Source organism: Triturus cristatus, chromosome 9 (genome assembly GCF_964204655.1).
Source record: "Triturus cristatus chromosome 9, aTriCri1.1, whole genome shotgun sequence".
Taxonomy (NCBI): Eukaryota; Metazoa; Chordata; class Amphibia; order Caudata; family Salamandridae; genus Triturus; species Triturus cristatus.
In genome coordinates, this window is record NC_140592.1 from 662,792,247 (window position 1) to 662,864,335 (window position 72,089).

The window sequence follows — 72,089 nt, forward strand, 5'->3', positions numbered from 1 at the left end:
GCTGGCACCACAACGCCCACTGGTTCCATTCAGCACAGGTCAGGTACCACTGGGCTCTTTCTGGCTGCTCTTTCAAGAAAGGAGGCAAAGGTCTATTACCAACAGGGTCTCAGTCCCTCTGCACTCTCCAGGCATCTGACTGCTATCAGCAGCGCCTGCTGTATGCCAGGTGAGCACACAGCACCGGGATCAGCCAAGGCTCCTGACATCGTCCACCATGCGAAACCCCCTGCAACGTTGGCTGCACTCCTAATCCACAGCTGCCCACTGCCATGCAAGCCTGTTTCCTGGCTGCAATGGGCGCTCCACCATGTGGAATCCAACAGCGGCTACTTGTTGAAGGATGGTGATGCATGCCGGGGGTTCTAGAAAGATGCTGGATCAAGTGCTCGCCATCTTGGGGCTTTGGCCATGCCACCCAACCCTACAACCTTCTATAAATGTGTGATGACTTGTTTGCGGAATCTTTAAGCAACCCTGCATGTTCACATCATATGAATCCAGTTAGCTTCCTCTTGAAGGCATCTCAGGCAGTTACCAGATACTGTGTGGTATATTTTATGTAGCATAGTTGGGTTGAGATATGACCTATACCTAACTCTAAAGTGTGTGAATCAGAATCTAGCATTTCTCAACACCTTCTTTGAGTATCCTAGTCCTTTGTTCCATTCCTCGTCTGACTCCTGGACCTCACAGTCTTCCTGGTGTTCTCTACAGAGTGCCCTATAAAAGGCAGAGAGCAACCTCCCTCCCTGCATTAATTATATTAATTCACTGAGCTTGGACGCCGTAGGTCTATTTGTTAACCTTTCCACATATCACGAGGTGCCTATGACAGTCTTACAAGCAACAAGAAACATCCACCCACCCCCCATCCCCGGACACAGATCGGCCCTCTGACCTCTTCAAAATTATGGAGGGTTTTGCTTTCAAAAATATCTCCCTTTGACTTGCTCCCATATTCTAAGCAGCCCATCACTCTGGCCTCTAGGTAACATTTACATTCCCAAGTCCTCGCAGTGTCACTTGTGAGACAGATTGGGTTTCCATCAAAACTCTTCTAGTCCCACACTTGAGATATCACTGACTCTAAGTATGATATCCGTTGACTCTCTTTCTCCAAGGCAGGAAACAAATGACATAGGGCCAGATGTAGGTGGCTAAATACCGGTCGGTAATGCCGAAATTCAGTAAATTTCAGCGTTACCGACCGGTATTTAGCCATTCCTAATGTAGGTAAGGAATTGGTAAATATTATTGCTCTTGCATTTAAGGAATCTGTAATACCGATTCCTTAAATGCAATGTAGGAAGCACATTAAAGAGTGCTTTTGAGCCTTAAGAAATCGGTAATATCCACCAACTTCAAGTTGGTAGTAATTACCGATTTCCTTTAAAAAATCACTTTTTTGTTTTTTGTTAAGTGCCATGTGGCACACATTCATGCCCTTAGGGCATGTATGTGCGCCACATGTGCACACATGCACATTTCAGGGGTGCAACAGGGTGTCCTTTTGACACCCTGGCACCCTTGAAAGTGCTCCTGCTATTAGCAATTCGGTAATACCGAATCGCTAATATTGAATGTCTTCACATTCATTCCTATGGGCCTCCAAGCCCATAGAAATGAATGGGTAGATATTCCTTATTACCGACTCTCAATTACCGATTCGGTAATAAGGAATATTAAGGATTCGGTATTTTTTACCGAATCTTTACCTACATAGTATACCCTATCTCCTATTATATGTGCCACTCTCAAGGAAAATCACATCTTGCACATCTCTAGCTGTAAGAACTTAAGCTGTTCAACCCCCTTAAAGCTAGCTACCCTCAACACCAGGTCACTGCAGAAACACCACTTGGAAATCTTCACCCTTCTACAGGACGAGACTATCGATATCCTGACACTCACCGAAACCTGGCTGAGTGATGCCTCTTCCCCGGATATCATCCCCGCCCTTCCCAGTGGGTATGATATGATCTGGCATAATCGACCAGAGGGGGCCCGAGGTGGGGGTGTAGCAACGATCTTTAAAAGGCAATGTATGGTAACCAAAATCTTATCAGAGACCATAAATACCGTTGACCTACTGGGGATAAAAATTACCATGAACAACTCCTGTCTTACTATCTTAACAGTATATTGCCCACCCCAAAGTACCCCCATGTTCAATGATCTCTTTTTCCCCATTATATCAGACCTATGCACACGTTATAAAAACATCCTGGTAACTGGTGACTTCAATGTCCACTGGGATAAAAGTGATCAAGATCCGTCAGTCCAGAAATTACAGACCACCATGACCGCCCTTGGATTGACACAACTTGTGGAAGCTCCAACCCACATAAAAGGCCATTTTTTAGATCTCATTTGGTCCTCGACACCAAAAGCGATCATCACAAGTATTTCACCCTGTATTTGGTCGGATCACCATCTTATCTCGTATGACTTACCGCAAAATATCTACCAGGCCAAACTACCGTTAAAAACAAAAAAAGTGCGCCAATGGAAAAAAGTGAATTCTGAGACCCTAGCCAAAGCCCTGCCCAAATACAAACAGAATTTTACAACCCCTTCTGATAGTACTGACCTAGACTCAAAGTATGATATGATAATAACCACCCTTAGGCAATCAATCGATGAGCTAGCTCCTGAAAAGACACAAAAAATAAAAGGTGCAGAGAAAGGAGCCCCCTGGTTCACCGAAGGTCTACGTGAACAAAAAAGAAAGCTTCGCTACCTCGAAAGATGCTGGAGGAAATCCAAAAAGGATACCGACAGGGAATCATATAGAACATCGTTTCAATTATACAAAAAGCTTATTATATCAGCCAAGAAGGATTATTGTGAGACACGCATTAACAACGCTACTAACATTCAGAGAGAGACCTTCCAAATCCTGAAAGAGCTGAGTAAGAAGGAGGAAAAGGCAGATATCTTGATTGACTGCGATACCTTTCAAGGATATTTCCTCGAAAAAGTAGCGACCATCTTGTCTGATATCAAGAAGGATAACCCAGTCCCCTACATCGAACAACTGCCTCTTTCAAACTCTTCAATCCCTGTCTTTACCAGCTTCCCCGAAATTGATTCCACCATTCTGAGACAACTTGTAGTATCCACCAAATCAGGTTCCCCCGCTGATCCCTGCCCGCCCGACATCCTTCGGCTAGCAATACCGATTCTAGAAGACCAGATTTTAGATCTTTTAAACACCTCACTAGCCACTGGATCATTACCATCTACCTTCAAAGAGGCACGCGTCAGACCCCTGATAAAAAAGCCTGGAGCTGATCCAACTAGCCTGAAGAACTACAGGCCAATCTCCCAGCTGCCATTTCTGTCAAAGGTACTAGAACAGCACGTACTAAAATCCCTGTCATCCCTCCTGGAATCTCACCACCTTCTCCAGGAGCGGCAAGCTGGTTTTCGTGCCCACCATAGCACAGAACTAGTAATGCTGTCGGTACTGGATGAGCTAAGATGCATGGCTGACAGTAAAAAGCCAAGCGCCCTGATATTATTAGACCTTTCAGCGGCGTTTGATACTGTCATCCATGCACTGCTCCTGGACAGACTGGCTAGGTTTGGGATAGGAGAGCAAGCCCTCAAATGGTTAACAGCCTTCTTAACAAGAAGGACGCAGAAGATCCAGTTGGCAGACCAGGTCTCAGACGTGGGCATGTTAGCCTGTGGAGTCCCGCAGGGATCAGCGCTCTCTCCGCTCCTATTTAATCTTTACCTACAACCATTGATAGAGTCCCTGGCAACATGAATTGTAACGTTTTTAACTATGCCGACGATACTCAGCTGTTGCTGAGTATCGATAATACACCATCGGCTCAGTCCATGGCCCAAGACATACTACGATTTACAGTGAACTGGATGTCGTCCAATTTGCTGAAAATCAATCCAGACAAAACGGAAGTCCTCGTAATCTCAACCTCTACTTCCCCCTGGAATGATTTGTTTTGGCCACAAGAACTAGGACCTACTCCAAAACCGTGCCCTAGTGTCAAGAGTCTTGGGATGAAATTCGATCAGGAACTCTCGATGGCCAACCAAGTATCCGCTGTAGTTGGTTCCTGCACCAATCTGATCAGGCAACTACGTAAACTCGTCCCCCTGCTCTCGAGGAATATGCTGCGAACCATTGTCTCAGCCACAATAGTGTCTAGAATAGACCATGGCAATGCGTTGTACCTCGGCCTTCCAAAGAACTCCATCAACCGTCTTCAGATTATCCTAAATGACGCAGCACGTCTGATTTTTGGAATGCCGAGGAGGACTCATGCCTCCCCTCTGCTCTATAGGCTACATTGGCTGCCTATGGTGCAGAGAGTCGAATTTAAGAGTATGTGTATCTGCCACAAAGCAATCCACGGACAGGCGCCAGCCTACATAAAAGAAAGGCTCGAAATATACGAACCTAAGCGCGCCCTGCGATCGTCCGGATCTTTTCTGCTATCCTGTCCACGTTTCAAGTTAACAACAAAAGGAGGCAGATCTTTTTCAGTTCAGGCTCCTACCATCTGGAATAAGCTACCGGAGGCACTTCGCAGAGAACCCAATCTTCTTCATTTTAGGAAGTCCTTGAAAACCTTACTCTTTAAAGACGCATTCCCATCTCAATAGTCGGTTACTAGATCAGACACCTCTATATTCTTATTTCATCTTTGTTGCTGTACTTGGTCAGTAGCGCTTTGAGACCTGTCGGTGAGTTGGCGCGATACAAAACCCAGTTACAAATTACATAGTAAATACCGATTTCTTAATAGCGAATCGGTAAAATTTGCTATTAAGAAATCGGTACTTCAGATTTACCTACATCTGGCTCAAAGTTCCCTATCTCGTTGACAGCATTCCAATAATCAGCCTTTTCTATTTGGGTTGTCTGCGAGCCACTCTGGAGGTTTTGCAGCTGGGAAGCCAGACCATAGCCCTCCATGTCCGGCAAACCAAATCCACCCTTCTTGAACTTTAATTTGAGTGTGTCCAACTGTACCTTTGGACAGTAACTGGCCCATATCATGGATGTCATCAAACTATCTAGTTCTCGGAACACACTCAATGGGTTCAGGAATAAGACTCCTTAAAATACAGCATCTTCACAATACTACCATTTTAATTAATGCAATTTTGCCCATCAAAATAAATGGCAGCTTTTAACAGAATTGTATCGATTGGCATAGTCCATCTAACATGGCTCATGGGTCTTTTTTTCAGTGTAATATACTCATTATTATCTTAGAACAAGCTTCTACCCAAACTTTTCATATCAACATTCTAACTCCAAGTCAGGAAAGGTCATGTCATCCAAGTGTGCCCACCTGCCCAGAGGGAATATCCATTCATTAGTCCAGTTTCTACAGAGTCTCGAAATCTGACCATATTAATCTAGCATGCTGAGGAGTATTGGGAGAGATTGGACTGGCTTCCTCAGGTATAGTACATTCTCATCAGCATACTGGGGCACCAAGTGGTTAGTGCTTTCTATTCTAATCCCCAATTCTCCCTTCCCCTATCCCAGCATACCCACCAACGTCTCTACCACCGGAACAAACAAAATTGGTGATAACGGCTATCCTATACAGGCGCCTTTTTCTAAGGTCCAACTCTCAAATACCACTCTGTTTGTACATACTCTTGCCTAGGGTCTTATTTATATTAAATCGTATCCGACGGCTAATGCCTTGGCCAAGTAGTACTTTATGAGTACTCTGAACATATATTCCCATCAACAGCATCAAACAGTTTTTGAACATTGAGGCATGGCACTACATATCTTCCACTGCCCTACCAAGGAAATATTTAATTTGTGCCAGTTAACCTTGAACATTGTACAAATCCCGTTTGGTCAGTGTGTATCAAATATGCAATTACCATGGGAAATCTCGTAGAAATTATTCTGCTAATTGTTTTTGTGTCATCAGTTATCACAGACAGTGGCATGTATTATATAAAATTCTCTGGGTCCTCTCCTAGAGTAAGGGACTACTATAAGCAGTGCCTCTATCATAGTGTCTGGCACCCCTCCCTTTTTAACTGCTTTATTGAGGTCGCCTATTAGTTTTTCCAGTAAAATATTTGAATAGGTAAAACTCAGTGAGGGTCCATAGGGACCAGAGGTTTTCAGTCTCCCTCTTTTTCAATTTAGACATCATCTCTTTCTTGGTCAGCAAGCCATCTGTCTGGTCCCTCTGTCCTGGAGTGAGCCATCGCAGATCAAGCCATTCTAATAAGGCAATAATGTCAAATGTGGCAGATGGCTCAATAGTCTTATATAAAGTCTGTAAATAGTTTTTAAGGACATCTCTGTACATGCCTTACCCAGTGCTGATCTAGTATGCGAAGGATAGGTGATCTCTGAGTCTTCCTTTTCAACAGCCAGGCATGAAATGTACCCAGCTGTCTCCCTCTCTAAGCAGCGTATTGTCTGTGGCTCTTGTGTCAGAATGTATCTAACACGTCAAGTAGTTTTTTTTTTTTTTTTTTTTTTAAGTTTCAAAAACCTTTATTACCATCTCAAAGCAATTGTACACCATCGCGCCTACAACCTCTCGGGCCGGCTATCATCTACCACATCTACTCGTTATCATCATGTATAGTCACAGCCATTTGTCCGACAACCCGGAGGTCCGGAAGCGATGCATTGCAATCGATTTCACAGAGCGTCCATGCATATGCCCTATCCGTCTAAGTTCCCTATGGCGATGCTGTAGTTTTTGCCACGCCACTACAATTTGCCACTGCTACATAGTCAAATTTTTGGAATGAGTGCACACCCTTCTCCCAGGTATTCGCTCTTGCACGACTATAACACCTCTTGCGATTACATCAACTCTCACCATTTCCTCTAGCATCAGCCAGCCATACATATCATTACGGTATAACCCCAGCCTACGGTTCCGAACTCTCCGGTGCAGCAGTGGAACCAGCACCACTCGCCTCAGGAGTTCCATTACTCTCAGTCACTGCCTGCGCTGCCAAGTATGCTCTAAACGGGTCCCATATATCCGTGGCTCTACTACTCAATGGTTGTGTGTCTGCGTATATTGTATTCTGTTCCTGACAATATAATAAGTCCGCTATCCACTCCTTAAATTTCGGCGCACGGCCTCTCCCCCATCTACATGCCACCCTCCTTTTCGCCATCAACAGAGCAATATTCCCAAATTTCCGATGTACCTTGGCTATTCCCATAGTGTACCCCAGGAGCATCATTAGGGGATCACAGTCTATCGTGGCGCCCAGCATCGCCACCAGCGCAGTGTGCACCTGCGCCCAATAATCAGACACAGCCGGACATAACCATGCCAGATGTAAAAACCCAGCTCCTTCCGAGCGGCACCGCTCACATCTGTCGTTATCCGCAAGACGAAATCGCAACTTCCGCACTGGTGTGCAGTATAAACGCTGCAAAAACTTATAGTGAATAATACGTAGTCTGCAACTGGCCGATATCTGCGAGGTCTGTGCACAACAATACGTCCACTGCGCCTCCGTTATGTCTCTTCCCAGGTCCTCACTCCACTGTCCAAGCGCTCTGCATGCTCCACTCCCACTTTGCTCCCTAATGCTACGATACAGGTGCGAAACTAGGTGTCTGCCGTCCGCGGACGTAAGTAAGACTCGCAGAGGCTGCACTACACCGGGTTCCTCTGGGAACTATGGCAAGATAACCTGGAGCCCCTGCCTCAACCGAAGATAATAAAAGACTTCCAGCGGAGTAGGCTGCCCCCCCTGAAACCACTGTTCTCTCGTTTTGAACCGCCCATTCAGGAATAAATCGCCCCAGCTGCAGACCCGCCGCCTAGTGCACATCCCCTGGAACCCTCTTTCTTGCAATAATGACAACTCCGGGTGGTAAACTAGTGGCAAGGTCGGTGCATATAAGAACTGAAGCGCCACCTTACGAAGAATCCGCTGCCACGCATCTATCGTGCAAGTCACCGTAGTAGCCGGCGTCTCAATCGCACTAACCGGGCCGTGAATAATGCCGCGCAGTGGCAGCGGTCTAGCTATCCAGTCCTCCACAGCCACCTGCGGCATGAATGGAGTGGGCACAAACCAGTGTTATGCAAACTGAGCTTGAGCACTCAGGTAGTAGGTTAAAAAATCAGGGACATCAAAGCCACCTCTACCATACGGCTGAGTTATAATCGACCACGCCAGTGTAGGCTGTCTCCCGGCCCAGAACAGTCTTATTAACTCTGAGCGGAGCCTTCGGAAAAAATAAGCACCTGGATAATACGGGACATTGTGGAACAGATACAGAAAACGGGGCAGCACCACCATTTTAATTAGTGAGGCCCTCCCCGCCATAGTAAAGGGCAAAGAAATCCATCTTGTCACATCAGCAGTTAACTTGGTAATGGCAGTTCCGTAATTTAGTCGCACCGTCTCCTCCTTAAGCTTTGATACCTGGATCCCTAAATAACGTAAGTCCGCATCGCACCACTCAATCGGATAGTCCAATGCGAACCGGGTCACCGCAGGAGTCAGAGGGAAGAACTGCGACTTCTTCCAATTAATTTGTATACCAGACAACCGGCCAAACACCAAGAATTCCCTCAGCAACGAATTAAGATTGGTCTGCGGATCCACCACGTATAACGTCAGGTCATCCGCATAGAGTGACACATCTATTTGACGCTGCACACACTGAAAGGCGCTGCGCTTGTGCAACTGCCGGATACGACACACCAATGGCTCAATTGCAATAGCAAATAACAGTGGAGATAATGGACAACCCTGTCTAGTACCTCTGGTTAATGAAATCAGGCTCGACATCTCACCATTGATCAGGACCCTTGCCTGCGGATCAGTATACAGCAACCGTACCCATGCTACAAATATTTTGGGAAACCCCATCCTATACAAGATCGCAAACAGATAGTTCCACTCAACGGAGTCGAATGCTTTAGTGGCATCAAGAAATATAGCAGCCACCGGCTTTTCCGGCGCTATGGTATGCATCAGAGAGAAAAGGGTACGTAGATTGTTAGCAGTGGATCTCCCAGGCACAAACCCGGATTGGTCCGGAAGGGCTATCTTAGTTATCAATAACGACAGCCTATTGGCTAGCACTTTCGCCAATATCTTAGCGTCACAATTAATTAAAGAGAGCGGCCTATATGTGTCACAATCAGCAGGATCCTTGCCCGGCTTCAACAGCGAGGTAATCAACACCTCCCTCATCGACCCCGGCAACACGCCCACCTCCAAAGACTCCTCATATACCTCCTTGAGGACTGGGGCCATTATATCGATGTAACATTTGTAAAATTCCACTGGCAACCCATCCAAGCCAGTCGCTTTTCCATTGGCAAGGGACATAATTGCTTCCCGTATTTCATCTAATTCAAACGGCGCACCAAGGAACTGCCTATGGTCGTCGCTCAGCCAACACAGCGCCACATCATCCAGAAAATCCCCCCATGCAACCTCCCCCACATCGCGGGCAGTATACAGCTCGGTATAGTGCTGAGTGAAGAGTTCCAAAATACCTTTCGTATCCCGCCGTGTGGTCCCTTCCGGTGTGCGCAATTCCAATATATGCGTCATACCCCGTGGCGGCCGCGTAACCTCTGCCAAAGCACGTCCCGGCCTCTCACCCTCGCAATACCTTCGGGCCTGCCAGTATTTACCCCGGAACTTAGCCTCCCTATCCGCTTCCTTTTCAAACTGCGTGAGCCGTTCTCTGAATTCTGTCTGAACGGGGCCCATCGGTTCTCTGGTCATCCGAGACTCTAGGTCCTTAAGTTCTCCCTCCAACCTAGCTAGTGTCCCTCTTATGTTCCGTAGGACCCCGAAGCTTTTGGATATGTAATATCCCCTAACCGTTACCTTAAATGCCTCCCAGATGGTGTCCACACTCTCTACTGACCCCTTATTGCGGGGAAAGAACTCCGCTATCTCCTCTCCCAACTCTGTCTTAAACAACGCATCCAACAGGGCCGTAGGTTGCATTCGCCACCGGGCACTAGCGCTCCCGCATCCCGGGACCGCTATCTGAACCAGAACCGGGCAATGATCCGAGTACGACCGCGGCAAGTGCGCAACCCTTCCCAAATCCGACGCTATACCCCGAGACAAAAAACAGTAGTCCAGTCGAGCCCATGTATTAGCATATGCGTACCCTCTCGAAGTCCACCATGTACAAACCTCCAGCTGTCTATCAATCCCCCTTCCTCCACTATTCCCGCCAGAGCATCCCGTGCCTTTGTGTTATATTGAGGACTATTGTCTGACCTGTCCATTCCGGGGACTAACGCCACATTGAAATCTCCACCCCATATGATATGCATAGAGCCAGTGTCTAGTATCTTTCCCCATAAGTGTGTGAAGAAGGTTGGCGTATCCACATTAGGACCATAGCAGTTTACTACAGTGACTGTGTCGGTGCCCAGCCTACCCCATAACACCACAAATCTCCCCTCAGCATCCACATGCTCCCCCATCTTCACAAAGGGTATTGTCTTTTTGATTAAAATCGCAACTCCCCTAGCATACCCTGAGTACGACGAAAAACTGCGTATTGCCGCCCACCTACCCGCCAGTGTGTAATGTGGCCTGGGACTAAGGTGTGTTTCCTGTAGTAATGCAATATGTACCTGATGTTGCTCTAAATAAGCCATCACCTGTCTACATTTTCTAGCATCATTTAATCCACGAACATTCCATGAAAGAACTGTGAGCCGTACCTCCCTCCTTACGTCAGCCATTTCTCATCAAGTCCCCACACCCCTAGCAACCATATGTCATCTGGCATTAGTCTTCGCATCAGCAGCAGCACATTGATCAATATACGCCTCAGCAACCATAGCTTCGGACCTCCCTGAATAAGCAGTACAAACGCCCCATACCTCATCATCCACACTTTTTGCTTGAGACCAACACCCAACCCCATCCCAATACTCCCTCCCCCCCGCCCTCCGCTCCCCCAACCATGCCATAACATCCCCCCAGCCTCCCCCCTCCCCCCTCCCACTGAAGCATACCCCAACTTGCCAGCCAAGAATCCCCCCGCCCCTCCCACAAATGCCCCAAAAACAAAGGTTAGTCGCACTTCCAAACCACCCCATATAAGCTAGGGTATTTCCCTTCAGGGATTGCGTCTAGGTGACACCGCTGTTCCCCCCTCATCTATTCCAGACTCACAAGAGACTTGTAGCCTGGCTCGATGACCCAGAGGGGGTGTCCGGCGTTATGTCCAGCAGCAGCTGAGAGATTTCACTCACACACAACGCCATATATAACCTATAGAAGCGAAGCAGCTTTCGTACTCACTGAGCCAGAGCCAACCCCACAGTCTGCTCATCACTCCTCCCGAAGGGCCCTTTACGCATCAGCATGGAAGGCTTATGCATCACATTCAAACCAATGTGCCTCCTGTGGCCGTCAAGTTCCCCCAGTAACGTGCTCTCACCAATTGTTCTTGCATCCCCTTGTTATCAGTGCGCAGACTTTATCAACCCCACTCACTGTCCACCGTCCACCTCCTCCTCGTGCTGCGGTGTCCGTTCTGCCCCTGCCGCAGCCCCGGACTTGGCAGCTCGTTTGTAGTGCTTGAGGAAATCCTCCACCTGTTGAGGGGTCGTGAAAAACTGTTGTTTGCCCTGGTACGTAACTCGCAGCCGAGCTGGATAGAGCAATGCATAGTCCAATTGCAAGTTCCGTAGTTTGGCCTTCACAGCTAGAAATTTCCTGCGTTCCTCCTGGACCATTGGCGTGAAATCCGGGAACATCGTGAAGGAGTTACCTTCATAAGATAAGGAGCGCGTGCCGCGCGCCGCTCTTAGAGTCGCATCACGATCCCGATAGTTCAGCAATCGGGCAATAATGGGCCTGGGGGTCGCACCCCGCTTCGGCCTAGGGCCCAGAGCGCGATGCGCCCGTTCCACGATAAAGTGGGGAGAAAAAGCCTCCGACCCAATCGCTGCCAGTAGCATCCTTTCCACATAGTCCTCCATCTTGCCTGTATTGGTCGTCTCTGGAATGCCTACGATGCGGACATTATTGCGCCGACTTCTCGCTTCTAAGTCCTCGTTCTTGGATGCTATCACTCGCAGCAGGTTGTCCATTCTGGATAGCTGCGAAGTATGGTGCGTTGCCGTGTCTTCTGCATCCGATATACGTTGTTCCGCCCCTTTAAGGCGCTCCTCATGCGCATCCAATTTATGCACCACTGCATCCATACGTGACGATATTCGGTCCACCTTGTCCGCAATCGTCGCAAACCCTTGGCGCATCTCTTGCAGCACCTCGTGTAGACTGGCCGCGGTAGTCGCAGGGTTCCCCGCACCTCCGTCTGTAGCAGCCGGGGCGGGCCCCACTTCCCCAGTCTTAGTGGCCTTCTTTCCAGAGTCAAAAGTGAGCTTAGCTTGTCGCGTATCCGTCTTGCCCATGGCTGTCTGTAGGCTATGCAATATCTCTCACCGTGTGCGGGACCGCGCCGCAATTCTCAAGCCAGCTGAGTCAGCCGCACGGCAAGCACCGTCACCTCAACAGCTCCCGCCAGTACAGTCCCACCGACAGTCCTTAGGCCTGTACGGCCAGTAGCGTCGTTGCCAGAGCCAGTGTATGTGGTCCCCACCTTCCGACACTTCGAAGGAGGCGCGCCTGGCACTCAACCGGGGGAGGCCGCCCAAATGCACCAGTAGCAACCACTCACCGCTCATGCACAGCGCCCGGTAACCAACAAGCGCCACTAATAGGGAGGATCCATGGACGGTTTCCACTAGGCCGCAATTATCCTGGCCGCGGATCCTCAGCACCCATCTGCATGCCAAGGGCCCCAGGCCGCAGGCGCCCAGCCCGACTCAGCTCCACACTCAGCGCCGGCCGTGGTCAAGGAGCCCGAATGGGCCACGCCAGTCCCCTGTGCGCTGTTGGAGGTCTCCCAACCTCCGTTCACCAGCGCCACCACAACCCAGTCTAATTCCGGCTCCCCCGCCGAATGCAAGTGTCATCCACGCGTCTCCAGCACCCAGGGGCCCCAACGCCCCACTCCAAGGCCACGATCAAGGGGTAGCCAGGGGAAGTTCCAGCTCACCACACCACGTCCCCCGGTGGCTCCACGCACTCTCTCCTAGCAGCAGGCCGTGCACGGCAACACCTGGGCAGTCAAGATCCCCTCCGTCACAGCGCCAGCCGCTTTGAGCACCGCAGTCCTCCCGATTGGGGGGGGGGAAGAAGGCTCCTCCGTCTCCCGTGTCCCGCAGTATCGCCGCGCAAGTGGGCTCGCAGCGGCCGCCACTCACTCGTCTCCGGGCACGGCTGTCTCCGTCCACGCTCTTGAGACCTTCAGCCGTTATCGCGGCCACGCTCTGTCCCAGACTTCTCCGCCGGCGATATGCTCCACAGGCCCTAGTCACGCGGTCCGGCTGATCTGCCGGAGCTGCTACCGACTCAGGCGATGCACCGATTTCCTCCAAACTTCGCTCGGCAGCAGTAGACCTCCCATACGACCGTTGTGCGCAATTTCAGCTCTCCCAGCCACCGCAAAAGGATAATTCAGACGGATAATGTCACCGGACTGCGGGGAGCCTTACTCAGAGGCAACCATGCGCTAGCGCGCCACCTAGCGTCCCCAACACGTCAAGTAGTTCATCATGTTTCTGTCTGCATTCTATTATCTGTTCTCTAAATATGTGTGTGTGCAGTTCTGGCTTTCTATGTCTATGACTGAGGTCTCTAGTTTCTTAATGTCTGACTGTAACTCTTGTCTTACTCTGTATATTTTTCCAATGAAAAACGTACTTCAAGACCGTCTTCATAGCCCTCCATTCTGTCACCCTATCAGATTCGGTTCACAAAGTGGTCTGAAAGAGCCACACCCACATCCCTGCGAATAACAGGGTCCTTTGGGGACGCTATCATTAATCTTTACCACAAACAGTGTGTGGAGTGATTGGATATGGTCCTACATAGATAGTATGTGACTTCTGCTGACAAATATATAGTCAACTATAGTATAAGAACCATGTGGGGGTGATTTCAAAGTTAAAGTGACGGTACAGTTAGGAATAGTAATAAGATCCTGGCTTACGCTAAAAAAAAACTAGATATTCACCGAAAAACAAAGGTGAAAATTACATTAAAGTTAGGTGTTGCAATAAGATAAAAACTAACTTTAAGAAACAAAAAACGATCAAGTTCGCAAGTTATAGTTTATATTTGTAGAGTGTTGCATAAATTATGAAAATGACAAAAGACTTGGGGGCATATGTATCAAGCAAATTTTTAGTCGCAAACGCTGCAATTCGCAAAATACAGCGTTTGCGATTAAAAATTCGCAAAACGGGATGTATTAGGCAAATTCCCAATGCAAATTTAAGGAATCGCTAATTTAGCGATTTCTTAAGTTTGCGTAAGCATTTAAGAAATCGCAAATTGCGATTTCTTAAATGAAATGTAACACTCACCAAAGGATTGCGATTAATCCTTAAGAAATCGCAAATTACCACCAACTACTAGTTGGTGTTAATTTGCGAATTCTTTTAAAAATGCACGTTTTGTAATTTTACAAAGTGCCACGTGACGCACATACATGCCCTTAGGGCATGTATGTGCGCCATATGACCACACATGCTAATTTCAGGGGTGTATCAGGGTGTCATCTTGACACCCTTGCACCTTTGAAATTATTCTCAAATTGCAATTAGCAAATTGCGATTTGCAATTTGAGAATTACTTCCCATACATTCCTATGGGTCTCCTGGCCCATAGGAATGAATGGGCAGGTATTCCTTAATTGCGATTTCGCAATTTGCTAATCGCAATTAAGGAATTTTAAGAAATCGCAAAAATTTTGCAATTTTTTAAATACATCCCGTTTTGCAATTCTCAAATAGCGATTCCTTAAAAATCGCTATTTGAGAATCGCAAATGGTGATGTTGATACATATGCCCCTTGGTCAGTTTTCTAGGTCAGTGTGGATGGCACTATGCTAATCCTCAACTTAAAAAATCTGTTAGAAAATCAGATATTTGAGGTGAGCGGTATTAGATTGCCGGTGGTGTTGTAGAGTGCTCCGTGTAAAGGAGCTAATCTCCACCTAAAATTTGGGAAACACTCAGGGTTCCCTACAACCTTTTTTGTATAATGTATGTGGCACTCTAAGCCTTAAAGGGTATTGCTTTGACTTATACTAGGTGCTCCTTTGTGTCTGACAAACGTAGGTCTCTCTGACAATCTCTCAGAGGAAAACATGTGTCAGGGACTGCTTTTATTCATTACCGGTTGGCTGGTATTTTACCAATCCAAAGCTGTAATAGTGTACCTGGAGTGATAAAAGACATGCCATTTTTCAGCTGGGTGTGAAACACAAATTGGCAAACGCTTTGACACTTTTCTAGCTCAGTGTGGATGGCACTATGCCAATCCTATGCTTAAAAAGTCTGCTAGAAAATCGACATTTGAGGTGAGCAGTTTTAGAGTGTTGGTGGTATTGTAGAGTGCTGGCCTTCACCTAGAGTTTGGGAACTACCCAGGTTTACCTACTGCCTTTTATGCACAATGTATGTGGCATTCTAAGCCTGAAAGGGTATTTATTCGATATGCAAATATGTATTCAAATGAAGCATGAACAGTCATCATCAGTCCATCTTTCATTCTTCGAGAGGTGGAATCAATACTCTTGTGATAGTTCTTAAAATCTTTTTTTATAAACAGTCCCTTTTTTAACCCCTTCGATGCTCATGACGGAGCGGTTCCGTCATGAGCATCAGTTGGGCTGTGCTCATGACGGAACCGCTCCGTCATGAGGACAGCCCCTGGGGGAAGCGCTGGCGCTCCCCCCCTGGGGCATCGATCGTGCCCCCACAGACGGGGATGGCAGCGGAAGAGTTTCCGCTGCCACCCCCGAGCCCCCCCACGCTTCCTGGTGACGTCAGCGCGCACAGCGCCCGCCGGCGTCATCAGGAAGTGCTCGGACGCCTGGAAGCCATTTGCTTCCAGGCGTCCACAGCGAGTAGGTGAGTCTTGTGTGTTCCGGTGGGGCGGCGGGGGCCTTTCAGAGCGTATTGAGGCATCGGGGGAGAGGAAAGAGTATTTCCTCTCCCCTGATGTCTCAATACAGGGCATTCCTGCTCCACGATCGCGCACAGCGTCGCGATCGTGGAGCAGGGATGCGCCACTAGACACCAGGGATGTGTTTTATTTTATTTTGGAAGCGACCCCTTGGGTAAGGGTCGCTTCCTGGGGGCCATATATAATTATAAGACTTTTCTGCCCCCTCTTGGGGCAGATCGGTGTCATTTGTTTTGCCGTTTCTGCTCCCAGGGGGGGCAGAAAAGCCCACTAGACACCAGGGATCTTATTATTATTGTAGGAAGCGACCCCTTGGGCAAGGGTCGCTTCCTTGGGCCCACAAATTTTTGAAAGACTTTTCTGCCCCCTCTGGGGGCAGATCGGTGTCATTATTTTGCCGTTTCTGCTCCTAGTGGGGGCAGAAAAGCCCACTAGACACCAGGGATCTTATTATTATTGTAGGAAGCGACCCCTTGGGCAAGGGTCGCTTCCTTGGGCCCCTAAATTTTTTGAAGACTTTTCTGCCCCCTCTGGGGGCAGATCGGTTTTATTTTTTCGCCGTTTCTGCTCCCAGGGGGGGCAGAAAAGGGCACTAGACACCAGGGAATTAGTTCAAATAAAAATAGAAGTGCCCCCTCGCTTCCAGGGTGTAATTTGTTTTCTGGCACACAACCCGATTGACCATTTGGGTAGTGGCATAGCATGTTATAATGTTTATTGTTATATTTTTTGTGAATTCCAATTGTAATGTTTTTTTTTTTGTTTACTTTTTTGTTCTAGGTGAAGGCTTTTCTTCATTTCACGTTGCAGTGTTGTGACTGCTGGTTCTGCTGTTTGTGTAGTTTGGTAAGAGACTTATTTTTGTACAATGTAAATGTGTTTGATTTCTCTGCCTGTTTTGCAAATGGTGTAATAATAGCAGTATGTTTGGTTTTTGAGTGTCAAAAACTTTTTGCATTGGTGCTCGATGTGTATTTTGTTGTCTTGTGAGTAATTTGTTTTTTTTTCTTCTTTCTAGTTTGATATCGTTGGTTTTTGCTGTGTCACTGCAGAGTTGGTTTCTGGTGAGTGCAGCTGTCTCTTGAAATTGGATTGTATAGTTTTTGAGTACATTGATCTTTGTGATAAAGGTACACATTTCTTTACTTACTTGGTTTGCACATTGTTGGTTGTTGTTGACTTGTTTGTGCAGTCTTCTATCTTAGTAAGTATAATGGCTAGCCGCAGGATGACTGCTCAGCAGGTTGTTGGTTTGCTGTTTGAGTCTTCCTCTGATATTGGTTCAGAGACTGACTCTGCATCTGAGGGAGAGGAGGCAGGGGACGATTCTGGCAGTGAGTTGTCTCTCCGTATGGAGTCATCGGATGATGAAGATACTCTTAGTGCGGATGAAGTGCCTGTGTTAGAGGAGGAGACTGATGTGCCGATAGTGCGGCAAGAGGCATCTGGGCTGCAGCCTGGGGCTGCAAGACTTCCCGTTGGTGTAGTGCGGCAAGAGGCATCTGGGCTGCAGGCTGGGGCTGCAAGTCTTCCCGTTGAAAGTGATGACCTCTGGGTTGCCCCTGGCATGGTGCAGCCGGAATTTCCAGAGTTTACTGGTGTTCCAGGGTCTAGAGTGAATACAGAGAACTTTTTGCCTGTAAATTCTTTTCAGTTGTTTATGGACGATGTGTTTTTGGCAGAGATTGTTGAGCAGACTAATTTGTATGCCGAACAGTTTTTGAGGGACAACAGTGCCAGTCTTAAGCCACACTCTAGAGCTACCCGGTGGACTCCCACAAATGTTGAAGAGATGAAGAAGTTCTTGGGTTTAACTTTTTTGATGGGCTTGCTAAGGAAGCCATCATTGGCTTCATATTGGTCTAGCAGTCCCTTGATGGCAACGTCTATTTTTCCGGCAGTCATGACTCGTGACAGGTATTTGCTTCTGCTTCGGATGATGCACTTTGTTGATAATGGTTTAGCGTTGCCACGAGATCACCCTGATTGTGACCGTCTTTTTAAGATTAGGCCTGTCCTTGATCACTTTGTTGATCGATTTTCTGAGATTTATGCCCCTGGTAGAGAAATTGCAGTGGATGAGTCTTTGGTGTTGTTCAAGGGCCGCTTGGTTTTTAGGCAATACATTCCTAGTAAGAGGGCACGCTATGGAATAAAGCTGTATATGCTGTGTGACAGTAGGACTGGATATGTCTCTAATTTCAGGGTGTACACCGGTAAGGAATCTAGGTTTAACCTCCCTGGTTGTCCGTCCACTTTTGGAGTGACTGAGAAAATTGTTTGGGAACTTGGTAGAGGATTTTTTAACAAAGGCCACCATTTATATGTAGATAACTTCTACACTGGTGTGCGGTTGTTCAGGGAATTGGCCAAAGTGGACACTTTTGCTTGTGGCACAATCCGCTGTAACCGTAAAGGTTTTCCGAAAGAACTTGTTTGTCAAAAGCTTGTGCGGGGACAGTGCAGTGCGTTGCCAGGAGCTTCTTGCTGTGAAGTTTACAGACAGGAGAGATGTCTACATGCTGACTTCCATCCATGATGAAAGCACTGCACCTGTGACTGTTTGGGGTCAGGTCGCTGAAGCGCGCAAACCTGTGTGCATTTTAGACTATAATAGGCACATGGGTGGTGTTGACAGAGTAGATCAGAGGTTGGAACCTTACACTGCTCTTCGTAAGGCTTACATTTGGTACAAGAAGTTGGCTATCCATCTTTTCCACTTGGCAATGTTTAATGCTTTTGTTGTGTTCCAGGATTCTTGCCCTGAGTCAAAGATGACTTTTGCTAAGTTTCAGGAGTCTGTAATAGGCAGCCTTGTTGTAGTGGAACAGGCAAGTGTTCCTAGAGTTGGACTGGTGGAGGATGTTGCTAGATTGAAAGAACGCCACTTTCCAGATCACATTCCTCCCACACCTGCAAAAGATTTTCCCAGTAGGAGATGTAGAGTCTGTTGGCGAAGAGGTTTGCGGAAGGAGAGTCGTATGTACTGCCCCGATTGTCCCTCTCATCCTGCACTGTGTCTCTCTGCTTGTTTCAGAGCGTACCACACGCGTAAAAATTTCTGGGAACATTCATGAGTGGTAAAGTGAACTGCCTGGTCTGTATTCTTTGGAAAATATGATTCTGTTTCAAGGTTGGTGTTAGTGCAATGTATTTAGTTGCTGATTTTCTGTTAGAAGATTTGTATCTATTTGCAATTTGTTTGTGTTTTTATTTTTTTCTAAAAAAATCCAAAATGTGATGGCGGTGTGTGTAGGCTTGCGCTTGGCTGTTGGTGTGTGTGGACTGGCACTTGGTTGGTGGTGTGCGTGGAATGGTGCTTGGCTGACGGTGTGCGTGGACTGGCGGTGTGCATGGACTGGCGGTGTGCGTGGACTGGTGCGTGGCTGGTGGTGTGCGTGGAATGGTGCTTGGCTGGCGGTGTGCGTGGAATGGTGCGTGGCTGGCGGTGTGCGTGGAATGGTGCTTGGCTGGCGGTGTGCGTGGACTGGTACTTGGCTGGCGGTGTGTGTGGACTGGTGGTGTGTGCGGGCTGGTGTTTGGCTGGTGGTGTCCGTGGACTGGAGCTTGGCTGGTGGTGTCCGTGGACTGGAGCTTGTCTGGTGGTGTGCGTGGACTGGAGCTTGGCTGGCGGTGTGCGTTGAATGGTGCTTGGCTGGCGGTGTGCGTGGACTAGTACTTGGCTGGCGGTGTGCGTGGACTGGTGGTGTGTGCGGACTGGTGCTTGGCTGGTGGTGTCCGTGGACTGGAGCTTGGCTGGCGGTGTAGGTGGATTGGCGATTGGCTGCCGGTGTGCCTGGACTGGCGATTGGATGGCGGTGTGCCTGGACTGGCGATTGGATGGCGGTGTGCGTGGACTGGCGTTTGGCTAGCGGTGTGTGTCGACTGGTGCTTGGCTGGCTGTGTGTGAGTAGTGACTTTCTGCTGGTCACTACACACACTGCTAGCTGAGTGCCACTCCACGCAATCCTTCAGCCTGTATAGTTGCTGTGTCTGGATTGTGGGCGTGTGAAAGTGATGGGCCCTTGAATGGCGCTGTGTGCTGGTGTGAGTTTTGTTATGTGATGGGCCCGCGGCTGGCGGTGTGAATGGTTTTGTATGTCTCACACGTATGAAAGGTGTATGAATGGCCTGTAAAGAGGTTGGTGCCTTGTCGTGGCTTTACAGCTCACGAGCTGTGAGTCAATGGTTCAGTTTCTCGCCCTTTCAATTATTACCAGTGCATTTCATGTTTTGTGAAATCACTTGCTAATACAATTTTATCTACTGAACCATCACTCACCCTCGTGCCAAATCCAACCAGTATGTGTGTGTGCTTGCGGGTTAGATGGCTGTGCAGTAATATTTGTCTTTCTGAAGCAGGGTGTACCTTGTCCCTTTTTGGTGATTTTTGTACTGTGTTGCTTTTGTACCTGGTGGTGCAAATGGTCTTGTTTGTATCACGTATGAAAGGTGTGTGAATGGCCTGTAAAGTGGTTGGTGCCTTGACGTGGCTTTACAGCTCACGAGCTGCGAGTCATTGGTTTGGTTTTTTGTGAATTTAATTATTGACAGTGCATTTCATTTTTGTGAAATCTCTTGTTAATAAAATTTAATACACTGAACCATGACTCGCCCTCGTGCCAAATCCAACCAGTATGTGTGTGTGTTTGAGGAATAGATGGTTGTGCAGGAATCTTTGTCTTTAGTTTCTCTGCCAAGGTACACTTTCCATGTAAGAATAACCCACCAACTGTAGATATTGTCGAAAACCCTTGGGAGTTCATGGTGATGTCTCTCTAGTGAATTGAAAAATATTTTTTATCCCCATTGTCCTGTAAACCTCAAACTGTCTGCCACATTTTCTTTGCAGTATTATTCCTAAATTCTCACGCTGTAGTAACAATAGTTAATCTGGTTTTGCAAGGGGGGTTACTTTGGTTTTTTGCCCAGGGCTCGGCGGCCATCTAGGGAAACCTTCCAAACCCACGCATTTCTGAAAACTAGACACCCGGCGGCTTCCAGGGAGGTATGGCTTGCGTGGATCCCCCAACGTTTCCTTACCCAGAATCCCCTGCAAACCTCAATTTTTGCTCAAAAAATCACTTTTTTCACACATTTTGGGGTGGGAAAGTAGTGGCATCACCGGGCTCACACAAATTTACCACCACCCAGCGTTTCCCCAGGTCTCCCGGTAAAAGTGGTGCCTCACTTGTGTGGGAGGCCCAAGTACCCGCGGCAGGCAAGGGCCCAAAACGTAGTGAGGCGACATCAAAATGGCCTATCGCCAAACCACCTGGTTTTGCAAGGGGGGTCACTTTGGTTTTTGCCCCGGTGCGCGGCGGCCATCTAGGGAAACCTACCAAACCCATGCATTTCTGAAAACTAGACAGCCGGCGGCTTCCAGGGAGGTATGGCTTGCGTGGATCCCCCAACGTTTCCTTACCCAGAATCCCCTGCAAACCTCAATTTTTGCTCAAAAAATCACTTTTTTCACACATTTTGGGGTGGGAAAGTAGTGGCATCACCGGGCTCACACAAATTTACCACCACCCAGCGTTCCCCCAGGTCTCCCGGTAAAAATGGTGCCTCACTTGTGTGGGATGCCCAAGTACCCACGGCAGGCAAGGGCCCAAAACGTAGTGAGGCGACATCAAAATGGCCTATCGCCAAACCACCTGGTTTTGCAAGGGAGGTCACTTTGGTTTTTGGCCCGGTGCGTGGCGGCCATCTAGGGAAACCTACCAAACCCACGCATTTCTGAAAACTAGACACCCGGCGGCTTCCAGGGAGGTATGGCTTGCGTGGATCCCCCAACGTTTCCTTACCCAGAATCCCCTGCAAACCTCAATTTTTGCTCAAAAAATCACTTTTTTCACACATTTTGGGGTGGGAAAGTAGTGGCATCACCGGGCTCACACAAATTTACCACCACCCAGCGTTCCCCCAGGTCTCCCGGTAAAAATGGTGCCTCACTTGTGTGGGAGGCCCAAGTACCCGCGGCAGGCAAGGGCCCAAAACGTAGTGAGGCGACATCAAAATGGCCTATCGCCAAACCACCTGGTTTTGCAAGGGGGGTCACTTTGGTTTTTGGCCCGGTGCGCGGCGGCCATCTAGGGAAACCTACCAAACCCACGCATTTCTGAAAACTAGACACCCGGCGGCTTCCAGGGAGGTATGGCTTGCGTGGATCCCCCAACGTTTCCTTACCCAGAATCCCCTGCAAACCTCAATTTTTGCTCAAAAAATCACTTTTTTCACACATTTTGGGGTGGGAAAGTAGTGGCATCACCGGGCTCACACAAATTTACCACCACCCAGCGTTCCCCCAGGTCTCCCGGTAAAAATGGTGCCTCACTTGTGTGGGAGGCCCAAGTACCCGCGGCAGGCAAGGGCCCAAAACGTAGTGAGGCGACATCAAAATGGCCTTTCGCCAAACCACCTGGTTTTGCAAGGGGGGTCACTTTGGTTTTTGGCCCGGTGCGCGGCGGCCATCTAGGGAAACCTACCAAACCCACACATTTCTGAAAACGAGACACCCGGCGGCTTCCAGGGAGGTATGGCTTGCATGGATCCCCCAACGTTTCCTTACCCAGAATCCCCTGTAAACCTCAATTTTTGCTCAAAAAATCACTTTTTTCACACATTTTGGGGTGGGAAAGTAGTGGCATCACCGGGCTCACACAAATTTACCACCACCCAGCGTTCCCCCAGGTCTCCCGGTAAAAATGGTGCCTCACTTGTGTGGGAGGCCCAAGTACCCGCGGCAGGCAAGGACAACAAACGTAGTGAGGCGACATCAAAATGGCCTATCGCCAAACCACCTGGTTTTGCAAGGGGGGTCACTTTGGTTTTTGGCCCGGTGCGCGGCGGCCATCTAGGGAAACCTACCAAACCCACGCATTTCTGAAAACTAGACCCCCGGCGGCTTCCAGGGAGGTATGGCTTGCGTGGATCCCCCAACGTTTCCTTACCCAGAATCCCCTGCAAACCTCAATTTTTGCTCAAAAAATCACTTTTTTCACACATTTTGGGGTGGGAAAGTAGTGGCATCACCGGGCTCACACAAATTTACCACCACCCAGCGTTCCCCCAGGTCTCCCGGTAAAAATGGTGCCTCACTTGTGTGGGAGGCCCAAGTACCCGCGGCAGGCAAGGGCCCAAAACGTAGTAAGCCGACATCAAAATGGCCTATCGCAAAACCACCTGGTTTTGGAAGGGGGGTCACTTTGGTTTTTGGCCCGGTGCGTGGCGGCCATCTAGGGAAACCTACCAAACCCACGCATTTCTGAAAACTAGACACCCGGCGGCTTCCAGGGAGGTATGGCTTGCGTGGATCCCCCAACGTTTCCTTACCCAGAATCCCCTGCAAACCTCAATTTTTGCTCAAAAAATCACTTTTTTCACACATTTTGGGGTGGGAAAGTAGTGGCATCACCGGGCTCACACAAATTTACCACCACCCAGCGTTCCCCCAGGTCTCCCGGTAAAAATGGTGCCTCACTTGTGTGGGAGGCCCAAGTACCCGCGGCAGGCAAGGGCCCAAAACGTAGTGAGGCGACATCAAAATGGCCTATCGCCAAACCACCTGGTTTTGCAAGGGGGGTCACTTTGGTTTTTGGCCCGGTGCGCGGCGGCCATCTAGGGAAACCTACCAAACCCACGCATTTCTGAAAACTAGACACCCGGCGGCTTCCAGGGAGGTATGGCTTGCGTGGATCCCCCAACGTTTCCTTACCCAGAATCCCCTGCAAACCTCAATTTTTGCTCAAAAAATCACTTTTTTCACACATTTTGGGGTGGGAAAGTAGTGGCATCACCGGGCTCACACAAATTTACCACCACCCAGTGTTCCCCCAGGTCTCCCGGTAAAAATGGTGCCTCACTTGTGTGGGAGGCCCAAGTACCCGCGGCAGGCAAGGGCCCAAAACGTAGTGAGGCGACATCAAAATGGCCTATCGCCAAACCACCTGGTTTTGCAAGGGGGGTCACTTTGGTTTTTGGCCCGGTGCGTGGCGGCCATCTAGGGAAACCTACCAAACCCACGCATTTCTGAAAACTAGACACCCGGCGGCTTCCAGGGAGGTATGGCTTGCGTGGATCCCCCAACGTTTCCTTACCCAGAATCCCCTGCAAACCTCAATTTTTGCTCAAAAAATCACTTTTTTCACACATTTTGGGGTGGGAAAGTAGTGGCATCACCGGGCTCACACAAATTTACCACCACCCAGCGTTCCCCCAGGTCTCCCGGTAAAAATGGTGCCTCACTTGTGTGGGAGGCCCAAGTACCCGCGGCAGGCAAGGGCCCAAAACGTAGTGAGGCGACATCAAAATGGCCTATCGCCAAACCACCTGGTTTTGCAAGGGGGGTCACTTTGGTTTTTGGCCCGGTGCGCGGCGGCCATCTAGGGAAACCTACCAAACCCACGCATTTCTGAAAACTAGACACCCGGCGGCTTCCAGGGAGGTATGGCTTGCGTGGATCCCCCAACGTTTCCTTACCCAGAATCCCCTGCAAACCTCAATTTTTGCTCAAAAAATCACTTTTTTCACACATTTTGGGGTGGGAAAGTAGTGGCATCACCGGGCTCACACAAATTTACCACCACCCAGCGTTCCCCCAGGTCTCCCGGTAAAAATGGTGCCTCACTTGTGTGAGAGGCCCAAGTACCCGCGGCAGGCAAGGGCCCAAAACGTAGTGAGGCGACATCAAAATGGCCTTTCGCCAAACCACCTGGTTTTGCAAGGGGGGTCACTTTGGTTTTTGGCCCGGTGCGCGGCGGCCATCTAGGGAAACCTACCAAACCCACGCATTTCTGAAAACTAGACACCCGGCGGCTTCCAGGGATGTATGGCTTGCGTGGATCCCCCAACGTTTCCTTACCCAGAATCCCCTGCAAACCTCAATTTTTGCTCAAAAAATCACTTTTTTCACACATTTTGGGGTGGGAAAGTAGTGGCATCACCGGGCTCACACAAATTTACCACCACCCAGCGTTCCCCCAGGTCTCCCGGTAAAAATGGTGCCTCACTTGTGTGGGAGGCCCAAGTACCCGCGGCAGGCAAGGACAACAAACGTAGTGAGGCGACATCAACATTGCCTATCCCAAATGTCGCCTCACTACGTTTGTTGTCCTTGCCTGCCGCGGGTACTTGGGCCTCCCACACAAGTGAGGCACCATTTTTACCGGGAGACCTGGGGGAACGCTGGGTGGTGGTAAATTTGTGTGAGCCCGGTGATGCCACTACTTTCCCACCCCAAAATGTGTGAAAAAAGTGATTTTTTGAGCAAAAACTGAGGTTTGCAGGGGATTCTGGGTAAGGAAACGTTGGGGGATCCACGCAAGCCATACCTCCCTGGAAGCCACCGGGTGTCTAGTTTTCAGAAATGCGTGGGTTTGGTAGGTTTCCCTAGGTGCCGGCAGGGCTAGGGTTCAAAATCTACAGCTAGTCACTTTGCCAAAAAAAGGGTCATTTTTCACTGCAAAACCACGTTGCGTTTTGCGCCGTTTCCTGTCGCGGCCACCAGGCCGACCCGCACAAGTGAGGTACCATTTTTGTCGTAGGACTTTGGGGAACGTGGGGTGGGTGGAAATTTGTGGATCCACGCAGATTCCAGAACTTTTCATCACAGAAATGTATAGAAAATGTGTTTTTTTTGTCAATTTTTTACGTTTGCAAGGGATTCTGGGTAACAGACCATGGTGGGAGGCAGTCAAGTCACCCCATCCTGGATTCCCCTGGGTGTCTAGTTTTCAAAAATGTATAGGTTTGCTAGGTTTCCCTAGGTGCCGGCAGGGCTAGGGTTCAAAATCTACAGCTAGTCACTTTGCCAAAAAAAGGGTCATTTTTCACTGCAAAACCACGTTGCGTTTTGCGCCGTTTCCTGTCGCGGGCACTATGCCGACCCGCACAAGTGAGGTACCATTTTTCTCGTAGGACTTTGGGGAACGCGGGGTGGGTGGAAATTTGCGGATCCACGCAGATTCCAGAACTTTCCATCACAGAAATGTGGGGAAAATGTGTTTTTTTTGTCAATTTTTTACGTTTGCAAGGGATTCTGGGTAACTGACCATGGTGGGAGGCAGTCAAGTCACCCCATCCTGGATTCCCCTGGGTGTCTAGTTTTCAAAAATGTATAGGTTTGCTAGGTTTCCCTAGGTGCCGGCAGGGCTAGGGTTCAAAATCTACAGCTAGTCACTTTGCCAAAAAAAGGGTCATTTTTCACTGCAAAACCACGTTGTGTTTTGCGCCGTTTCCTGTCGCGGGCACTATGCCGACCCGCACAAGTGAGGTACCATTTTTCTCGTAGGACTTTGAGGAACGCGGGGTGGGTGGAAATTTGTGGATCCACGCAGATTCCAGAACTTTCCATCACAGAAATGTGGGGAAAATGTGTTTTTGTTGTCAATTTTTTACGTTTGCAAGGGATTCTGGGTAACAGACCATGGTGGGAGGCAGTCAAGTCACCCCATCCTGGATTCCCCTGGGTGTCTAGTTTTCAAAAATGTATAGGTTTGCTAGGTTTCCCTAGGTGCCGGCAGGGCTAGGGTTCAAAATCTATAGCTAGTCACTTTGCCAAAAAAAGGGTCATTTTTCGCTGCAAAACCACGTTGCGTTTTGCGCCGTTTCCTGTCGGGGGCACTAGGCCGACCCGCACAAGTGAGGTACCATTTTTCTTGTAGGACTTTGGGGAACGCGGGGTGGGTGGAAATTTGTGGATCCACGCAGATTCCAAAACTTTCCATCACAGAAATGTGGGGAAAATGTGTTTTTTTTGTCAATTTTTTACGTTTGCAAGGGATTCTGGGTAACAGACCATGGTGGGAGGCAGTCAAGTCACCCCATCCTGGATTCCCCTGGGTGTCTAGTTTTCAAAAATGTCTAGTTTTGCTAGGTTTCCCTAGGTGCCGGCAGGGCTAGGGTTCAAAATCTACAGCTAGTCACTTTGCCCAAAAAAGGGTCATTTTTCACTGCAAAACCACGTTGCGTTTTGCGCCGTTTCCTGTCGCGGGCACTATGCCGACCCGCACAAGTGAGGTACCATTTTTCTCGTAGGACTTTGGGGAACGCGGGGTGGGTGGAAATTTGTGGATCCACGTAGATTCCAGAACTTTCCATCACATAAATGTGGGGAAAATGTGTTTTTTTGTCAATTTTTTACGTTTGCAAGGGATTCTGGGTAACAGACCATGGTGGGAGGCAGTCAAGTCACCCCATCCTGGATTCCCCTGGGTGTCTAGTTTTCAAAAATGTATAGGTTTGCTAGGTTTCCCTAGGTGCCGGCAGGGCTAGGGTTCAAAATCTACAGCTAGTCACTTTGCCAAAAAAAGGGTCATTTTTCACTGCAAAACCACATTGCGTTTTGCGCCGTTTCCTGTCGCGGCCACTAGGCCGACCCGCACAAGTGAGGTACCATTTTTCTCGTAGGACTTTGGGGAACGCGGGGTGGGTGGAAATTTGTGGATCCACGCAGATTCCAGAACTTTCCATCACAGAAATGTGGGGAAAATGTGGTTTTTTTGTCAATTTTTTACGTTTGCAAGGGATTCTGGGTAACAGACCATGGTGGGAGGCAGTCAAGTCACCCCATCCTGGATTCCCCTGGGTGTCTAGTTTTCAAAAATGTATAGGTTTGCTAGGTTTCCCTAGGTGCCGGCAGGGCTAGGGTTCAAAATCTACAGCTAGTCACTTTGCCAAAAAAAGGGTCATTTTTCACTGCAAAACCACGTTGCGTTTTGTGCCGTTTCCTGTCGCGGGCACTAGGCCGACCCGCACAAGTGAGGTACCATTTTTCTCGTAGGACTTTGGGGAACGCGGGGTGGGTGGAAATTTGTGGATCCACGCAGATTCCAGAACTTTCCATCACAGAAATGTGGGGAAAATGTGTTTTTTTTGTCAATTCTTAACGTTTGCAAGGGATTCTGGGTAACAGACCATGGTGGGAGGCAGTCAAGTCACCCCATCCTGGATTCCCCTGGGTGTCTAGTTTTCAAAAATGTATAGGTTTGCTAGGTTTCCCTAGGTGCCGGCAGGGCTAGGGTTCAAAATCTACAGCTAGTCACTTTGCCAAAAAAAGGGTCATTTTTCACTGCAAAACCACGTTGCGTTTTGCACCGTTTCCTGTCACGGGCACTATGCCGACCCGCACAAGTGAGGTACCATTTTTCTCGTAGGACTTTGGGGAACGCGGGGTGGGTGGAAATTTGTGGATCCACGCAGATTCCTGTACTTTGCATCACAGAAATGTGGGGAAAATGTGTTTTTTTTGTCAATTTTTTACGTTTGCAAGGGATTCTGGGTAACAGACCATGGTGGGAGGCAGTCAAGTCACCCCATCCTGGATTCCCCTGGGTGTCTAGTTTTCAAAAATGTATAGGGTTGCTAGTTTTCCCTAGGTGCTGGCAGGGCTAGGGTTCAAAATCTACAGCTAGTCACTTTGCCAAAAAAAGGGTCATTTTTCACTGCAAAACCACGTTGCGTTTTGCGCCGTTTCCTGTCGCGGGCACTAGGCCGACCCGCACAAGTGAGGTACCATTTTTCTCGTAGGACTTTGGGGAACGCGGGGTGGGTGGAAATTTGTGGATCCACGCAGATTCCAGAACTTTCCATCACAGAAATGTGGGGAAAATGTGTTTTTTTTGTCAATTTTTTACGTTTGCAAGGGATTCTGGGTAACAGACCATGGTGGGAGGCAGTCAAGTCACCCCATCCTGGATTCCCCTGGGTGTCTAGTTTTCAAAAATGTATAGGTTTGCTAGGTTTCCCTAGGTGCCGGCAGGGCTAGGGTTCAAAAACTACAGCTAGACTCTTCGCAAATAAAGTGTAAATTTTCAGTGTGAAAATGTGGTGCGTTCACCTTAGGTTTTGAGCCACTTCCTGTCGTGGGCACTTTGCCTACCCACACAAGTGAGGTACCATTTTTATCGGGAGACTTAGGGTAGTTCAAATTTGTAAAGCAACTGTTATTACCTATTGATTTTTGATGCATTTCTCCCTTCCAAATGAAAGACATTGTGTAAAAAAAAAGTCATTTTGAAAAATGACCAATAATTGTCATGCAAATATGAGTATTCCCAATTTCGAAAATGTGCAAATATGCACTGTTTCTAAACTCTGTAATTTGTTCCCATTTCAGAAATACATAGGTGACTTTCATACCGATTTTTCCATGTGTACATTTTCCCACAATAATTGCTATATGCCCGGACCAAAAAAAAAAAACATTACAAAATGCTGCTCAGTTTTCTACTCTGGGTTCGTTGGGCTCTTGGTGAACCTACAAGTCCTATATGTCCCCACAACCAGGAAGGTCTACCGGATGTAACGGTACATTGCTTTCAAAGAGATGTCATAATTCGAAGAAGTTACAGGTGAAAACGTTGACTCAAAAGGCTGCTTTTTTCAACAAATTTTTAATTTTTCCTATATTTACCTGTAAATTTCTATAAAGAAACCTTGATGGATCTACACAAATGACCCCTTGCTGAATTCAGAATTTTGTCTACTTTTCAAAAATGTATAGCTTTCCAGGATCCATTATTGTTTTTGTACCCATTTCTACCGTTAACTGGAAGGAGGTTGAAAGCACAAAAAATAGCAAAAATAGGGTATGTCCCAGAAAAATGTCAAAACTGTGTAAAAAATGTTGGTTTTCTAACAAAATTCTGTCATTCCCTAAAAGCTGGAGAAATGGTGATTTCAGCCCCACAAACCCTTTTTTAATACCATTTGCAGAGAAAAACCCAGAAGCTTTCATTTGCAGCCCGTTTTTCCCATTTTTCACAAAAAAAAAAAAATTTGCTGTATTTTGACTAATTTCTGGGAACCCTCTAGGAGAATCCACAAACCCTGGGTACCTTTAGAATCCCCAAGATGTTGGAAGAAAAGGACGCAAATTTGGCGTGGATACCTAATGTGGTCAAAATGTTACAGAGGCCTAAGCGCGCACTACCCCAAATAGCCCATAAAAGGCTTAGCACAGGAGGGGAAAAGGCCTAGCAGCGAAGGGGTTAATAAATGAATGTTCATGAATCCTGATCTTGACTTTCTTAACTTCATAAAAACAATTAGGGACAAGCAAACAGATGTTTCAAGGAAAGAGAATAATTCCTATAGCACCAAGGAGAGGGGGGAAGAATATGACAGAACTTGGTGGTAACTACCACAAAGGCACGGTCACCAGGCTGAGCTCGTGTGAATCTTGGTACCGGCAGAAGGTGGGCATTCAAAGAGTGAAGACACCTAGCAGGCCTATAGAAGGCAAATAGTCCCTGCATGGTAACCACAGACCACTTAATGGCAAAGACAGAGCCCTTGAAAAAGGCATCTTCTATGAAAAGGCAGCCAGTGGAGAGGGATGGGAGGAGATGTGCGAGAGGTGGCTGGGCCCAAGTATCAGCCTGGCATCCGTATTTTGAATGTGCTGAAGTCTAGCAGTCAGAAAGCCTGGTAGGGAAAGACACAGATACATGCAACAGACCAAGAAGGAGACACGTACCTGAACGACTGATTTATGACAGGAAGAACCTTAGGCCGAGTCCGAAGCAAGAGAAAGTACACACAGAGGTGAACATGTTGAAATGCAAAAACAAAGGGATAATTAGAGATTCAAAAGAAAAGTACGGTTGTGAGCAGAGGAGATGGAAATAGGAGAAGAATCAAGCCCAGGAGGCCCGCATGAAGACAACCCTACAAGGTCTTAGCAAAGAGCAATACTTCAGATTCATCGACGTTTAGGCACAAAGAGTAAGAATTCATCCAAACTGAAATGGCTATCATACCCTCTTGAAAAAGAAAGTTGTGCGGACAAAGAGTCGCCGGCAAGCCTTAAGATCACTTCTGTATCATTTATGTAAGTGGAGAGACCAAAGCCAAAATTTAGGGCAGCATAAATATAAAGAAAGTGGGATGCCAGGAGGACCCGCCACAAGAAATGGAATGAAAGGGGAATTGAAAGAAAGAAGAGAACCAATTGAGAACAGTACCTTAGATGCCAACAGGGGCCAGACTAGAGGATGGGAGGCCGTGTCAAATGTGGCAGAGAGTTCCAGTAGGATCATTGGGGCCTCCCCAAAACATCATTCAGTTGCGCAATATGCTGCAGGCCATTTATCCATGGTCAGTATCCAGTGGAGCATGGTGCATTGCACAGCACCACTATGGGAATTATTTCTACTGAGTCGACAGTAAAACTAATGTCGGTATTCTAGTATTTTTCATAGTGAATTTAAACCATCTTGGCAATGACTGGTATTTTCTCCTAGGGTCATATTTAACACATTTCACTGCCTCAAGACTCTGAAAGAGTCGTGCAATAGCTGTTTCTGAAGATTTATTTTCAGCATGAACAAGTGATACACACAGCGAATGCTACTGATATATGCGACATAAACTATCACACCACATTTAGGGGCAGATTTATAAGCTCTCTCACGCAATGCAGCAAGCCACCTTGCTGCGCTGGGTGAAAGGGAAAGGGCAGGAATGCCCCGCATTTAAAAGTATATTGCACATTCCTGTTTTTTCCTAGTGCTGGTGCAGTTTTGATGCCTAACGCCAATGCAGGCACCCTTGCATCAAGTTGCAAGGATGCCTGCGTTGTAGGAAGGATTGTCTTTGTACAGGAAGGGACAAAAACAATCCTGAGAGGCATTTTTCTCTTTCTATGTGTGCTGCACAATGCATCATATGTAGAAAGAGTTAAAAAACGAGGAGAAATAAAGATATTTCTCATCGTTACACCTCACCTGGGGCGGCATAGCATTTTGATGCATTCTCAGGTCTACCGCTAATGGTAAATCTGGGAATGCTCTAAAATAGATGAGTGGATGCGTGGGAACACCCACGTAAAAACAACAGTTGATGGACAGAATGCAGAACAATGTCATACATTCACCCCAGTACAGAGATCTGGGCCTAAATCCACAGTTTGTTTGCTCACCATGCCATTTCAGTTTGAACTCAGCCATATGCAAATCAGTCTTGACCCTGTGCCTCATGGAAACAGTCCAGCCCGAACTGCCAAGTCAGGTCCTCCCTGGACTTGAAACAAGCATCCTAGGACCGGTTTCGGGTTTTCACCCCTCTTCAGCCAGGATAGCTTGATTCCAGTGGCAAGGAGAGCACGGGATCCACGTCTGGGCATACCCGTCCCACTCAGGGTGACAAATGCAAAAACAACAGTTGATGGACAGAATGCAGAACAATGTCATACATTCACCCCAGTACAGAGATCTGGACCTAAATCTATCGTTTTTTTGATCACCATGCCATTCCAGTTTGAACACCCAGGCTCCACTCATGGAATGCCTCTCTGGGGCACAGTAACGCAAGGCAGTGACTTGTGCTGCCTTGTTTACTCTACATTTACCAAACCACACAGGGTCACCCAAAGTCGCGTTGCGTGGCTTGGAAAATATACTTTTAGGTTTTGGGTCACCATTGTGCCACCCGACGTGGTGCAAGGGTGACACAAATCCATGATAAATATGGACCTTATTTTTTACATTTACCAGTGCTATCTTCAAAATGTATCAATGGACCTAACTTTGACGAAAAAAGTTTTGGAGACCTAACACAGTTCCCTCAATTTCCTAGACTCACAAAAATACATATTCGCGTTTAAAGGTTTTTTTCATTTTCTAGAATTGCTTGTTCGGTAACATGATTATCCAAAATCCTTGTGGTTTAAAGAACCAGTTTTAATTGCTAGAGCCCTGCTCTGAAAATGGTCCTATCCCACTGCCAGGCAATTGCAAGAGCTACATGCCGTTGTCCCATCTTGACGGCACAGTCAGGACATGATGTAACAAACGCTTCATACGTATCAACAATGTTATTGTGGAAGATCCTCAACTATTCTGAGTGGAGCAGGCAGCTTTGGCTTTGATAGACAAATACAATTAAAAACAAGGGGGGGGGGGAACAGGATAAACTGGGTTCGACCTCCTCCATAAGCAACTTATTCCAAAAAAAGAGAAACCCAGTTATGTCATGAACATAGATAGTAACACTCCACTATAAAAGAAAAAACTGAGTTTTTCTTGTAAAACCCTCTCCCACCAGGGCTACCCCTTGGAGGCATGCTTCACCATAGGGTGCATCCCGATCTGCTACGCATCGGGGCATGCTGCGACCTACGAGTTGCGAGGGAGCACAATTTTCTTTTTCAATCATTAAAGATGGTGTTTAATGAGGTGGGAGTGGGGGTGTTGTTATGGTTTTAAAAAACCCGGCTGGTAGGTATACCATATTTTATCCCTACGTCCAGTCGGTATGGTTAAAAGGATAAAGGGAGATTTAGGAAAAAAGTAGGTTATGATACTGATTTCCTAAAGATCAACATGTTTCAAGCCGTACCCCTAATTAGGCTTTTACTCAGGACCTAGGGAATCCAGTTCCCTGGTACTACTCCTATTGTTTCTTAATTCTGTGCACACTATTTGCATGCCAAAAAAAGTTGATAATATACATTTACAACCTAGTTAGACTTCGATCCCTAATTATATGAAAAACGTTTTAGCATTGCTTCATAGTTTCTCCGGGGGAAGAGGGTAGCCTATTGTCACACTCGCATCAAGGCGCCACCTCTGTTGTATATGTGTGGTATACCTACCAGCCAGGTATTTTTAAACTATAACACCACCCCTACTCCCTCCTCATTAAACACCATCTTTTATCATTGAAAAAGAAAATTATGCTCCCACGCAACTCGTAGGTCACAGCACACCCGACCCATAGCTGATCGGGATGGACCCTATGATGACGCATGCCTCCAAGGGGTAACTCTGGTGGGTGAGGTTTTTACAAGAAAAACTCCGTTTTTTCTTTTAGAGTGGAGAGTTACTATGTATGTTCATGACATAACTGGGTTTCTCGGTTTTTGGAATAAATTTGATACAGATGCAATATTTATTTCCACTCAGGTCGGATCAATTTAAATCTATCTCTAGGTGCCAGGGGCATAGCTTTGGGGGGATTGTTTGGGGTGTGACAACCCCCATATAAATGCATTCTTTGTCTGGCAGTTGGGTATGGGGGTCCTGGGTCAGATCAGCTATGTCTGTGTTAGTTTTCTCATCTTCCTTATTTTTCGAAGAAGTTTTAACCTATTCATTTTTTGAACTAGGAACTCAAATATATATATAGTGACTGGTTTATCGAAAAAGTAGTAAAGCTGCACCCATAGAAATATTCTTTGCATAGATGCAAATGTACTACTTTTTGGAATTTACATACATTGGCAGTAGCCTACCAAAAAGTGATAGGACGAAACCTCATGGCGGTTCCTGTCACTGTAGGAAAAGTTTGACAGACAACTCTGTCAAATATGACTGCCAGCCATCAAACTTTTCCAAAGTGTTTTATTTTTTAAAACAAATTCCCAAAGTAGGAGCTTCTTTTTGAAAAATATCATACTTATTAACTAATGGGCCCCATAACATGAGAGTCACCTCCCATGGCGTAGGGCGGTCATTTTTTTTTTTTACACTGGCCCTTAATGCCAGGATATACCTTGCAGTAACAGACATCCAACTGTCCAGTCTAAATACGGTGGACAGGTAGATGGCTTACCTCCAATGGCCCTTCTCCATTGGGCCATCGGAGGAAGATTTGAACAGTTGGAATAGGTTTTTGTTGTGAATAATATAATGCTCAAACACTGCTTTGCTCTGTAGGAAGATTTATTCATGCTGAGGTAAAACCCCACACCGCAGTCTTGCCAAGCACAGCTGGACCACCGACTGCCAGATCAACCGATAGAACTACATTAAGCCATAATGGAACGCATGCACATCATAATGAGTTGCATCACCAGCCTAGCTGAGACTGCCTAAGTACATTAGAACACATCTCCCTTCCTTACCCAACACAACAACATGATACAACACAGATACAAGGTTACATGTACAAGGTCATGACTAGATGACAGACATGACAACCACAGACATAAAGACAGACCCACATGTAAACCACATATAAGAGAGAACGAGTGAAATCACTCTAAATAGAACAACCAAGAAGCCTGCTCAAGAGGCAAAGGAGTGATTAGTGTTACTCACAAACATAATCACCCAAATAAGCTGGCGGTCTTCTTTCCCTTGCCTCTCTCCGGACTTGTGATGTACTCATAGACTCATCTCCCCTTCTTAAAACTGGCTCATCTCTTTTCTGCTGTAGACTAGCAGCTTGCTGAAACCTGCCATCACTTTGTCCACTTGTAAAATCCCTGTCACTCATCAATAACCATGGTGAACAGGGACTGCTTAGACCTCCCCTTGCTATTGACTTTTCATCAAAACATCCTTGTCTGTGGTACAGGGCAATACGCCTGAGATTCCATGTCTGGCCATTTTCTATTTTGCCCTAATTGCCTCCAACAGCCTTAACTTTGAAAGGCCCCTGAATTTGCTCAAAAACTTGCCACTGCCTCCAGGCTTCACCTTCACCCAATCTCATACATCAATAAAACGTTTTTCCACATTAGCATCAGAACATCCATCCTTCAAACAGTTATGTGACACCTCACGCATCCATGAAGGTATCAATTTCATACCAGGCGATCTACCTTGCATCATTTCAAAGGGAGTTTTTTCTGTATTGCTGTTTTCAGTGGTGCGATACGCCCCTAGCATGTCCTCGACTGCATCCTGCAATAAAACCTGCACTATATTCTAATTGCAAAGTGCCCTTCACCATTCTGTTAATCCTTTCAACTAACCCATTTCCTTGTGGGTTGTACAACGAGGAACACGTGTCTCACGCCGAGAGTGTCTAGGAAACTCTTCATCTCTTGTGAAGTCAGTTGGGTGCCATTAGCTGTCAGTAGTACAGGAGGAACCCCCTCCCTCCTAAATATCTCACTTAACACTTGAATGATGGAAGACGTGATGAAAGAAGTGCAAAAGCTGTACAGAGATTAGCTCAGAACTACCGCAGGAACTTGTTGGTTTATGGTTTAAATCTTTTTAATTCATGTAACACCGAGAAGTACATTGCAGTGACAGTGTATGCAACATCGACACAGGAAGCTACTATTTTTAGTTTGAATGATTAACAAAAAGTCAAAACATAATACACCCACACCCCACCTTCCCAAAACACTCATGGAGCTTCCATAATATTGCAACAACAGCGATGTTAACATTCAGTTCATGAGGTAGTTTCAATTCCAATAGCGGGAGCTGATTCTGACAGCAGTAGGACAAGGAAATATTTGGGACAAGGTAGTTCTAGGAATTCCTGTATGAGGAGAGATATGTAGGGCGCCATAGTTTCCCAAAAGAAGGTCCCTTGATTGGTGAGAGAGAGGGTGATCCTCTGTATGTCTAGAAAAAGCCAGAGGCGGTGGAGCTATTCCAAGTGGGTGGGTAAGTGTGCCGTCCCCAGTGTGATAATCTATTCTGAATCACCGCGCCCAAGGCTAAGACAATCTGCCTCCCTTATCTGGATTTCAGGGTGTAAGTCAGCGGATTGGGTAACCTCAAAAGCATGTAAGAGGGAAATAAGGGGAGTTGTGCGTCTAAGTATCAGTCAATGTCGTCAAGCACTTGCAACTAGTATGCCTGTACACATGGGAAATCCCACAGAAGGTGCAACAGGGTCCCCCCCGCATCACACCCCCTCCAACAAACCACGCTTTTGCTCGGGTTGATCTTGTGCATGCGTTCGTGGGTCAAGTACCAATTTGTGGCTACTTTGGTGAACGTTTCGGTAAGAGCTGTGTTGCAGGTAGTGTGACGGGCCCTGTAATATATATCCTTACTGGTGAGGTGTCTTCTAAGCTTCTTTTCCCAGAGAGACTGATTAGATTTGTAGATATGTCTAGAGGGTTGGGTTAGGGAGGTATAAAAAATGTAGATTAATTGCTTGCCAGGTGTCTTGGAAACCAGCCATTTTTTTGTATGGGGTGAGGTTTCTCTGCACGGCCGTCATATTGTCAGGATGTAGAAGCCAGTGACATAGTTGCCAATAGTGCAATCGCTCCATCTCAGTGATGGCATAGTCTGCACGCAATTTGTCTGCAGGGGATCACCCGCTCCTCATTCCTCATGTATTCTGCCAAGCGGCAGGAGGTCTGTCGCAATCTGAAGAATGTCCTGGGCTATTTCCTGGTAAAAGTCTGGATTGTCAAATCGAGGCATCAGGGGAGAGGGGAAGGACGAAAGGCCATATCTAGTGCCACACCAGTCCCAAGCCTCCATCGTCATCCTTGTAATTGGAGAGAGGTAGAGATTTCGAGGACTGTGCGTTTTCTGCAGCAAGGGAATCCTCCAGAGGGAGGTGCCGGCCACTGCGCCATCCTGAAAGAGCCAGTGTTGCTCTGACTCATCACTGTTCCATTCAACTAGGTATCTTAATTGGGTTGCTTGAAAGTACAGTTGGAGGTTCGGCATCCCGAGGCCCCCAACGCCCAGCGGTAAATAGCTAACTTCTCTCCTCATTCGGGGTCGCTTCCCATCTCAGACAAATTGGTGCAATGCAGATTGTAATTTGGAAATCATCCCCTTGGGGGGAGCTAGGGGAAACGTTTGGAAGAGGTGCAATATTTTGGGCAAAATGGTTATTTTAATACCTGTGATTCTACCCAGCCATGAGATCATGTGCGATCTCCAGCGGGTTAATTCAGACATGAGGTGACTGTGTAGGGATTGATAATAAGTAATGAGGTTGCTTGTACAGTGGAGTTCAGCCTGATTCCTAGGTAGGGAATCGTCGACTTATCCCATTGAATAGGGTATTGTGCAGCGAGGTGAGTTTTAAGTGCAGAGGACATAGATAGGTTCAAGGCTTGAGATTTGGTTACATTGACTCGGAATCCAGAGCCCAGACTGAACATCTCCATTTCAGTCATGAATGCCGGGAGAGACAGCGCCAGGCTATCCAGCGTTACCAGAACGTCGTCAGCATATAGGCTAACTTTATGTTGTTGCCCCCCGAAGGTGGTCCCAATGATCTCAGTATTGTGGTGGACTCTTTGAGCCACATGGCTCCATATAGAGGACGAATAACCATACACCATGACCGACGCCATGGGAAGGTGATAACAGTTTAGTACCCAAGATTGGAACCTTCTGGTTATGCAGAAGTGGGCCAGGACTTGCACCAAGAAAGGCCAGTGAACGCTATCGAAAGCCTTCTCGGCGTCAATAGCTAGAAGCATGTACTCTCCAGGGGAGCCTGAGGCCTTCTCTATGATATGCAGCACTTGTGCGAAATGGGATTTCTGGTTGGCTAAGGCTTGCGCCAAAGCCAGGCAGAAACCACCACTCTAGTCAGGGCGAGGGAGTTACACGCCAAAGATAACTCCTGCTCACCCCCTTGGTAGCTTGGCATGAGCAGTCAGGCTTATCCTGGTGGCCATGTGTAAAGCATTTGCGCACGCACACAACAGCAACAACATCCCAGGCACACTACAAAAGGAACTCCACACAAGGTTATATCAAAAATAGCCTTTGTATTCTCATACCACATTAGAATAGTAATCACACAATATACACTGCGCCAACTGGCACTGGGTAATATTTACAAGGGATTATATATACATGACAGGGCCACAGGGACCACTGTCAGAACCATCACAAAGCGAACTTAGTAAAAGTAAAACAGATCATAAACGTTCAACCAGTAAACACTAGTAATCACTGTACTTAGCATCAGCCTCTAACAAAAACTACATTATGCACAGCATCACATCAGGCGCGAATGACATTCTGCGCCAACCTCACCAGCATAAACACATTATGCAATCATCTCACAAGTCTAAACGCATTAAACCATAACCTCCTAAGCATAACTCACATTAGGGGCATAAATCACACAGTGGAACATAATCTCACAAGCATAAACCATGATATGCAAAACAACCTCATAATCATAAAACACATTTAGAGGTATACCACAGGGTGCGTAAAACATATTACCTGAATTACATTTCCTAGCACCAAAATACTTGTAGCACATAGATCACATTAGGGCCTGGTGCCCTATTTACCTTCAAGTCCCCCTGGCCAACTGGCCATCTCACAAAGGGGCGTTCAAATGCCCTATGTCCACAGAGTCAGGGCACGCTGCCAATGCAGCGAAAGTCAAGGGTGCGCCACTGCGCAAACCTAAACGTAGAAGCTGCCCACTACTTGCTGGGCAGCTGTGAATCTCAAGAAGGAGGCCTAAACGGCGCAGCTGGCACTAAGTGCTGCGCAGCTGTGGTTCACACCGGCAGGCCTGGCACCCACTGTGCCCTCTGATCAATTAGGCAAAACGGGCCCTGGCACGGCTGTGCCCTCGGGGACCACACTGGGGCTTCTTAAAACAACCATGCCCCATGTTGCAGTTGCCCTCTGTCAAGCGGGGCAACTGTAAAGGATGATGGCCAACGCAGGGAAATCACGGGGCCCTCTGGACCCTCTTTCAATAAACTTGTCCCTTCGTTGGAGCTGCTCGCTGCCAGACGGGGCCGCTCAGGCGCCGACAATGCACCTCGATAGGCCCCTAAGACTCTGGGGCTCTTCACAACAATTGCCCCCAACACGTGGCAGCATGGGCACCACTGGCCGTTGGGACCCGCCCGGGGCCCTTTAAACAAATAGGCCCACGTTGGAGCTCTGTAGGCTCTGGAAATCACTATGCCCAGCATTGGAGCCACGCAGGGCTCTGCCAACAACTATGCCCCACGTTGGAGCCACACGGGGCTCTGTAAATGAATAATGCCCCCATCGTTACAGCTCATGGGGAGCTGTGAACAAATAAGGCCCCCAAGCCCCCCACGGGGACTTTGAAATCAAATGGTGGGCGCCCGCCCAAGATCAGCCCTCACTTACCGGGCTCTTCCTCGCAGCAGAACTCCTCTTCACCCGGTCTCCCATCTGGGACCGGGACTTCCCAAGAACTGCACACGCGGGGCTCTCTCTCCTCTTAGGAGAGCCCTTCCTGGAAAACCGGCATCCTAATGCAGCACACAGGCTTCCTTCCTCACAACGGGAGCCCCGTAGTGGCCATGGCCGGTCTTCCGGGTTGCCTTCCTCGGCCGGTGGGGAAGACCGGAAGTGACGCCTGCAGCCCCGTCCACAATCAGGAAATGGCGCCTGTCTTCCGGGTTGCGCTGAGACGTGGCTCGGCAGTCTCCAATCTCTCTTGGCGCAATGAGGGGTAGGCTCCCTCTGAATGCAAAATACAAAGCGGGGTGGGCTCCCGCTAGAAGCACAATCGTGGAGTGGGCACCCGCTAGTTTAAGTAAAGTAAGTCACAAGCGGGGTGGGCACCCGCCAAAGGTACCACGATGCAGGGTGGGCACCCGCTGGTAATTTAACAGCAGAAACGCGGCATCAAAGCGGGGTGGGCACCCGCGACAAAGAAAAATGCGGGGTAGGCACCCGCCGCTATGGGCATAATGGGGGAATCCCTACGGTGGGGATTCCCTCCTAGAGGGGCTACAGCGCTGCGCAGCCCCCAGGCTCTCCCTCTCCCTTGGGAAAAGTCAGGGCAAAGGGCTCACAGGGCGCAGAAGTCAGCAAAAAATCCTGAAGGTCCTTGGGGATAAGAAGGAAAACGCAAATGGGTTCCCAAAAAGTCCTTTAGGGATCAGGGGGCAGTGCAGGGCCCAGGGAGGCAAGCCCTCATGGCAGCCTCCCCTGGGCCCCAACAGCAGCACGCCCCAGCAGGAACAGCAACCAAGATCTGGACATTTTCATGGGGTCACAGCCCCTATATTTATACAACATTTTCCCTTTGTGACACAGCACAGGGCTGGGGGAAAAACCAGACGCAACTGGTTTGGGGGAGCTTTGGAGCCCTTTGTTGTGCTCAGATCCTCTCTCCTTTGTCAGGTGGGGGCTAGGTACTCAGACACCCCATAGGGGGCAGAGCCGGCATGGTGGAGGGAAGGCACAGCCCTATTCAGGTCCCAGGTGCAACTCCTCCCTTCCATCTACATGCAGATCTCTCCATTCACCACCGGGCAGACTCACCCTGGCTCCTGGAATTCCCCAGCCCTCTCAGCTCCTGTAAATCACAAGCCAGACATGCACTCCACATCAGGCAGGCAGACACACAGTATGCAGAAGGGCCAACTTCTAGAAGTGCACTTCTCCACTAGTCACCAGAAATCTGCGCACACCATTGTGCAGCATTTATTCTCACGAGTTCGCACATACTAAATTCGACCCTGCACTCCTCTCACATCAGGAATTACCATGGACACACATATCCCCCATGCATTTCTATGGGAGGGCAGGCCCATCTCACCACACATACACAGAGAGCGCACGCACTTTACACTGGACCCCAGTGCTAAAGTGCTCAGAGGCCTAAAATCACCAACACCAGGTTACAGAAAAAGGCTAGGAGAATGCAAAAAGTTTCGGGGTGAACCTGCCTAAAGGGCCAAGTCCAACAGCACTCATTTATCATTGCTGCTAGTCTGGCAACGAGGGATAAAACCCGCCTTGTCCGGGTCTACAATAGACGGCATGCAGGGGCCTAGTCTGGATGCTAAGATACTAATGAACAGTTTAAGATCGACGTTCAGTAGGGAAATTGGGAAGTATGAGCTGTATTGCTGTTTATCTTTACCGGGCTTAGGGATAACTACCACCAGGGCCATCAGCATAGAGGAAGGGATAGCCCTGGGTGCTGAAAAGGAGTTGAACAGCCACTTTAAGAGTGAAGCAAGGACTAGACGGAACATTTTATAGAATATGGATGGGAATCCGTCGGGGACCGGAGACTTCAAGGTCTTTTGTCAAGAGATCATCAAGATAACCTCCCCCACCCAGATCTCGTGATCTAGCGAGGCTATCTGGCCCGAGGGAATGGGGGATGTGTGGGAATACGCAAGGTAGGTGGTACCATCTACAGAGCCTAGACGTTGACGAGTGTATAGGTCTGCATAGAATGTGTGTGTAAAGATAGGGGTACCCCTGACAAAATTTCCTAAATCAGGGCATCAATGTCAGTTGTAAACAGAACATTTAGGAGATTGATTACAATTGTGGACCTAAACAATACATAGCCACCCAAGTATTAGGTAACAAAAATAGTTTTTATTCTTTATGTAAATAGACAATTATATCTTATTATAAATAGTAAAAAGGAGAAAGAGAAGAAAACATTTTCCTCTGAGTACAATATCTCAATGTGCACAATAATGATGTATTCAATAAATTTTTTGCTACATTGGATGTTCATGTTTCTTGTGGTGAATATTAAATTTTGCTAATACATTCATGCTGTGCCTGATAGTACACAATATTTTTATGTAAGAAAAGAAACATGGATTATATAAAATAAATCACTTCAATTCATTTGACGAGCAATCCTCTTTGGCATGGCTCTTGAAAGTTCAGTATCCTACGTGCGTTTCGGTGATGTGCCTTCATCAGGAAGTCATGTAAATATGAATAAAGATACCTTAATAGGAGACAGGGGTGGTCTGACCAGTAGTTGTTTTTGGAAAGAACGTGGTAGTAGCCAAAAAGAGATCTCTAGTTGTGGTAGTCAGTAACACGTATCAGATAGAATGGTCAGATGATCTAGTGCTGCGATATGTAGCACGGTGATGATCCGATAACGTAGATACAAATAGGCAGGCAAAATGAAGGGAGATTTAAGGCAATGTCTGTACTATGTAAGAATAGGAGCAATAGAAGGAAAACAGCTGTTTGTCATTGACGGACACATTAAGAAAACAATGTCCCAAGCGATGAAGCTGGCATGAACGGTCTGCCGATAGTCTGCAGGAACCCAGTCTTCAACAGGTAATCGAAAAGCTGGACCCACGACAAAATATTAGTGATGTCCAAAGGTCAGTGTAGCACCTCATGCGTGGCGAGGTGTGGGCAGCGCATGGGGGAATCCTCATCGCCAGTGTAGCTGCTGCATGATCAGATAGCGCAGCGGGGAGGATCTCTGCAGTGGAGGGAAGTGTGAGGATGTCCCTCGTGCCCAAAAAGTGATCTAACCTGGCATAGATCTGATGTGCGTGAGAGAAGTAAGAGTAGTCACAGGTGTAGGGATGAAGTGTCCTACAAGCATTGAAAAGCCCTAGGTCCTTGACCCACCCATGTCCCTCTTTTCGTTAATGCCTGGCCGTGCCTCTGTGTTGGCCTGTCTATGTCATTATCCAGGTCCAGGTTGGGGTCACCTCCTACCAGAACCCTCCATTCCTGAGTGTGTAAAAAGTCTGGAAGAGCTGTACATAGGAATGCCTCCCGGTCTTGGTTTGGGGCGTAAATGAATGCCACCTCTAACGACTAGCCAATTAAGAGTAAGGCCGTAAGCTCAAAGGAGACTCTTCACCTCAGCCACCGTCTGACCAGTTTTCCACCTGAAAGAGCGGGCTACCAGGATAGCCACCCCACTGTTTTAGTACACCCCGAAGAGTAGAATTGGTGTGGGAAGGCCTGTGAACAGAGCCTGTGATAACTCTGTGGGAGGAGGTGCATCTCCTGGAGTAGGTAGACGACCTCTACCCTCGAGTTCTCCAGGTACGAAAGGACCGCCCTGCGCTTAACTGGGCTGTTAAGGCTCTTCACATTATGGGAGAAAACCCTGATTAGAGTGTCACCCATAGTATGTCAGGGAGAATTAGGCAGATGTCCCCATCGGCTCCCCATGCGCAGTGTGGGAGCTAACGTGGTGCCTCAGTGGATGTGCTATCACAATGCGCGCTTCATGTTGTAGCAGAAGTGAACATGAGCGTGTCCCAAAAACTAATAAGAACCCCCTAGAAATAATAAACAAGTGAGTGAACATGGGCATGGGTGGTCAGTCAAGCAAGGAGCAGATTCAGATTTGAAATGTTGATACCAGGGGTCAAACCATGACCTCCCCCTGCCCGGGCCCACTGCCCAACCGCCTGCTGTGCAGCCTGTGATAGTACTTTCCCATCTGTGTCACGGGGATCTGCTTCAGAAGTCTCCCAGGAATCGAGTCCAATGCAGCCAGTTGAACCTTGGCAATTGTGGCTGGATCCAGACAGACAGATCTCCTCCCCCCGACCCGCAAGAACACCACCAAGGGCGACTGCCAGCTGTGCGGGTCGGAACGCCTGGATTGCTGAGCTGTCCACTGACAGATCGCTGCCAACACCTTGCAGGTCTCTTCCAGCGACCACACCTGACAGAATTTCCCAACTAGTCGGAAAATGAGGCAGAAGGTATGCCCCCATGAATAGGGCACTTCAATATTCCTAGAGGTGAGGGAATGTTTCTCCTGGGCCTTTTGCAGGATGTCATCTTTCAGGAGGAAGTCGTGTATGCAGACCAGGATGTCTGCTGAGGGGGCTGACCCTGCCTGGGGGGGCCGTCCCAGACCAGCTCTATTTCCGTGGTCGGGCGCATCAAGAATCGCTCAGAAGAGATCTGTGACAAAGGCAAAGAGGCACCTGCCTTCTGTTTTGGAGGATATGCCTCTGATCCGGATGTTGTTCCAGTGAGATCTGTTCTCAAGGTCCTCTGCATGGGCCTGCAGATCCAGCTATTGATCACGGAGGTGAAGGATTTCCTGCTGCAGCATCTCAACATCTTCCATGTGGCTGTTGTCGTGTTCCTCCAGAGTGGCTACATGGTCTCCCAGGGAGTCCATATCCCTCCTGAGCTCCGGATATCATTGTAGAGGTCCTTTTTGACCTCCTGTAGGTCCTCTTGTAGGGAGGTAGACAAGGACTCAAGGAAGGAGCAGGTTGCTGGCTCCTCTGAACCCTCCTTGTGTGACGCAGAGGTAATATTAACTGAGGAGGCGATCCCTGGAACCTCTCCCAGCTGGCCTGGAAAGCATCTCCTTCACACTATGGTCTTTTCTGGTTCTGGTCATAGCCATCGCCGGGAAGTATGGTCAAAATCATCAGGCGCTCACTTTGTGTTCACCCCCAGGACACCGGCAGCTGGCCGAGACCAATGACCAGCAGGGCCCCTCAGTCTGTGTAGTGGTGGGGTCACCAGGCCATGTAACCCCCCCAGGACATCACAGTCTTGTGTCCTCTCCTTCGGTGCCGACCTCCTGGGCGCTGTAGGCCACACAGTCCAAGCTTGTTCTCTCTCCCAAGGCTCAAGGCCTGTCCCGGGTCACATGGCTAACCTCACACAGGGCCACCCCAATGTGGCTAGGGTTTTCTTGCGGGAGTCTGCTCCACTCCTCACCCCACAGAACACTGTATGGGCAAGGTGCCAGGCCATGGCCACGTGCACCAACAGGAATGTCCCGGAGCCCACAACTTCCTCCTCTCACCCCTGTTGGGTCATTGCAGTTCAGGAGGCGAACACCACTCCGGGTGCGGGTCCAGTGTCCCTCCTCGGTCAGCACCTGGGGATCAGGCACCTGAAACAGTTAGCCGCTGCAGCTCTCATGGCTCGAGTTTGGTCCCTCCTCTCTTCTCCAACACAGGGGCCGCTCATCTCTGGCCCGCACACTGGGCAGGCTCATTGTGCTGACACCTCGGGTGCTGTCGTCGTCTGTTTGGCCCCTGGCCGCTCCCCACCCACAGCAGGAGGGCGGTAGCATCTCTCAGCCTGTTCCACCAAAGTCACACTTGGTGACCCAGTCTGGTTCCAGGTCTCAAACCACACCGATCCCACTCTTCAGCAGCCGCCAATCGCAGGCCTCCCAGTCGGAACCATCTCCCACCCATGAGTCGGGCACACGCTAGGTCGGGACAGCCCGCTCGGGCTCCTCCGATGTGGGTCAGGCGGACGTGGCAGTCAGGGCTGCTGCCCGTGTCACTCAGGCCGCTGCCACTCACATCCACAGCCTCGGGGGGGGCGGTCACAACAGGCAGGCCCACACGGGCCAGCACTCCTCCTCTCAGGCCGCTTTCAACTCGCTGGTCACCCAGCTTGGCTGGCAGCCCCTTCAATGTCGGGTCGGATCTCGATGAGGCACCAAGTCAGCCCGGCGAGCTCTGCTCAGCAGCCACTCTTGGACAACCGCTGCAGGGCAGATAGGCTAATTCATGGTGGTGTATATGGGCTGCGTGGCTGGAGAGATGGGGAGGAATGTCTCACTTGGCTGCCATCTTCGCCACGCCCCTGAACTTGTTTTAACATCAAGTTTCATGACAATGCAATCTCATCACATAGAAACAACTTGGGTTTCTTACAGAGCTTATTACCACATTTTGTGCACTGTAAAACACAGATGTGCTGTTCTCCACAATGAGGACATTCCAATTTATGGCCTCGCGGATAAATGTGGGATATGTATTCATTTTACAATCAGAACCACTTTTGAGTTCCAAGTTACTTGCTGGTAGGATATAATGCCAGTGCCTCAAATGACATCAGTAATGCTAACCTGTTCGTGGCACAACTCCCAGCCCACCTGCTCATGCCTTGTGAAGTTGTTTTGCAAGGGGTCTGAAGTATAAAACAATCTATCTTCACAGGCCTCTTATCTGGAGTACTGGGCAAGTTTTTGAGTGGATTTAGTGTATGCGCCACCATCAACCTAACCTCGTCACTGGAATGCAAGCTGTATGTTTGCGTGCTTGGCCTTGGTGCTTCACCTGTAAGACTTAATAGCAGGACAGTGAGAGTTGCCACTTCCTCACTCCCTTACTGTTAATTTCAAACCATGCAAGACTTCACTATCACCACAGAACAGTGCATTGTGATAAAGGCCACTTTGTTAGGCCAGGTCTGGAGTAAATCACCCTCATAAAACGTAATACATGTTTGAAAAATCTCAAGCCTCACTAAAACATGGTAACAAACCTGACAAGCCCTCTCTCCCTTAAGGTTCCCTGCCCACATAACCAGTTCCTACCCACAGCTCTCACACAAGCCTTTTTGTTTTCACCTTTCGCATCCCATGTCCCTTCTTGCTACAGCTAGCTCACCCAAGTGTGCCCCAAAACGCTTTGATCTCTCACGCTTAACCAGTTGCAACAGTCCCCAAGGTTGTCCCCCAGTTCATGCTTTGTGCTCCCCACCCCCGAGGGGTGGATATGCGGCTTGTGACTCACCATTCTCCCAACTACTGCCACCCAGGAAAATCCTGCTGAGGAGTTTTCCTGTCCCACCCCACCACATCCTTTCCACTGTCAACAAACGGCAACTACTTCAATTATAACGCGCCAAGCACTAAACTCTCTCTCTCCATTACACAGCCAAACACTAAAGGTGCTCCACCAGATAAAATGAATTACCTAACTGTGACAAATGAACTCCATCATTCAGGACTAATGTAGCACCTGTTTTCAAAATGTGATTGTGGACCAGCACCTTAATCCCACTTTCCCAAAAGAAAACTTTCATGGTCCTATTCTGTTTGTGCCTTGCCTTGTCCATGATAGCATGTTTTAGAACTCCCTGCCAACGTCTCTGGGGACAAATACAGTCCAAACAAAGCACATGCCTTTCCATATCTGGCAAATTCTCGTTAAGTGCTCCTTTATGGCTTTTAACAGGGTCAAACCCGAAAGCTGAAGTAAATCATTCTCCCCCAAATGGACTTTTAAAAAGAGTTCCCCCAGGAAGGGCAATAATTGGCTACGATTGTGCGGTAAACTCCAATCTGCCGGTAGAGTTCCAGAGTTTTGCCACTTCGCACCCCATTTGGAATGAGAGCTCCTGGGGGTGGCATTCACAGAATGTCCATCCCCGGGCAGCTTCGGGCAATTAGTACAATCCAGGTCAGGTAGCTTGTCCTGATAGACTGGCGCTTAGCGTGAGCCATCGGGAGCACATTTTCATAGTGCGCAGTTAGTCAAGAGCCAGGTGTGAGTAGGCGACATTCTGTTGGTCTCCATTTTATGAGGCGCGTGTTTTTAGGTTCGAGCCAGCATTAATTAGTGCTTTAGTGCGATGTCAGAAGCTGCGGCCGCAGTGAAGGAAGCCTTGCGCATTATATGCGAAGCCGGGAGGGAGGATTTAATCTTTCTCAGGCTTGGGTGGGGCTTGAAAAGCAGACGCGGACAGAGGCAAGTGGCGTGTCAGCTGCCGTTGCTGCTTGCGAGTAGAGCGAGGGCTCACCAAGCGAATACCAGAGAGCTGCTGTTTTTAGTCACGAGTTAGAAGAAATATGAGCCAGCAGGCTCCCCGTATCTCTGCCATACCGGCTCACTGCTGTACTCCAAAGAGAGGGAGGATCAGAGCTCGCACAAGCGCTGTGCAGAGCCCTGCTCTTTCAAAGAAAAGGCTCCTTAAAGGGGCTAAGGCAATTAAAGGGGAAGGTTGGGAATTAAAAAATAGCTCAACTTCTCCATCTAGTGGGAGGTTACGGCAAGTAGAGTATTCACATGGCAGTCAAGCCAAAGAAGTTTTAACAGCAAAGAAGGACATACATATTTATGGCAGGAAACAAACAATGGCAAGCTGTTTAAAATTCTCTGTTTTAGCAGAAAGGAGCCTGTCACCAATGGTGTCTAGTGAGTCAAGTAACATAATATTGCAGCCAGAGCTGTCACTCAATAAATTAGCAACTGCTAAGAAAAATGTCAATCAAAGTGAGTTTGACTCAGACAGTTTATTGGAGACAGGAGAGTTAGATATGGATAAAGAAACTTTTGTCAAGAAGCCCAAAATTAAAAGCGCAGTTACCGTTAATATGGAGAGCTAGTCAGAATCAGAAGGAAATTGGATTTGGGTCCCAAAAAAAATTAATAATGACGGAAGATTATCTAGTTTTAAGAAGAGAGCAGTTCCTGAGGCTGTAAGTTCAGGCGGCATGTGGGCCCTCGGGGGAGTGATGCTGCCAAGCAAAATAAAGGGCAGTAAAGAAGTTTTTGACAGGTTGCTAACGTCCTGCAACAAAACCAGCAATGAAGGGGGGAGTTTTCAAACAAATGTTCCCACACCGATGGATTCAAAGAGAGCGGCATACTACGCTAAAGCCATAAGTTGGAAAGTTTATGATGGGCGGGTCGGGGACGGGGAACGTACGGGGGTAGTGTGAAGCAAGGAGATGGGCAGGGTAAAGGGGTGGTAATAAAGGGATGGGGTGAAGATGATTTTGAGTCTTTGGAAGAAGCGGAAATCGAAGATGATGGAGAACATTTTAAAATGGCAAGAGAGTTGTCTTGTGGGCAAGGGATGAATACTAAAAATGTCTCCAGAGATTATTTTTCACATGATAAAGAAAATGAAGGGTTCCATGGCATGAAAAGGGCAAGGAATAGTCGGCAAGATGGAGAAAATAAGAAAAGAGCGTACGATGCGGATGCTTCTCTAAGAACAGGTGAGGTTCAAAAAAGGGAGATTAATAATAAAAAGTTATGCGCTGATAAAAATGTGGGAACTGAAGAAAGAAAGAAAAATGGGCAGGCGTCAAAGGTTACATCTAAGCAACTGGTTAATGAAAGTGAGACTAATGATATTAAAGACAATGCTGAAGAAAGCCCTGAAATGGTTAACAAAATTGAAAGTGAGAAAACAAGTTCTTTGGGTTTAAACCGTTTACCGTACATGGGGTTATCAATGCCTTTAGGTTCTCATTTGAATAAGGCTACTAAGGAAAAAATTTGGAAGGGAGAATTTGTAGGTGTTTTCGAACTACTTCATAGAGAAATGCAGTCAAAGGAAGGTTCAAGTGAAGAGGCATGGGAATTATCAAAGAGACTAAGGGTACCGACTAATATTGATTCATGGACATCTGCTTTCCTTATTTTCGCTAGTGTATACTGCGAAAAGTTCCCTGACAGATCAGTGGCAATATTTAAATATTTAGACACAATAAGCAAAGCTTATACCGAATTTGGAGGTTATGCTTGGCTCCATTGCGATGAGGAGTTCCGAGCCAGATTAGTACTAATTCCCGAAAAACCATGGGGAGAGGTAGATAACAAACTCTAGGTTCAATGGATGTACCCTCAGAGGCTTTCACCTTCCATGCATACCACAAGTGGCCTGGCGGTTGCTCACCGGCCTTTTCAGGGCAGACCCACCTCGGGGGGAGGGGAGATTAGGAGCAAATCACAAACAGTTGTGTAAGGTGCCTGTTGGAACTTTAACAGGGGTTACTGTCAGAAGAAACCCTAGCAAATATAAACATGAATGCTCCAGGTATGGTGGGAAAGGGGCCATATTGCAATGCTTTGGAGACCAGCCCAATTGGGGAGGTTTTAGCCAGAACAGAGGGAGAGGCTATGGATTTCAGCCTGGAAACAAGGGCTTCTACACCAATTAATGTGGAGGTCTTGTGCTGGTTAAAATTTTACCCTGATGCAAATGAAGCAACAATGTTGGAATGGGGGTTCAAAGAAGGGTTTAGGCTGGGTTATCAAGGGCCTTGATGCCGCAGATTCACCAGGAATCTAAAATCTGTCAATGAATTCCCTCAGCTCATGAAGAAAAAGCTATTGTTTGAAGTGAAGGAAGGGAGGATGGCAAGGCTCTTTTGATTCATGGCCATTAGAAGACCTCATTGTTTCTCCTCTAGGTGTAATTCCTAAGAAAACTGAAGGGGAATTTAGAATGATACAACACTCATCATGGCCTCAAGGTCTTTCTGTCAATGATTTTATCGCCAAAGAGGATACCATTGTCAACAGCGTTGGGCATGATAAGAAAAATGGGCGTCAATACCAAGCTTGCAAAATGCGATATTAAATCTGCCTTTAGGCTATTGCCGGAGCACCCATCAGATTTCTCATTGTTGCGTATATATTTTTAAGGGCATTTTTTTCATAGATAAAGCACTCCCTATGGGTTAGGCAATTTCTTCCAAGTTGTTTGAGACTTTTAGCACCTTCTTACAGTGGTGTTTTTCTTTCACAACTGGACACACAGTCGTGACACACTATCTAGATGATTTTTTATTTATGGGTTCGCCTGGTTCTCATCAGTGCATTAAAGCATTAAGAGATTTTGAAATGGTGGCAAAAGAGTTGGGAGTGCCATTAGCAGAAGAAAAAACTGAAGGTCCTCATTGTTGCTTGACATATTTGGGTATTGAGATAGATACAGAAAAAATGGAAGCTAGACTTGCGAAAAAGAAAACACTGGAGATGACAAATATGTTGGAGCATGCAAGAAAGTCTAATAAGCTGTCACTGTCTGACGTTCAATGCCTATTAGGTCATCTAATTTTCACGTGCCGTGTTGTGAGGGCAGGCAGATCCTTTTGTAGGAGGCTTGATTTTTCCATGTCAGGCGTTAAGTTGCCCCATCAAAGAATTAGGATATTCGCTAGCATGAGAGCTGACTTGAAAGTTTGGTTAATGTTCCTCTGGGCATTTAATGGCATCAGAATCTGGTCATTGGACGAAGATTTTATCTGGAAGATGCAACTATTTTCAGATGCTTCTGGTGCAAACGGATTTGGTCTGTTTTGGGATGGGAAATGGTGTGCGGTAACAGTGGCCATCCAACTGGGTTTCGGAAAAGAGAAGTATTGCCTTTCTTGAATTCTTCCCATTGGTGGTAGCTGTGGCAGTTTGGGGGAAGAGCTTAGCAAGCAGGGCAAGGTTGTTTCATGTAGATAAAAGAACAGTAGTGGATTTGGTGAATGGTCAGAGAGCAAGAGACAAACAATTATTGAAAATACTGCATAGATTAATGTTGCGCTGCTTAATGTTTAACATAGTGTTCAAAGTTAGGCACATTCCTGGAGCTGACAATAACATTGCAGATGCTTTATCACGTTTTCAGTGGCAGAGATTCTGTGGTTTGGCGCGCGGAGCGGATCTGCAGAAGACTCAGGAGCCCAAGGAGGTATGGGATTAAGCAAATTGAAAACTCAGCAACTTATTGAGAACTCTTTGGCAAAAAGCACCAAATTGGCATATAGGAGAGCATGGTTAGAATTCCTAGACTCAGGTGCTTCTTATAGAACTAATAACAGGGATGGAGAAACGTAGGGATGACATAACTAATTTAATTGTGATTAACATAGAAAAGAATATTTCATCCACAACAATAGCAGGGAAATTAGCAGGTGTGTCGTTTTATGGGAAGTTCTTTTGGGGATACGAGCCATCAGTAGGCAAAATGGGAAGAAGAATTCTCCAAGGATGGACAAAAATAAAAAAGAGAGGGCAAATTTATGTGAGAGCCAATCTCACTGAGACTTTTATATAACATATCAAGAGGTTTGCAATTGATCTGTTTCTCTGAATTTGAGTACCGGTTATTCAAGTTATTCATGATCTGGCTATTTTTCGGAACATTCAGAATTTCTGAATTGCTAGGCAAAGCAAAAGATGATAACTTTAAAGTTAAAAACGTTTCTCTTTTTAAAAATTCTATAGGTATTTTTCTTGAAAGTTCCAAAACAGATCAAGTTGGTAAAGGTTCAAAAATAGTTTTGCAAAGAATAGGGGGACCGTTATGCCCTATAAAAGCTTGGCTAGGTGGAATGCACAGCTTTTCAATTTGTTTTCAGGCATCAGGATGGCTCTCCTCTCATGGCTCCCCAATTGCTGGCAATTTTGAAGAAGACTCTAAACATTTTTTGAAAAAACTTGTTCAATTTTGTTACCCACTCTTTTAGGATTGGTGTGGCTTCTGAAGCTGCCAGGTGGGGGTTTTCACTCAACGATATGAAGAAACTGGGGCGTTGGTCTTCGGACTGCTGCCTAAGTTACATTAGAGATTTAGGGGCATATGTATCAACCGATTTTGTATTCGCAAACACTGCGAATCGCAAAAAAACAGTGTTTGCGAATACGAAATCGCAAAAGGAGATGTATGAGGCATTTCAGCCTCGCAATCTTAAGGAATCGCAAAATTTGCGATTTCTTAAGTTTGCGTAAGCATTTAAGAAATCGCAAATTGCGATTTCTTAAATGCAATGTAACACGCACCCGAATTGTGCGATTTCTCCTTAAGAAATCGCAAATTACCACCAACTTCAAGTTGGTGGTAAATTGCGATTTCTTTGAAATATGCACTTTTTTGCATATTTCAAAGTGCCATGTGGTGCACATACATGCCATATGTGCACAGATGCTGATTTCAGGGGTGCATCAGGGTGTCATCACGACACCCTTGCACCTTTGAAATTATTCTCAATTTGCGATTAGCAAATAGCGAATCGCAAATTGAGAAGGACTTCCCATTCATTGCTATGGGCCTCCTGGCCCATAGGAATGAATGGGAAGGTATTCCCTAATTGCGATTTCGCAATTTGCTAATCGCAGTTAAGGAATTTTAAGAAATCGCAAAAGTTTTGCAATTTTTTAAATACATCCCGTTTTGCAATTCTCAAATAGCGATTCTCAAAAAATCGCTATTTGAGAATCGCAAATGGAGATGTTGATACATATGCCCCTTAGATTCATAAGTATATTACCAAGTATGTTAATTGTTATCTCTTTTCAGGTGTGACGGCGGGCTCCAAGTTTCCACAAAAGCCGGTTTGGATAGTTGGACATTCTTTCGTTAAGTGGGCTGCAAAACAAGCAGAAAAGAGACATTTTGGAAAAAAATTGGGTTTTTGTTTAGATGAAATTTCGGTTGTTTGGTTGGGGAAAAGTGGCATGAAGTGGGGCCAGTTATTGCCTTTGATGAGTGAAATGTCATCAAAAAATCAACCAGAAGTTATATTGATTCACCTGGGGGAAAATAATCTGTTGCAGCTATCTGGCCTGGGGTTACTTATAAAAATAAAAGCTGATCTGGAATTGTTAGCAAAAATATGGACTAATACAAAGCTGATATTGACAGCGCTGATGCCAAGAAGGGTTTGGAGGGGTGCAGAGAGATTCACTGCAGTAGAAAGAGCAAGGAGGAAAGTGAACAGGAAACTTCACCGCTTTTGTTCCATCAATGGCGTTTATTGGTTAGCGCACAGTGAAATTACAAAAGAAGACTATCAATTTTTTCGTCATGATGGGGTGCACCTTTCTTTCATAGGTAATGAGATTTACATTTTGAATATAAAAGAGATGATTGCAAAGACCCTGCAGGTAAAAGCTTGGTGTTAACAAGATAGCTGTTGGGCGACAGCTTTCTATTTCGCTATTTGTATTAATCTGAAACTTGCGAGTAATTAGTCTAATTATATTAATTAAGATATTTCTACTTGTTAAGCAACAGTGTATTGTTTCTATAATAAAAAAGTTTTTTCAAAAGGGGGGTCAGGAAAAACACCTATGTCAGGGTTTTTCCTGGAGGCAGAATAGGGGGAGATCAAGACAGGCAGGTAGGGTTGGGGGCATTCAGAATAGCTTCGGTCAGAGGGAAACAGGGGAGCAAGGAATGAGGCAAGAGGTAGGCAGGTGATGTAGATAGGGGTTGGGGAGGAGGATTAGGCAGAACAGTGTTGGGGAAGTTCGTGTTGGCGAATTGTTTACGGGGGCGATAGAATATGAATATGTATTAGTGAGTCCTTATTTGCATATATGTATTAAAAATAACTGCTTACCTGTCCAATTAAGCAGCCTTTTACCCCATTTTGGCCTGAGGATGTGCTTATTGCCCGATGAGGGCTCCTGGGGGTGGCATTCACAGAATGTCCACCCACCGGCAGCTTCGGGCAATTAGTACAATTCTGGACAGGTAGGTTGTCCTGATTGGCTGGCGCTTAGCGCGAGCCGTCGGTAGCGCATTTTCATAATGCGCAGTTAGTCAAGAGCTAGGAGTGAGGTAGGCGACATTCTGTTAGTATCTGCCCACCCACCTTGAGATGATTCATTATTCAGCAATAGTATTATATCAAAAATAGTGAGTCTATGTCTTAACGTCGCTTGGGCAGGTGACAGAATTGAAGGAGATCAAGACAGGCAGGTAGGGTTGGGGGCATTCAGAATAGCTTCGGTCAGATGGAAACAGGGGAGCGAGGAATGAGGCAAGAGGTAGGCAGGTGACGTGGATACGGGTTGGGGAGGAGGATTAGGCAGAACAATGTTGGGGAAGTTTGTGGTGGGGAATTGGTTACGGGCGGGGTGGTCATAGAATATGAATATGTATTAGTGAGGCCTTATTTGCATATATGTATTAAAAATAACTGCTTACCTGTCCAATAAAGCCGCCTTTTACCCCATTTTGGCCTGAGGATGTGCTTATTGCCCGATGAGTAGTTTGCCAAAAAAAACTCCAGGGGAGTGGAGTTTATGGGTGTGCTTGCCGCTCACACCACACCGTGGCAGCAGCGATGATTAAATTCACATTTCAGCCTTGTGGGGGAAAGAGAAAAACACAAGCCGGGCAAAACGGGTTATACATGTTATAAATCGGTATTTTGAACTTGAACTTGTTATTAATTATACCGCACCGCAGGACTTGGTGACAGTTTAGCGCTCCTAGAGGACGTGCTGCAGCCAATGCTGCAACCTGTGTGCATTTCGTTGATTTCCCTTTCTGTGTGAAGGCAGACATAGTGAGATCAAGGACTCACAGGCGGCAACACTCTAATTAGGCTCCACAGGCAGCGTCTTTTGAGTGGCATTTGAGATATTCCGAGCTTGCTAAATGATGAGGGCGTAGCACTCCATTGAGCCGACAGCCCTGGCCCATCATAGAGCCACTGCAGCTCTGCAATTCCTCTGCTTGGGCATCAGTTTATCCATTCTGTGCGGCGTGCAGTGCTTCTGGACTTCACTAGCCCACGCGCCCAACTCCAGCCGGAAAAAGTGCAGTTGCAATATCAACCCTCTCGCTCCCCCACCAGTGGCTCACGGGCTTTGTGCGACATTCTCCTAGTGCACGCGGACCAAGGGAAGATGTCTCCGAGTACAGCAGAGGTAAGGTGACTGCAAACGCAAAACATGAAGGGGGCATTGCAGTTAGTCTTATCTGTACCCAGTCCTACAACGGAGGTTGCTTCTCTTTTATGGAGCAAAGGCCCAATCCCCGGCCTGTGGTGACTTATCTCCCTTTTGCGTAACTATATTATGCCTGAGCTGTGGCTGGCGATGGCCTTGCACGGCTGACTTTCCCTTGACCCACTGGCTCCTCTCTCTAGCCTGGCTGTCCTTCCTGGACACTCACTGTCTCAACTACCTGCTGCAGCACATCACTCAGGTGGCTGAACATGGCGCTATGCCCCCAAGCCCTCCCCAGTGCCAGGCAGGACACTCACACCGAGCACCTCCCCTCCCAACACAGCCTTGGCTTCCTCCTCTTCCTGTGTGACTTCGGGCCGCACCCTTGGAGTAGTGAGTTGAGTCGCATCCCACTGCTGTTTCCAGAGGAATGAAAGCAACTAAAATGACTATTTAGTACTTCAAGGCATCTTTGTAAAACTGTAATTTTAAAATGTTACACTCTGTGCAATGCGGCGAGCGCATTCATTCAGAGAAAACTGTACAAAGGGCTCGAAGTCAGTGCTCCGTTTTCTCCTGTCACCTGCAGAGTGCATTAACTGTAATGGGGTGAGCCTGCGTTCCTCAGAACCTGGGTATATACAATAATTACAGTCATGTATTACCAACTTAGATTGAACGTGAGGCCCTAGCCATTCGGTGGGCCTGTCAGCACTTTCACTTGTATCTATTCGGCCATCCGTTTAGAGTTGTGACCGACCACAAGCCTCTGCTGCCATTGTTCTGCGGGTCAAGCCGGTTAGCACCACCCCGGATCGAGCGGTGGGCGGTCCAGCTGCAGGCATATTCATTCCAACTGGTCTTCCGCCCAGGGGCCAACAACCCGGCGGATTTCCTGTCGAGGCACCCGCCGCAAGAGGAAGTGGGAACATCATCGGATGACAGTCTAAGAACGGAAGCGTTCGTGCAGATGATGGAAGATGACGCATGCCCATTGGCGATCACCAAGAAAGATCTGTGCGAAGCTACGGAGCTGGACGTCACACTGCAGCTTGCCAAGGACGCTCTCGCCACAGGGCGCTGGCACAGGTTTCCGGACGGAGTGGCCAGCCTCATCGAAGAAGAGCAGAATGCTCGGAGGCAGCTATGGAAGGTGCGTCACGAGCTCAGCGTGGGAGAGTCCGGCCTGGTGCTTCGGGGGCAGAACATCGTAGTGCCGCACAGCATGCAGAGACGCCTCGCATCCATAGCCCATCAGGGTCACCAGGGAGAGCAAGGAAGACAAAGGCAAGGCTTAGGTCCAAGGTTTGGTTCCCAGGCATGGATCGATTAGTCGAGGAGGAGGTGCGGACCTGCCACTCGTGTGCCATAACAGGGGCTGACCCGGTCCCCGCTCCAGTAATCACGGAGGAGCCGTGTAACACACCCTGGAGCAAAGTGAGCATTGACTTCATCAGTTTTCCTGACGGACGGCATACGATGGTCTTTAATAGACTCATGCACCAAGTTTCCAGTAGTCGAACTAGTGTCATCCACTGCATTCTCGCAGATACAGCCGGCTCTGGAGAAGATATTTGCGACCTTTGTGCTACCAGAAGAGATAAAATCAGACAATGGCCCGCCCTTCCAAGGGCAGGAATTCCAGGACTTCCTACAATGGAGGGCGGTCAAACACCGAAGAATTACACCTCAATGGCCCCAAGCCAACGTGGGAAGTTGAGCGATTCATGAGAACACTCAATAGAGCGATGCGCATAGGGTTAGACCAGCATCAAGATCCTGAAACCTGCCTCCATCAGTTCCTGTTGGCATACCGGCAGACGCCACATGCGACGACCGGGTGTGCTCCGGCTACCCTCTTGCTGAAGCGGCATCCTCGTGACCTCATCCCGGAGGAGGCTAACTGGGCGCCACCTGGGTTGGTCCCAGAGAGAGCCCAGCTGCGGCGCCAACAGACCAACGACAAGGCCACTCTACGCCGAGGGGCGAAGATTCCGAACATCCAGGTGGGGTTAAGGGTGATTCTGAAAGACCGACACCCCGGCTGAAAGTTCCGCACGCCGTATGAGCCGGAAGAATGGACTGTCACTCAAGTGAAGGGAACAATGATCACAGCTCAGAGAGGGCGGCACACAGTCGTGAGGAATGTGTCGTGGTTTAGGGTGGCACACAGCAGGCCGCCAAGGGTGCCGAGAGACACTGGAGAAGAGGAAGACGACGATGTGCCTAACTTCACCGGTGGTCCCGAGGAGATCGCCCCGAGTCCAGGTGCCAGTGCAGGGCCAAGACCGACCCACGAAGCCGAGACCTCCAGGAGTCCAAATCACGAGGGAGACGTGGAGGGTTCCGGCCCGGAGGGGCCTCCCAGCGGCACCATGACAACCCACCAGGGACCACCATCCCGAAGTCAAAGGTACCAGCTGAGGCCGAACCCTGCCCCCAGTCAAAAATTGAAGGACTATGCTTGTCAAGTGGAAGGCGTGATGAAGACGCCCATGGACGATGGGCTGGAGGTACCATGAGAACTGTGGACAGTAGCATCGGTCGATGTTTAGTTCTTTCTTTCTTTCTTTCTCTTTCTTTATTTCTCTCTCTCTCTCTCTCTCTCTCTCTCTCTCTCTTTTTCCCTCTCTCCCCTCACACTCGACCCTTATCTTTGCTCCGCTCTTTGCTGGACTTGTGTCAGCTAAAGGTTTGGAGGGATGTAGAAGGCCACCCGGCCTCTACGCGAATAAGCGTACGCACGCACCCCTCGTGACCGGGCTCGGTCCGAGGGTATAAAATAAAGGGGCCAAGGTTGCACGTGACCTTACGGCCGGAGTATATGCCTGAGTGGTCGCGTCCTTACTGAGTGCTCCGAAGTATTAGGCCGCAAGCACCGTCACAGCCCTCTACATGAGCTAGACTTCGCCTGCTTGCTGAAAGCTGCGTAAATTGGCAGAGTTTTTCTGCAACTCTGCGGAATTCCGCCCAGGCATACAATTGCCCCATCTCACGCCCCTCCTACCCCACCAATTAACTTCATGGCAACTGCTTGGTAGGCCCAAAGAATGGCCACAGGGACAACTATCTGCAAACGTAGTAGCCCATCGCCCAAGAGAATATCCCACAATCCATTTCATCATTTTTTCCACTGCCAGGCCTCTCACACAACCTATGAAAAAACAGAACAATTATTAGCAAGAACATAACACATTACATAACAAAAATCACAAACCCATCCCAACCATATATAGTGGTCAGCACATTTGGAACGCCATCTCCCTATGCGCAGAATGTTGGCACTCTGATGCCGAAACAAGCTGCATCCAAGTCAGCACCTATGCAGAAAGAATGAGTCCCAAAATGCCTTGCATCCAAATCTAAATAAACCAAACCTTTCCTAAGAACACCTAGCAACTTGACCGCAGTTGCTTCTTGACCATTTAAATGGCAAAAAACTGTCCCCTGTCTACTAGAACATGCCCTCAGAAACCTGTGCCACACTTCAACTGGACAAACATCATGCACCCCACACCGTTGAAGTATTATCTCCTGACCTCTACCTGCCTGATCCATTTTTTTTTTTTTTTTTTTTTTTTTTAAAAACCTTTATTCTGTAAGATCAGTGACACAGCTATTCAGCCGACAACCCGGAGGTACGGCAACTTTAAAAACACAACACATGCTAGCGTCAACATTCCAATGACAGGAGAATCGAAGGTTCTGTTTTAAATAAACACAAATGCAAACCTAAACACAAGCAAGGCGATAAGTACTGTAAGCACCAGAAGGGGTTCTCATCAGGGGAAGCGAGCCCCATTTCGTCTAACAGGCACAGGTCTGTAGTAAGGGAAGGGAGGGGAAGTCAGAGACTCAAGAAGACATACACATATCAGTAAGAAGTTCAAAGCCGGAAAGAAAGCTAAGGGGAAAGCTGCTCCTCGGGCGGATCCGGGTCCGGGGGCAGGCATATGCCCCCTCTGTACTGGTTCCAGCGCCCCCATACAGAGTGCCATTTCCGAGGGTGCCCTCGAGCACAATATACTGTCTTCTCCCTAAACATGCTCCAATCCATGTTTTCCATCCATGCTGTCAATGTAGGAGGCCCATTAGAGCCCCACAGACGAGCAATGTCGCGCTTGGCAATCATGTTACCCAGGGTCACCCACTGAGTCTGTGCCGCATCGTGGTCAGTAGGACCCCAAACATTCAGAAGACAACACCGCGCCTCAGGCTGCATGACGATACCCGTCACCTCCCCCATCACCTCGTGGATGCGCCTCCAAAACTCCATAATCGCACCGCATTCCCAAATAATATGTAGGAAGGTGCCCACCATACCACAGCCTCTCTTACATAAGCCCTCCTCAGAAAAACCCATATGGACCAGCCTGGGCCCCGTCACGTAGACCCTATGGAGTATTTTAAGCTGCACCAACCGCAGGCGCGCGGGGATCGCGACCTCTTTAGGAGAGGAAACTGCGTACTGCCAGTCCTCGTCATCTAGTTCAAGGCCATCCCTGGTCCATTGAGCACGTAACCCTAGAAGAAGATCTGCCCGAACATTAACAAGTTTCTTATAAATGAGCGAGATCGTACTCTCTGGCATATGGCCATCCAGGATCCGGTCCTCTAACGGAGAGGACTCAGGCACCTTCTCCCCTTCTACAAGAACTGACCGCAAGGCGTGGGACACTTGAGCGTATCGGAAGAACTCCGTGCTCCCCAGCTCATATTCCTTCTGCAGCTCCTCGAATGATTTTATCCTACCCTTAACCAAGAGGTCTCCAACCCTGGATATGCCGATCAGGTCCCATTTCTCAAACCCTTTTGTATGCCAAAGCTTACCCAGAATATCGGAGCCAAACAGAGGGGTGGCGAGGGTAAGCTTACCCTTCCAGCCCAGTGAATCCGTCGCAACCTTCCATACATGCACAGCCACCCTGGTGGGCCCCGTTAGGGATAAGTCTAACGACTTCGAATACAGCGCTCTGGAGTAGTTACCCCCACGTAGCAACCATCGGTCCATGGCGAAACCAGGGCTCAGCGCCGGACCATATACACCATGGTTAATCGCACTCAACTGGGTGGCCCAGTAATAACGTCGGATGTCCGGAAGCGCAATACCCCCGTCGTACCACGGAAGCGTCAACTTAGCAATCGCTATACGCGGACGCCCTTCCCACAATAGCGCGCGCTGGTGGCTTTCAACCTCACGGAAGTAACTGGCCGGGACCCAGTCAAGAGTATTCTGCAGGGCATAGAGGAAACGGGGAAGAGACATCATCTTGAACAGAGCGGCACAGCCAAGGAGGGAAAGCGGCAACCGCCGCCAGCCCGCCACGTCCCGCCGCAGACGCGCCAAGGGAGGGAGCAGGTTCTTCTCGTATCGCAAAATGGGATCGATGGAAATATAGATCCCCAAATTCAAAAAGCCCTGCTGGGCTATCTGGAGCGGGCAGTTGCGCGGGACAGGCGGGACATCACCACACAGGACATACAAGTATGACTTCCCCCAATTAATGACAAGACCAGAGTTTCTACCAAAAGAAGTCAAGACGTCACAAACCACTATCAGAGATTTCTTAGGCGAGGCGAGGTATAGCAGAATGTCGTCGGCGTAAAGTGAAATACGGTCTTCGTGGTCAGGCGACCAGCGAATCCCACGTATGTCCGGGTGCCATCGTATCCACGCCGCCAGCGGCTCAAGAGCAAGAGCGAACAATAACGGCGACAGGGGACAGCCCTGCCGGGTGCCTCTCCCGAGCTCGAACGGTGCCGACGCCCGCCCGTTCTCCACGACGTTGGCGAGAGGTCCCTCATAGAGCAACCTCACCCAGCCCACAAATCCAGGCCCAAAGCCGAACTTGGCTAGCACAGCCCACAGGTACGCCCACTCCACCGTATCAAAGGCCATCGTGGCATCGAGGGACGCCACAACAGCCGGCTCCCGCATCGTGCCCGTCCTGGCAATCACACCATGAAGGCGTCTAAGATTCAGTGCAGTGTTACGGTGCGGGATAAAGCCCGACTGATCCGGGTGGATCAAGTCGCCAAGCACCCGGACCAGGCGGTTAGCCAGGAGCTTAGCAAGGATTTTCGGCTCGGCATTGAGAAGTGATATCGGCCGATAGGAGCCACACTTGTCACGGGGCCTACCGTCTTTATGTATTACCACAATCGTCGCCAGCCATTGGTCGAGCGGAAGAAACCCATTCACCCGCGCCTCCACGAACATGGCGCGCAGGTGAGGAGCCAACTTATCCGGATGAAGCTTATACAGCTCGACCGGCAAACCATTTGGGCCCGAAGCCTTACCGGAGCGCAACGCGCGGATAGCACCTGCCACTTCGTCGACAGTTATATCTCCATCGAGGTCATCCCTATCAATGGCAGAAAGGCAAGGCAGAGCGATATCCCGCAACAGGTCACACGAATCCTCAGTCGGCCTATCCGAGACCGAGGTGTATACCGTACGAAAATGGTCTGAGAAACACTGAACTATACCGTCAGGGTCAGTAACAACCTCTCCCCCATCCGTAGACAACTCCGGCACCACTCGATTGACACGCTCTTTTTTGTCCAGCCACGCCAGCAATTTCCCGGCCTTATCGCCGACATCATACAGTCGACCCTGCTGCTCCCTATGAAGGGTCTTAGCAGCGTTCGTCACCAGATCCCTATATCCCAGTTGCTTCAAGCTCAAATTATGCAGTGTGGCCGGTGTAACATCCTCTTCCAAGGCCACTTCCAAAGCCGCTATCTCGTCCTCTACTTGCGTCACCTCGGCATCTCTCCGCCGCTTGGCGGCCACTACCAGGGAAAAGGCCTCCCCCCTCAATACAGTCTTAAAAGCTTCCCACAAGGACACCGCAGATTCAACTGAACGCTGATTCTCTTGGAAATAGCGGTCAACTGACTTCAGCAACGCACTGCGCAGCTTGGGGTCACGAAAATACCAGGGGTTAATGGGAGCCACCCTGCCCCCCGCCACCTGGCCAATATTCAAGCGGGCCCACACCGGTGAATGATCAGAAATGCCCCGTGCCAGGTGCCTAGCCTCAGATACCAAAGAGGCGTGCGCAGCCAGAGTGAGCAAGTAATCAATCCGGGAGAGACTCCCGTGGGCCCCGGAATGGAAGGTATATTGTCTCTGATTGGGGTGCCGTAGCCTCCAACAGTCTACCAGACCAAAAGTGTCTATAAAATCGGGAAGCCACTTCTGAGCACCCCCGGTGTCCCTGGGCGGACACCTATCAAGCATTCCAGAACCAACCGCATTGAAGTCTCCTCCCACCACCAGCATCCCTTCGGGGAGTTCCAACAAGGCCTTGCCCAGATCAGCAAACGTGGAGGCCTGCAGGGCAGGAGGGACATAAACAGAAACCAATACCAACGTTCTGCCCTCCCATCTCCCCGCCACAGCCACAAAGCGCACCCTGTCATCAGCAATGGTGGAGTCAACCTCGAATGGTAGGGAAGTTCTAACAAGTATGCCCGCACCCCTGGAGCCCGAGGAGAACCCCGAGTGAGCAATGAATTTATAGCCCTTTCTGTTGAGTGCATAACACGTATTCCCTATAAGATGGGTCTCCTGCAGGAGGACCACATCTGGCGAGGTCCGTTTCAAGAATTGCAGGACTATCCCCCGTTTAATACGATCCCCTAAGCCATTAACATTCCAGCTGATTATGCTTAAGCCCCTATCCCCCATCCCCGAACACAAAGAGACCTCCACCCCCCCCCCGGAGAACCACGATCGGTCAATGCTGACAACAATTGCTACGCCTTGCAAGAAAGAAAAACACACCCCCCAACAACAACCCCAACATCCCAAATCCCCCCCCCCTCCCTGCACCCCTGCATCAGCTTACAAAGCCCCCCCAACTTGCAGTGTGCCTGTCGCCCTATCAAAAACAAATCTACAAAAAGTACCCCAAGGGAGGAAAGAGCTCCTATCTTCCCCCCGCCGCCCTCCCATTACTGCAGGAAGGTGCGAGTCACTGTCCGGGGCTGAGTCAATACGTGCCAACACCGGAGGTATCACTTCTGTCCATCACGATCGCCTTCCGCTCCGTCCACGCTGTCCCGGCCGGGCTGCCGCCGAGGGAGCGCATCCAACCAGTCCCCTGCCATGTCCGGTGATTCGAAGAAGAAAGTCCGGTCCTCATACACCACACGTAACCTGGCGGGGAAAAGCATGGCATACTTCAGGTCCATATCTCTGAGCCGCCGCTTCACCCCCAGGAAACTCTGCCTCTGTTTCTGCACCATCTGGGTAAAGTCAGGATAAAAACTCACAGAGGCGTTCTGAAAAGGGACCGGGCCTGTAACCCTCGATGCTTGCAGGATAGCATCTCGATCCCGAAAATTAAAGATCCGGGCTACAATCGGTCGCGGGGGGGCTCCCACCTTAGGCCGTCCTCCAGGCACTCGGTGAGCCCGCTCCACCGCAAAGAACTTGCTGAGGCCCTTAGGCGCAAGATGATTCACCACCAAATCCTCGACGAGTAAATCCACGGAGAGATCCTCTGAAGTTTCCGGGACCCCAATAAGGCACACATTATTGCGCCGGGCCCGACCTTCGAAGTCCTCGAGCCGGCGGGCGGAGAGGTCACTCGCGGTTCGTAACTTACGAACCTCAGCCTGAAGTTCCGAGACATCGTCCGCGAGACCAGTGGTCTTGAGGTCCAGGGACTTGACCCGCTCATTGGTTTTGCCCAGGTCCGCGCGAATCAAGTTGACATCAATCAGAATCATGTCCACCTTGTGCGCCAGGGTCTCGAACTGTCGCCCAATCGAAGATTGCATCCCATCTATCGCCCCTTTGATATCCTGCAGCGATAGCTCCGAGGCAGGGGATGAATCGGCCTTCTGCGCTTCCAGCGACTGTCCCAATCCACCAGGCGACCCCTTCTGCTGGGCATAACGATCCATATTGTTGGATTGGGTATAGCCTCCCCGCCGGGTAGTCTTAGACTTCGACCTGTCCGCCTCCGATTTGGTCGACATCCCGAACAGCAGGACAATCAATTGCCAAAGGACGTCCCTCACGCAGCTAGAGGAAACAGGGTCAAATAGGACTACAACAGTCAGTCAGGACCGAGTGGAAGTCCTCCAGACAGAGGAGGATATGCGTGAAGCGCTCCCAAGCCAGAGCAAATAAAGGGCGAGAAAGCGAAAGTGAAAGTGCAGCGGCATCCGTCCGTCAGTTCACACCTCCCAGGGCCGCTGTTGTTCAATTAGTGACCGGGCATCCTGCCAACGCAAGCCCCTGGCATCCTTCGGAGGTAGGCCGCAATCTTCCGCCATGCACAACTTCGGTCCCCGGTGGGCGATCTTCGCCCGGACAGCGTCAGTCGCCCCAGCTGTGACTCATCTGCAGGATTCCGTGCAGGAAAATCAGGATTTAGGACAGGATAAGTGCAGGAGGGCGCGAGGGTAGCGGGAGCTCAGGGCTCACGCGGCCATCTTGGTCAAGCGCTAGGCTCCTCTGCCTGATCCATTTTTGACCTTTGCAACCAAATGTATAAAGTAACACATTCCATCACCACCTCATGAATTAGCAAACCCTGTCTGCCTTGCACCATCAATAACTTGGATCCCCTAAAGGCCCCAAAAAACATTCAAACCATACATAAATGAAAAACCATCACCTCAGAATCATCATAACAGCAAAATAACAAAACATTCTCAAACTAGCCTACAAAGAAAATGTAACTGGCTCCCTGTAGAACCCCCCTCCACCTATTGGACTTAGACCACCCTGACAATACTCATCTCACCAACTTCCCCTCAGCTAGGTTGTAACCGCAAATCAACTTACCATAAAAGATAACCTGGCCAACTTCCCAGAAATAGTTGTCACCGATACACCTTTGTCAATAAACAACACACAATTTACCACATCTTTCCAATGCTATAACAAATTGTCCTCAACACCCGACCTTGATTGAGCATCACACTCCAGAAACTCCTTCCACACCTGCAAATAGGACCATCTGGTTGTACTGGATACTGACTGTTCCACAAAACTGACTACCCTCATTCCCCCAGAACCCAGCTGTCTGGCAGCAACTCTGTATTCTTCTCTTCAGCACCTGGAGGCAATGACCGAAACAACAGGCCACTGCAAACGAGATAAATCATCAGCAGTATCATTGCTCGTATATGATGTTATAAAACAAGCAGCCCAGCATAAACCTCTTCAATAGCCTACAAACCCTCAAAATCACAGGCTTTCTGCTTATTAACCAATTCCACCACTATACTGTTGTCCACATTAAAAAGGACCCGTCTATTAGCCAACTCTTTGCCCCAGACCTCCAAAGCAATCAAAAATGGAAAAAGTTCCAAAAAGGCAATGTTCCTGCCCTGCGCCAACCAGTGTTTTGGCCATCTCTCCACACACCACCTACCATCCCAAAAAAAGACCAAAGTCTGCCACTGGCTGCATCAGAAAAAATCTGAACATGCCACAAGGGTTCTTCGTTAAAAACAAACATTGAAATAGTCCAACAAATAGTGTCATACCCTCAAATCAGGCTTTAAGGCTACCGAAATTCTCACCTTATGATGCAGTAACACCGCTCCTGACTTGGCCAAACCAATCCTCCTACAGAAGGAACTCCCAGCACCCACAACCCTTCATGCAAATTAAAGACGACCTAAAAGGCGCTGCACTTTCCTCAGTTCCAATATGCGGGCCTCACTTGCCTCTGCTAGCAAAACTAAAATCTCCTGAACCTTATCAGCTGACAGGCTCTCTTCCATCCTTTGTGTACCCAGGCCAATTCCCGAGAAAACCAAGTGTCCTAGGGCCCACCATCTTTTCTGTTGCTATGGGCACACCAAATTCATCCGTGACATCCTGAAAGACGCGCAGCAATCGAGAACACTCACCTGTACCACTTTTTCCCCACAAATAAAAAATCATCCAGTTATTGGGACATCAACTTGGAACCTGCTCATTTCATCACCAACAAATAGCAAAAAAATACAAAACTCTTCAAATAGAGAACAAGAAATCACACAGCCCATAGGCAAAACCCTGTTGACGTAAATGGGACCCTCAAAGTGCATGCCTAATAGCTGAAAATCAACAGAGTGAACAGGCAAAATACAAAAAGCAGACTTCACATTACACTTTCCCAATTTCGTTCCAAGACCACACCATCTTATCAATCTGATGGCATCATCCACTGAAGCCTATTGAAAACATGCCTCATCATCAGCAATAAATTCATTAATTGATGCGCCCGGTGGCCACGACAAATGGTGAATCAACCTATGTTCACCAGATCGAGGAGGGGTCACTCAAAAACGGCCCTGCAATTCTTCCCTCTTACACCTCTCTACACAATTTTTCCCACACCACAGCAGGTAGATCTTTAGCCAATGATCTGCCTTGATAACCCAATTCTGAACAACAAACTCAAAATCTCACATCAGCCTCTTGGCTGCATCCCTGTCCGGATATTGCCCGAACCATCACAACATCTTATATTCTTTCAATGGTATGGGAGCCCTTGTGAAAAGACTGGTTTTGTTGCCCCCTGCCCCTAAAATACCTCCCCTGGTCATCTGGGTGGATTTGCCAAAACTTTGGCAAAAACAAATATCTCCCACCACAGCCTGAACATTTGTGTCTATACCTGCACAACTGACTGTAACAAGCTCCCCAGTCACATCCCCAACATTCCTCCAAACCCCAGGCAGGCTAGGCTGACCCCTTCTCATATACTCCACCACTCCCCGAACAGGGAGCCCAAGAAAGGGCCGATAATGCTGCGGTAAACACTGTCAGTATGCATAGCCGGCGCTGGATGAGTCGGGGACATCCACTGCAACCACAGGTCAGCATCCACCTCACCCTAATTTTTACCAGGCTTTATGCTCTTCCTGCGTTGTTCATCGTAACCATACCAGGAGTAGCCCCCAAATCCATTTATACTTTGCACACAATGTCCATGTATTCAAATAAGGCCACTGCACTCTCGAGGTGACACTCGCAGTAAACCCTGGCAAAAATTTGAAATGCTGATGTCCAACTGTCAATAGTAATAGGCATCCTAGGACACCGAGCCAGTTCCCACTTCTCTTCTTTTGAACGATTCTTTGCTTGAATTTCCATTTGAAGCAATTTAAACACATCTACAAACTCTCCTTTACAAAATTTTTCCTTTTTGTTTTCCAATAAACAGGACCCCAAAGGCATAGGTAAACGCATATAAGGTAATTTGTTTTATCTTTATCCAATACTTCAACTTGACGGACTCCTTTTTCCCATATTTTCCCTCATGTCAGTCCGTATTCTTGACCGCTTTGGACGAAACCTTGTTACACTTTTCCTTCACCCCCGTATCCACCTGGACATCCGCTTTATCCTTGTTGGTGTGTGGCTCAATAACAGCTTGAAACATCTTGCTTTGATCACTGATTTCACCATCACCCACACCCCCAGATTTCATTACCTTCTTACCCCCTGTATAATCCTTTCGATCTTCAGGCCCTTTGTTCTTCAAATACACATCTCCTCTACAGCATCAACGTGGTAGGTGCCTTGTCCACTTGTGATGCATGAAATGCAGTGAAACTCCCCCCAGAGTTGGCATCATTCTTCCCTTCAGATCCCCACGGACCCAAAAAACCCTCACAGTCAACAATCTCACCATCCTCCAATTCATTACCATCATCATCAAAATCCAAAGACAGAGCATCATCCCATCGCTCACGTCACCAACACCCTCATCACACACCCTCCAATCATAAACACGCTCAGGTGACAGAGGTTTTGGGGGTAAGGTATCCCTTGGATGTCAGAGAGGCTGCCAACAACTGTCTCCTCACTCCCAGATGGTGTACTCGGGCTGTAATGGACCCTGCCAGGGACTGTTGATCATCACCAGTTTCCCTCACTGGCGTTTTTGGGGCCATAACCTTCCAGATCACTCCTGCCTGGGAGGCTCCTTGATCCAGGGACCCCATGAGCAGCACCTGCTCCCTCTCCACCCATACCATTTATTGCCTGTCCAGGAATCCACACCCACCGACCTTGCACTCCTATGTCTCCTAAAACCAAGTCACCCTCACCTCCCATGCAACTCCCCCCGATGTCACATCCTCACTACTATGACATACTTCCTTACCTCAGGAACCACTGTCCTTAACTTCCTTCTGCCTCTCCCCCTTATCATTTAAAATAGTGGCCTGCATATCCCTATATTCCATTGAACTGTGGGCAGCAAACACAGTAAACTGCTTCCTCTTCTGTACCTTACACCCTGCAGTACTGCCTTTCTTTGCTCCGACAGACTGTGCAGTGCCTTTTGCCTTCCCGTTGCCCTGCACTTTGAGCAAGACGCACAATGGGGGCTCCTGGGGTCGGCGTCTATTGGATGTCCACAGCCTGGCAGCTTATGGTGAGTGGTGTAGAGCAGGCCTTAGGTTAGCTCCTATTGGTCCTTTTTGTGTAGGGAGCAGGGTGTAGTTAGCCGACTGATGATGCTGTTATATTTCACATCAATACCCTAATATAGGTTTAGAGAACATCGTACTCTTTCCCTACATCATCTCCCCGTTATTTCATATGAACGAGCCTTATAAGGACATAACTCCAAATAAGGACAGAATACCTTATAGGGACATCACGCCATATAAGGACTGTAGCCGTTTATGAACTAAACCTTTCACCTAGTTCCATGCAGAGGGTTGTTTTTTCCTAATCGATATTGCTAAGACGTCATCCTTAACACATATAAATAATTGATGAGTACACTCTCCAGGAGGCATACTTCACCTCTCCCATCGTCGCACAAGGTTTTAATCCCCAACGTCATCCTAATACTGAACAATGGGTAACACACGTACATAGATTGTATAAATACAGCACCTCTTGCTATCAGAAGGCAGGAGGGAACCGAGACTTCAAGACCGACACACTGACCAGAGACGCTGCAGCTCCGGCATGCCATCGCTCCAGCTGACAGCGGTCTAACGATCTCTCGTGGGGTGTCCAGCTCAAGTCCAGGACGAAGTCCCATGCTCTCACTATTCAGGTATGGGGGTTCGACTCAAGCCTAGTGGGATTATTGGCTCATAGGCTCTTAGGCTTAGGCTCTGTAGAACCTACTCACATGCTAGGTACACTTAGGTACATCTAGTTAGGCATCTTAGGAGTACGCACTTTATTTTTATAAATGCATTTCATATTCATGTATATGTTCGTGACTATTGCAAAATGGTAGAACAATACTATTCCTTTTTATTCAGAACTACGGTACAATAAATTCTTATTGTAAAAACGCTCGACTGTTTCTTCTCTGTATCTCTCTGAGAGCAAAACAAGCAAGCACGAGTGACTGGGTGAAAAGTAGTATAGTGTTTCCATGAGTCTGAGGTTATTGTGTTCTGAGGTTGCCAAAAATTAATCTCTCTGATAGCAGGAGATTCTAGTGGCACTGCGAGTTAGCTAATGCAAACCATAGGCTAACATATGCGGCGGGGTGCACAGAGTCAGTCTGCCACCAGACCCATAGTATATGTTATCCGTAAACAGCGTAGGTCCTGCATGACAGGGTACTATTAGGACTACACTACAATGCGTTGCTATTAGGTTGTTGTTAACTCTTGTTTCTCATTTCAGGTTGTTTGGCAGGACCAGTGGTGGCTTTCTTTTCTATTTGGATTGTGGGACATTCTTTAATTAAATGGGCAGAGAAGCAAGCTGATGTCCTGATGTTTTACTTTTACATATAGGTGAAAACGATCTTGTGCAGTTGTTGGGATTGGGTTTGATAAAAGAGATGAAAAAAGATCTTGATGTGATTAGGAAGTCTTAGTCAGGTACAAAAGTTTTATTGACAGCTTTAGTGCCTAGAAGAGTTTGGTGAGGTGCGGTAAAGTTTACTGCAGTAGAAAGAACGAGGCGAAAGGCTTGGGCAGAGTTTGCCAAGTTCTGCTATGTGGAACTCTACAAAGTGACCAAAAAACTGTGCTACGTGGAGTTCCGCAAGCAGTGGAGTGCATTTGGGCAAGCTGTTCACGTTTATTTTCAGCACCGGGTGTTTGTCCCACACAATAAAATCAGCCCAGACCCCTGTAGAACCTGCAGTGCAGGGGAGCACCCAATCCTTCAGGGGGTCTCAAATCCTTCAGAGGGTCCCCGTTCCGGCATAGGCCAATAAATATCTGTCAGGTTATACTTTCAATGTAGCTGGATCCGTGGTCCTGCCAACCCCACTCATCTTGGCAGGTAAAAGGGCATACTAATACACAACCTGACAGCAATGACAGGCATGTGCAAAATGGTCTTGCCGTGCATTACACATACATGCCCTGTCACTTACTGCTTATGCAGGGAGCACAAAGAAGTGGAGAGCTGAGGCTGCGCCTTGTGGGGACTTGTCTTACCAGTCACCCCATGAAGAAGGACAGCATGAGATATAGCAGGAAACACGTTTCATTGATTCTTTAGATGATTCACCACAGAAGCCTCATGCATACGGAATTGGACTTCATTGCGCCTACTGTGTCTGCTGTTCGATGGGGTTCTTTGTAATCGGGCCGGCGTAGCTATACCTTTGTGTTACTGCTGGATGGGCTTGTTATTTTACGGATTGCAACGGCAACTCAGTACTACTGTGTGGTGGGAAAACATAAAATGTATAGTACAACCATAATATTGAAGAGAAAAGAAGTCTATTCTTCTTGGCAGACATAAGCAGCGGATGCACAGTATGTGTCACAGATGAGACCTATGGAATGTTATTCCATACAAAAGAAATGAGAGAGAGCAATACCTAAAACCCTGGTGCGCCCCGGACCCTATCAGTAAAATTAGCAAAGCATGATTGTGCGCCAGTAAATGATACAAAGGCTGGGCATGAAGGTCTTTGGAGATGTCAAGAATTAACGTAACACTCACAGTATTGAAAGTGTGTTTGCTGCATCCCCTGAGATACACACTGGAATCTCGTATATGACCACAAGGAATATGAGGACCCTGTGGAGCTACTCGATGAAATGCCTTGTTACTTACCGGTAATATTTAATACTCTGAGTCCATGTCTTCCTTGTCCCAGTCCTTATGTATAAGTCTTTCTCCATTCATGTAGAACCTAATCACTAAACTCGACTTTTCCTTCCCAATCCAAGATGGCCCCCATACCAAATGGTATAGATACATTACTTCCTGGGAAGAACTTCTTGAAATAACAAAGCCTGGAAAGAAATAAGTTTGAACAACAGGGTGAGGCTGGAGGGAATTTAGGACTGTGACGAGGAAGACATGGACTAAGTAACCGGGCATTATCTCCTCGTATGTCTTCCTCTCACAGTCCTTATGTATGAGTATGTACCCAAGCAAAAACAAATTTCGACAAACACAGCACAAGAGAAGCACAAACAAGTGTATGCAGGGGGGTGCTAGGTGGCGCACATCCGAGATGGCCG